The sequence below is a fragment of the Cygnus atratus genome, chromosome 3, assembly GCF_013377495.2.
Source record: "Cygnus atratus isolate AKBS03 ecotype Queensland, Australia chromosome 3, CAtr_DNAZoo_HiC_assembly, whole genome shotgun sequence".
Taxonomy (NCBI): domain Eukaryota; kingdom Metazoa; phylum Chordata; class Aves; order Anseriformes; family Anatidae; genus Cygnus; species Cygnus atratus.
Window position 1 is genome coordinate 95,841,852 of NC_066364.1, and position 72,089 is coordinate 95,913,940.

Below are 72,089 nucleotides of genomic sequence, written 5' to 3' on the forward strand. Positions count from 1 at the left end.
AGTGAGCATCTCCAGCTCTCTCCAGTTGCTTCCTTGACATCCATCCAGAAAGAAAAGAGGCCTGCTCCAAAAGTACATCAGAGTCTTCAAAAGCCAGGTCTCAAGGGTCTACGAGAAGTGTCTCTTAAGCCATGGCTACATCCGGTAGGAGGGTAACAAATAAAGCGAAATTCAATAGCAAAACAACTATTACGCAATGCAAAATTACTACCTGGTTTTGCATCTTGTAAGAAGCTGCTTAGAAGTACAGCAACACATTTAGGGTTATTACAGATTCAAAACAAAATTCAGGATATGAAACAAGATCTAGGTTTATTGGCTATGTGCTTTCCTATTCAGCCCAGCTGAATAAGAGAAAAAAGAAAAGGAAAAAAAAGAAAACTGTTTACTTTTAATGCCAAAAAATTACTAAAACATTTATAACAGCTGGTCATACTACTGCACAAACCACTCAATTAATCAGCTAACTACCATATGTTTGAAAGAGACAATGCAAGTTTCTATTCCTAATAAAGTGCAAAATATTGATTAGTTCAGGGACAACACAAGAATAAATTACATTCATAATTAGCTTTGCAGTGTCCAGAAATTTGAGGTACTTTTCACACATCACTTATAGATATTCTTTCTTTCATTTCTCTTCAGTTTTACCCCAGGTTTTTTAGAATTATGGCCAAAATAAACAGAATATTTCCTTATAGTTCTCCCTCTTGTTTCCTGCTTATGAAAGAATTTTCACTCACAGCCTCTTGCACTTCTTGGAATCAAATTTCTTCCAGAAATCTGCAGCACCGTTTTCCCTAGCAGCTAAAATGCAGCATTTTAATTATGAGTATTATTACAGTCTCCCTTTCGCTCCCCTGTCCCACATTCCTCCTCCTCAGTTCTGATGGCTGGTCCCTCTCAAGCCAGCTGTTAGAGGCAAAGCTACAAATTTACTGCTGGCTTCCTCACTATAATGTCCTCTCAACACTGCTTTATGAGTGCTGGTCTCTCAAAAATAGAAGAAAGAAATGGAAAGCCCCTGAAATTTGTGACATAGCTCTTCCATAGGGTCTATTTTTAGGCGTGCTTTATAGGTTGTGAAAGGCTTAATCTACCCCCATGTGCTGGAGTGCTTGTGGCAGTGGCTGCCCCCAGCACAGCTAACAAATACGAGGGCTCAGGGATGTCTGTGCTCACTGAGGCTTAGCCGGGCTGAAGCATCCCAAGCTGCAGTCATCAGTGAAGGCCATGTAGATGACACAGCGCATGTGCTCTGTACACGTGGATTATGTCCTCTAGTGCCTAGAGTAAATGGGTAATTCTTTAAATGAATTCCAGAATTGTTTATAGTAATTGAATGAGATTTCATGGTTGAGTGCGAGTTTCCCGAATGCTGGATTTGGGAACAGGGAATTCCTTAAAAGGACAAGTGAGCCCTGCTTCCAGAGGCGTCACAGAGTAAGCTGCTGACACCATCTGAGAACTGAACTGGCTTCAGATTGAACTTCTTGCCAAGGAAGGACTCAGATAACACTGTCTATATGAGAAAATATTCCAGGCAATATCCCATCACATTTTAAGTAAAAAACATAGATTTCATTTTTTTGATAGTGCTAACAGATATATTTTAGCTAACAGAACTATCCAGGGTGGAACAGAAGGAGACCACAGGCATAATGTTTAATTTCTGGAAATACACAGGAACAAATTTCTCTCTTGTGATTATTTAATTGCCTGGACTTTCTTTCATGCAATATAAGCATCTGTGTGAGCCCATAAGTACACATATGTATATGAAAAAAACAAATGTATACATGTTTTTAAAAATGTGTGCATATGAGTGTGTGTGTCTGCTTTTGGAACAGACCATTCCAAAAGAAGTCTAAGAATGAGAGTAAGACAGTACAGAGACTCAGCTGCACTCCATGAAAGGTTCATAAGAGTTGAATACAGATTTTTTGTGTTCTGATGCTTTGCAAGCAAGTGTAAATTCAATGTCTTAGGAAGACTCTACAGAGCTGGAGCTAACAAGGTGAATGCATTCAATCAAACAAAGGCTTTTCTTAACCTGTCACAGGCCTTTTGGAGTTATCTTCCTATTCATTGTATTCTTTAAAAGAATGTCATGGTGCCCATAATTTAAAAGCTTGAGGTTACACAGAGGAATAGTGAGAAAAATTCTGTGTGCCATGCACAAGAAAGTTACACATGAAGCTTGTACCAAATCTGAAAAAAAAGGAAATGATTTCTGGTAGCGCAGAGATTAACAGAGGCTTGGGCTTCTCAGAATAATGTCTTGGCCGAACCTGTTCAGTGTCATTTACTTCACGAGTTAGAATGTGCCATTTTGTGTGCATTTTAACAGACTAATAATCTTATCACTGAGTTTTATTTTTAGGACATTCTAGTACGGCATTAGCGTGACAGAAGAAAGAAAAGTACATATATTTCATACTTCTTGAATTCAGGTGTTTGAATTTTCCAGGGTCTAAACTCTGTGCAAATTAATAATAATAATAATAATAATAGTTAAAATCAAATGCATAGGAAGCTGAGAAGCAGAAATACTTTATAAACACATAAATCATCCTCCCAAACAAGCAAAATGGAGCTATGATCAATCACAAATCTTGGATAAGTGAATTCAGAATAGCAAGCACAAATTGTGTACGTGCTGTTCCTAGATCAAATATGTTTGGAAACCTCACAAACTTGAGAATTACAAATGTCAAAAGTAGCATTATAAAAAAAACAACTGTTCAAGGGCCAAAAGAAGGTTCACTGAATAAACAGATCACAGTGATTATTATGACAAACTTTAGTCCAAGACATGCTTTAGGCTGGTGATTGTTCTTCCAAGAGAGAGTGAGGTTACTAAAACATTTTGTCAAATTGACTGATATTTTCGAACAAATGGGCACACTTTTGAGCAAGGAATCCCGTCTTGGAGTTTGAAAAAGAACAAATGTCAAGTTAAATACAACTTGGGAGTAATTTCTCCAAGCTTCACTTGCTTATGTTGCTTGCTTAAAGAAGGGCTTGTATACCTGACAGCTTATCCCTTTTCCCATCTATACACAAGGTATTTCTCCCTGTAAGGCTTGCCAGGCCTGTATTTGCAGTTCATCATAAAGCTACAACAACAGACTACCACTGCTTTGAGGGCAGTGATGGCAGGAGAAGTTCAGCAGTTTAAAAATCCAGAAGGGTTTTCCAAGAGCAACTGTCCTTCAAAGTTTGTTTGAGTCACTCTGTTTAGTGATGAAATAACTCCAGCCCTGAGAGCCAAAGCACTATCCAGCCCAGCCAAGTAAATCCAGTTCAACTAAAAAAATCTTGACACAGTCTTGAATAAAGACCATACATCCCTAAGAAAAATTGAAGAAAAAATAAGAACTGTGAAGATAAGATTTGTATAGCTGCTGATGAAAAGTCATCAAATTGGCAGTACATGACCACTACATGATTGAACCCAGCCTTTCTGTCCTACCTGTGCAACTGGCTGATGTCTGAGTCTTAAAAAGAGGGCAACCCTCTCTTCCTTGCACTACCTGCATAGCTCTCTAAGGCTAGCACCCTCTGACTCTAACAGCGATATACTTCTCTTACCTTTTAATTTACCAATTCAGAGAAATCCATTTTTTTCAGATTCAAATCTTAATTTTCATGTGAAACAAAGAAAAACCTGTACTGGAGATATCATAGTGATGAGATACAGAAGATCACAAAACCTTGACTTGATCAAATTAGATTTTTTTTTTCTCCTGTAGTAGTTTCTCCAAAACTATTTTAACAGGGCTGAAAAATCAATAGATACTTCATTACATATAGACACATTGCTGAATTAAAGAAAACAATTTTTTAAAAGTGATGGGTCTAGATAATCACACTATCTTCCATAATTTTACATGACCATATGTTCCCATCCCTCCTCTTTTCATTTTGTAGCTTTTCCCCAGTATTATAGTCATCTATTCTATGCTTCCTTCTGTTTCTAGTAGCTGATCTTGCAAATGCTTTCCCATACAAGGAATTCCACTGCCTTCAGTGGGAGTCCTCATATAAGTAAAGTTTTTTAGTATTGGACCCTAAGGTCCGCGTTTTTTTGAAGCAGGAAATCCTCTTTATCGGTTTTGTAAAAGATGATAAATAATAGCCCCAAGGGAGACAGCTCACAAGAAGTGGATGGCTTAACAAAACTTCCATCTGGCATACACATACAATTAGGTTTCCTTAGACTCCATATTTTTTCCCAGTTTTTCCAGGGGAGGAGGAAAAATGAAGTTTCAGAGGTGGGAAAGTTATCAATGATACTTCATGACAAATATTTCTTAAAGTGGATTTTTTTCTCCTTTAGGTTTCTCTTCCTCATCAGTAAGCGGCTGGTTTTAGGCATGCTTCTTTAACACTATGACCATAATAAACCATTCCCTTTATTTATGGCATAGCATAAATAGCACCAATGTACAGAGCCTAAGGACAGGGCTTTACAACAGATTGTTCGACCTCCTCCTGCAGCCCCAGGAGGCAGAAGAGAGGTTTTCCAAGGGCACCTCCCATGATACCAGCACTGTCACCCCACACAAGCCAAAATCCTCTGCTCTCTTTGGAACTGCCAACACTGAAAATGCACAAACACGTAGTTAATGATCTTAGCAGAGACTAAATTTTGGGGCCTTGTGTGTCAACTGTTTTCACATTTACCCTCTTCTTTGCAACAACAAGGACTATAAACTTTAAGGTTGTCAGGCAGGTTGTCAGCTTTTTCTTCCTTTTTTTTTTTTTTAATGAAAGGTTTGGGGAAGGAATGAGGGGCAGTCACATGAATCCTCTCCTGGTGCCCTTGGTGTGTGTGCAACATTGCCAAGCTAGGAACTGCTCCGATGATGGGGCAATTTGTCCTGTTTTATTCAATTAAGCTTATTTGCATATCTGAAATTAATCTTTTTTCCATTACTCTAGCAGCAAATGCACAGCAAGAGACACACTGATACACTGAGTGGAAAATCATATGTTTGTGTATGCCCATCACTGAAGTCAATCACAATAAAAGATATGACAAATTAAGTGATTCCTTCCCAAAATTGAATCCTGTGATGTTTATGCAGAGCATAAAGATACTTATGCCTTTAATACAACAAGCCTGCTTTCTATTTACATAGATGAGTGAAACATTGCCCTGGCATTACACAGACTGAAGTGTGCAAATTCTAAACCCTTCCATAGTCCCTGGATATAAGAGTGCATTCATATGTTTGTATTTAACATGAACAAATTTATGATCTGATGTGGATTCCTCTGAGTACAGATGTATTCCAACTATTTGCTGAGTCCTAATTTTAAAGGAACAAATGTGAGTGCTTTGGGGGAAAAAATGAGTTATTTTCTATTTATTTTGAGGGTTTTCAATGCAATGCAGGCTCTTTTTTTTATGGGAGGGGGTGCTGAGGGGTGTCTGTGACAGTTCAAAGGACACAGGTACAGAAAAACAGCATATTAGAAGAAATTCAAGACCTGGAAAATAAAATGAATGCCTGCTGATCTATTTGTTCATTTTTTGCAACTGCAGATAGTCCAAGTTTTATGAACACTGCAAATAGAAACATACACTGAAAGGTTGTCTTTTACTGTTGACGCTGCCAAAAGTTGCATACAGCAAAATCCACAGCATTACCCTCAAAATTATTTTAGACAAAATGGCAAGTTTTGGAATTAGGGCTTCTGTAGGAAGGCAGAGAGGGAAAAACAAAAAGTGTTCGTGTCTCTTGTACCTAACCATGCATCTGTCTGTCTGTGGAAGTTTCCCCATACCTTGAGGAATCCCTTTGGACTCAGCTCATGTTCTCTATTGCCTCTAGACACCCACTGAGGATGTAAAACCTGCAGGGGTTCTGCCTCAGTATGCTCACAATCCCTTTTCCCCAGGTTGTTTCCCTTGATGTTACGTACAGGGAGACAAGGGGCATTCCGGCTTTCCCAGTGCCTAGTTAAGTCAATCTTAAAGCCTTTTTGTGCTGATAGTGTAGCTTAATGGCCTCTCTGCAGACCCCAGAGCATACATTTCAGTATGTGGTTCAGGTTAGAGATAACTACATTAAAATAGGGTATATTTTAGGCTTAGGATCAAGGTTTACATTTGAGGCCATATCAAGGGAAAAGTCTGATGTTTCAGTAATCATGAGAAAGGTCCTAATCATGCTGATATGCTCTCAGTTTCCACAGTGCTGGTAATCTCACAGATCAATCTGATTTTCCTGAAACTTTTGCCATCTTGAAAAGGGGGAAATGGAGAAGGGCAGCTATTCGTGTAGTTTTAAATCTGCTCTGGAACAGAATTGAAAAAAAATCTGAATCCAAACACTTCTTTAAATCAAGTGGGGATTGTATTCCTGGTTTTTATTTTCTCCTATTTCTCACGCATACAAATACATATTTTTCAATAATCAGTCATCTGCATCAAACTTATATGTCCCAGTGTTGTTTCCTTTGATGTAGTTGGCCAAATTCCCACTGATTTCGGTTGGAGGAGGGTCAGAACTAATGTGTGTTACCGAAAACATGCAAACCCATGTTCTGGCTGGCAGGTATTTAAAGAGCTATGGAACTTTTAACAATTCAAAGCATATAACCTGTCTTTGATATGAGTTAATTTGCCTGCACATCAGAAAGAAAACGTACTTCATATCACGTGTCTTCCTGAAATACCCTTTTGATTTAAATGTTTTGTCTTCTGATTTCCATTGTGCCCTTTCCCCAGGAGACATTCTGCTGTGTGCAATTCAGCACCTTCTTCCTAAAGTCTCTGAGAAGCAGACACCACAAGTCAATGAACTGAACCGGAAAGAATTTTTTGCTGTCCCTCATTATGCTCTTTACTGAACCCAGAGGACATTCTAGTTTCAGGGAGCCAAATTATGAACAGTAATCATGGACCATATGATTTAGGAAAGAAATGTCAAATGCTAATTTAACAGTCAGGATGGTGGTTTTTGCAGGTGGAGCAATAGAGGACTAACCATTTAGTTAAAGATGGCCTGATGAAGCACAAGGGGTCCTTACCACCAGAATTTTGAAACATGGAAAAAGCCACTGTGTAAGAGGACTCCAGCGCTTTTATCAGGGACAGTAGTACATGAGTGGATGCAGAAGGTATGTGAATCAGACTCTGTTCAACCAAATGCACGGTACAGTAAACAGTACTAAAGACATGCATTTTCCTGTTTGCTAGAGGTAGAAACCTATGGAATCACAAAATGGTTTGGGTTGGAAGGAAACTTAATGACCATCTAGTTTCAACCCCCCGCCATGGGCAGAGACACCTCCCACTAGACCAGGCTGCCCAAAGCCCCATCCAGCCTGGCCTTGAGCACCTCCAGGGATGGGGCATCCACAGCTTCTCTGGGCAGCCTGTGCCAGTGCCTCACTGCCCTTGGAGTAAAGAATTTCCTCCTAATGACTAATTTAAACCTACCCTCTTTTAGTTTAAAGCCATTACACCTTGTCCTGTCATTACATCCCCTGACAAAATGTCCCTCCCCAGCTTTCCTGTAGCCCCCTTTAAGTACTGGAAGGCCACTGTAAGGCCTCCCCAGAGCCTTTTCTTCTCCAGGCTGAACAACCCCAACTCCCTCAGCCTGTCCTTATACGAGAGGTGCTCCAGCCCTCTGATCATCTTCGTGGCCCTTCTCGGGACTCATTCTAATACTTCCATGTCATTCTTGTGCCCCAAACAGCTGCAAATCCTAAGTTCAATTTAAAATGGAACTACTGGACTTTTCTTTAATGGTGATCAAGAAGAAGGTCCACTAGGACTCTAGTGTGGCAGTGAGAGATGGCTGAGACTCTAATAACTGCCCTGGAGAGAATTTAAAATTCACTTACGATTGAAAGTAAGGTGAATGCAGGCTAGGCAAGTCCAGAAAAGCAGCTGTCAGGAGGCAATAGTTTTGCTAAGGGCTTTTAGGCTCTGTGTCTAATTCCTATGGAAAGTAATTGAGAGATAGTAGTCAGAGTATAGGTGTCTGTTTATTTTTTCACAAAGCAAAGAGTTTGATCCTTGTTTAAAGGCCAAGCTCACATCATCTGGAAAACAGGGCTCTTATTTTTGGAGGTAACATACTTTATGTTTCTGGCAGCAGATCCAAAGTAAGAATTTTTCAAGCTCCTTTGTGTTTCAACTTTTTAACTTCAGTTCACTTTGCTACTCTCAGAACACAGCATTTATACATACCGCAAAATCTCAAATTACCTACAGCTTTGGTACATATGTTACCAGATAAATCACTGCAAATACATATATATTCTTGTGTATTACTCTTCCCTGAGGAAATGAGCCTGTGCAATCACACACTTTGTCTCCTCCTAACTTCTGAAATCTTTCCCAAATGTCAGCCACATTTGACACAGGATTACAGGTCACAGAGATAACTAACTTTGTAGAAATACAGTGATAATCAGTAGCTAGGTTAGTGCAATAGCCCAGACAGTGGGGCAGGCAGAGTTCTGCAATTAAACACTCTGCATAACAGTAGGCACCTGGCCAAAGAACATGCATGAACTGACTGGACAGTTGGGGTATGAACGGCTCCAAATAGATGTGACACGTATTATCTATTCCTCTTCAAGTGTCAGTGGTTTTTTCAGCCAAGAAATTTAATGGACAGAAGTAAATAAATCTGAAGTAAACTGTGCTTCACTTGACCTGCTGCTTGCAGAGCAACTTGCTCAGGAAATGGTAATTGATTCTCACTGGAGCTTGTTAGTGCATGGGAGAATTGATTTTAATTATGTAACTCCTTTTGTCAAAGCTCTGTTCTATTATCACATGTAGTAGAAAGGATTTTAATACGTGCAAGAATTAAGTATACTGTGCTACCAAATTTGCATTGAGTTTCATAAAAGACAGACTTTTTCTTTGAACAGTAAGCCATTTAATGCCTGGTATGAAGAAGAACAAAACCCTAAGGTATCATACTCTCTGTAAAATACCTTGTCTGTAGTTGCATTTTCTTTAAAACTGAATTCAGAAAATAATTAAAACAGATGATCATCTTTCCTGATCCTTCAGGTTTACGTCAAAGGTCAACAGTATGAACCTGTAATGGATTTGACCCTAATTAATTAGCCAAGGTAGAGCACTTGCACAGCAGTATAAATTATATGCTTAAAGAAGACCAATAGCTGCGAAGTCACTTTATACTTGATTTCCCATGGAAAGACACCTAAATGCCTCTATCAAGTTAACACAACAAAATGACAATTACAGGGCTTGTCCTGAAATTTACAGCAGTGACACTTATTAACCAGGTATTTCTCTCTGACTTTTACTGAAAGATAAAACAGAAGAAACATTTTCATTCATTACTTTTAGTATATAAGAAGGTGGATTTGAGGATCCTGTCTATGTTTTACTACACTGCAAACTCTATTGCCATGACATAGAGCACAGAGGGATTACAATGATTATCAAACATCCCTAAAGAAATGCAAAAAATAATTGCAACAAAATTGATGTATTTGTCCACAGAATAATATTTTATGAGTTTTCAGTGAGAATCTGGAAAAGAAAAGGAGCATTTCAGAGATCAAGCATAACATTAAGAACGTGATCCACATTCTGTCGAGAAATGTGTGGAAAAACTAAACTTCAGCTGGAGCTAGTTTTTGCTAAAGAAAAATTTATAGGGCAACATTAAAATTTCCCTTTTTAAGCTTCCAGCATATTCTCTACCTTGAAAAAGAGATTTTCCTAAGTACAACAGATACATCTAATAATGAATAAATCTAATTACACTAAACAATGCTTAATTTATCTTCTACAACACATATTTCTGTAGATAACAGAACTGTCCTCAAGAATTTGTGGACTTCTGAATCTTTCCTTCTTGAGAAGTTCTTTATAACAGAACTCATTAACCCAAATTCTGCCTGCAACTCTTGACCTTCAAGTTGTCATCCATCTTTCCAGTCTACATTGCAGTCACATAGTGCAAGCAGAAGACAGTTCCTGGATCTTTTCTGCTGGATTGTGGTGTTTTAATTATTAGTTAAAAGAAATTCAAATCATTTTGCACGGTAAAATTCAGAATGCAGTGAGAAAGTCTAAATAGCAATAGCCTTATGCTTTCCTAAATTGGGACTTCTGTCTTTAACACAAAGAATATAAAATCATTTTCAAACTCTCTAAAGAATAATCTGAAATTCATTGAGATCAATGTTACTCCTTCTAGTGACTTTGCTGGGCTGCCTTTTTTCTTTGTTGTGATTATACAAGAGAAAGTCTGCCTTACTTTCATTTTTTTGAGGATTGAAAGGAAGCTGATTTATGGCACATAAATTGCCTGTTATTATTGAAATACATATTTGGTTGCTCATGAGCATTCTGTAGCTGTGTAGATTACATAGTGTAATAATTGAAAGAAGAAGAGCCTATCCAACTTTAAAAGAGAAAATGTATAGGTTTTGTTGGACAAAAACCATTTTTACGTATGTCATAGAGGGAAAAGTGCTAAATCTACTTGTGCCAGAGCATTATGCAAATACAGTAAAACTTTGAAGATTTTAGGCAATTCACACAGTTTTTCCTAACCTTCGTTTATGAGGATACAGCATCCTTGGTCTCTGAAACCCCTTCTACAAAGCACAGTGTATTAAACTTTTTAAAGATTATTTGTGGAAAAATGGTTTCTTTGTCATTCAAGATGTGTTTTTAGGCCTATAATTTCCTTCAAGTGAGCACAATTCCTCTAGCAGCAGTATATTATTTTGACAGTAAGTCAGTTGGCATAAGACTTCATTGTGTATGCCTTTTGTTTATATAATCCTTCCTAACAGTAACAAGGTGTTTACTGTTCAGCAAACACATTTTATTTTAACTGCCAACAGTAAAACTGTCTGATAAAGTTTGATTTAGCTAAAGAAAGCAAGTTCTCATTTAGCCCAAATAAATCCATGGTGCTATAGACAGCTGTTTGGAGTACATAATCCCCCAAGCTCTTATAGCGAGGCAACTCTTGCTATTGAATGAGCGAGAGAGAGCAGGCTCAGCTGTTCAGGATGTGCTCCATTACAACTGTAATCTATAGCATCGTACTGCCATATTGTGAAAGCATTACTCACATTCAGCAGCAGTGAAGCAAATACTCCTCTGACAGATGCTCTGCAGACTGACAGCTGACACCCCAAGCTGAGCCCTATAGATTTTTCACTAAACACGTCCTGCAGCCCGGATCGATGTGGCCTGGCTGTCTGCTACACCCCATCCTCCTGCGAGGAGATCAACGTCTAATACCGCTCCTGCAAGATTCTCAGGGAGTTAACTGTCTCCAAGTGGAAAAAGTTCAGATTTCAGAGAAACAATGAACACAGACACTTCTCAAAATAACAGCATTTTGATGCTTGAGAGAAGGAAGAATTCGTAAGCCTAAAGGCATTTTTCTTCCAGTTTATGGCTGACTTTATCCTGGAGAAATTTGCCAAAGAAATGCGATTTTTAAGGCTGATATTATCAAAACTTTTGAGAGCAGCAGGGGAGAAATAGCTGATCTGTCACATGGACTCCAAAAGAGATGTTTGTAGTAAATGCAAAACAAAAAAGACTCCAGTATTTGCTTTCTGCCAAAGTCATAATATGCAGTTAGAATATGTACACAGGCAGAGGTCAGGATGTGCATAGAAAGCCAATGCTGCATTTTATTTTAAAAAAAAGCTGTAGAATGAATCATTTTACCGTAACCACTGACACAATCTTCCAACCTTAACCTCAATGCACTGGTAAAGTATTTTGCTTCTTTCCCCCCCCCACCTTTTTCTTTTATAGGTCTACTTCATTAACACAGCTCGTGCTCCTGTTGAAGTCACCAGCAGAACTCCTGTAATTCACTGAGAACAGAAGCTGGCCCATAAAGCCGTTGTGGCTTGGAAAATACTTTCAGGAATGATAATTAGTTCAAAGCTGAAAAACAGTCACTTACCTACAGTGAATATAGGCACAAGTACAGAAAAGAAGACAAGCTGGTTTTGAAGCATACTGGGGAGATTTAAGTATAATTTCTGTGCTGGAATTTAGTGACAATTGGGTTGTTTTTTATTCTCTTTTATTACTTGTGCCATCTTCAAACGGTCTAAATGCCAAGATAATAATCTTACAATAGATCTGGGAATTCCTGAAAGGGCAACTAGCTCTGCTTCTCATTTTCATCCTGCCACAGTGCACATTGTGTGGAAAGACAAACAGATGTGTATGCCTTCTTGCAGTAGGATTACCAGAGCAGGGTTAATTGCAAGAACTGAAATTCCTCGTTCTGACTGAGCAGCTTCATGTTTTCAAAGTATATCTTGTGGCTGCTTTTCAACATTTAGAGTATGGATTCACTCCTCGTTTGGTCTGTGCATTTAAATTCACATTGCACTAGTGTTTTGTAAATGTATATGTAAAAGGCAAGTGATTATGTGCAAAGTGAAGGAAGGCTACTCGCTAAATACACAGAGAAGGGGATATCTGGCAAGGGTGTTGCAAGAGAGGAAGGCAAATAGGCAAGAGTGTTCATAATTTGATTGAGAAACTAAGTAATGCCACTAAAAGATCACCTGTTAAAGTTATTTTCTCTCTGTTTTTCACAAACTGCTGTTGTGTTCTAATTCCTGAGGACATCGTGGTCTGTAGGAGAACAGACACACTGTGCGTTTGCACAGTCACACCAGAAATTCCAGTTATCTCTGCAATACTGGTCCTGGTAACAATGAAAATGCCATCGAAAAACACTTGTACTGAGCATTATTTTCTCAAAAATGTAAGAAGGTTTTCTTACAGCAGCTTTACTGATGTAATTGAATTTGTATTGAACACCTCAATGTACAATGTTATGCACTCATCTGGACACATGCACCAGAAATTGGCCAGAAAGGACCTTGGTGCATGTCAACTTAACTGATGCCATGCTCGAATATGTGGTGCATAACTTATAAATGAGGAAGATCTTGTGTAGGAGCGCATTGCTGCAAGTGTATGCCATTATTTAATCCATGAAACCATATATTATACACTGCACATTCAGAAGAGAAAGGATTTGTAGATAATTACCTAATCATTGCACTCATCAGAAAATCAATAAACATTAACATAACATGTTCAATAGATTAGAGAGATCTTTGTCAGAAATGCATGCCCTTGCTTCACATAAATTAATATAGGTCCATTTAGGCAAAATCACTCTATTACACTGCATTGTACAAGAAAATATCAAAATCTCATCAGCGCACATAGCTGAAAGCAAAAGAAATCCCAAATTAAAAACAGGCAAAGAGTAAATCTAGCCACCGGGGAGGTGTAAAATGCAGGTGGCTCACAATCACATTACCTAAACCATGTATCTCATCACAAAATCATCCTAACTGTTCAGAGCAGGCTCCCCATCTCATCTGATCCTTTTAGAACCAAAAGAAGCTGTTTTTATAATGTCCTATCTCCCCTTTAGGTACTATTACTGGGGAGCAATTACATGTTTGATAGTTAGCACCACCTCTGGTGATCATTCTGCTGCTGACACTGAGGCTAATGCACAAACAAAAAACTGTGTCTGCAGATGGTTTAACAAATGCAGTTAGGCTGATAACACAGCCTCTTCGAAATAGAGAAGATGAAAATGTCTGAACTGAACGTAGTGAGCTTTTGAAATTATTTATGCCTTGAGACACACTGTGCCCATGAGTCTGTCTGGATGCAGGTCCATGTAGGCTGTCTGCAAGGCATAAACACATACGAGAAAAAGTCCGGGATAATTTTTTTGTTCTAGTTCCATACTAAGCTAATAATAACAATAATGTTCCCATTTTTATAGCAGCTTATAGCTAAGAATTTCAAGATATTTTGCAGTGATGATGCCATTTTACAAAGGGAGAAACAAGGATGTTAGGTAGCTAACTCCTTAGGGTCAGTTTCTTCCTGCTCTAGATATTAACATAACTGCAGAGAGGGTTCATGTTGGCTTTGGGAGGAAGGCCCTATGCTCACATCTGCCAGGGCTCCACCAGCATGCGGGCAGCTCAGCCTGCAGCCCCCAGGGCTCCCTGTGGAAGGCAAGCAGCAGACAATGCACACCACACTGACCATCAGGGGTTGCTGCATGGTGCTGGTGTGCTCAGCAGAACAAGAAACTCAAACTGTGTGCTGAGTCACAGCATCTTCCTTCCAGGAGGCAACAGAGAAGCAGAGCCATGAATTATCAACAGATTGTTTGTCCAGTTTCATTCCTTACCTCCTCAGTCCCTCCAGTAGAGCAGAGAGGTTGGTGGAGGATATCCCCACCATGCTGCCTCCCCAGAGGAGGCCAGCAAGAGAACTGGGAACCGGAGAAATACAGCTGCCAGCAGCAGCAGCAGCACCAGCACCAGTAGCAACAACTAGTTATGAAACATAACACTTTAGGATGCAAGCAGGGAGCAGATATGCAGCAACAAACCCAGCCACAAATGAACTTCTCAATAATGCTGCCCCTGGGTCTTTAACTTGCAGCCATTAAGATAAGCCAATAATAAGCCAGTAAAAGTCACCAGCTTCCTACTAGACACAAGGACTTAGATATGGACTATTGCTCTAAGTATCCCAAAGGCTGGGGTCAGGCATTGTACGTTCCTGTCTCGCAGATCTTACAGAAAATATTCACACATTCATGCAGCATATCTGCAGCAAAACCAAGAAAACCCTCAGCTCCCTGAGGTTTTCCAGTATACAAAAGAAGTAGGACTGAAATTGAACCACACCTCCGAAGGGCCAGCATCGTCCTTCAGGAAAACTTAGATACTATTTTAATTCTACTTTGGGAGCTGAAATACTTTAAGGACATTGACTGATATTTGTAAGAGGTTGATTTTTATTCTGCTGTAGTGAAATATGCAGTCATTAGCAGCAGGACCAAATAGTCTGAACCAGAACAGAATAGTTTGTCTCCAAATACATCACTGGAGGCTTACTTTTCCTATAGACTTTGGTAATTACCAAGAAAGACAGGCTCTCTTCATGCTTAAAAATTTCTTAGAAGCATCTTTATGTCCTTTTTTATAACCATCTACCTCTACCATTATATTAAAGCAAATCCTGCCGAAAGCTGTTAAGAGGAACTTTATATAAACTAAATACAGCCTATAGAGATTGTGGAAAAAAATAACAGGAAAGACAGCACACATGACCATAAAATAATTTAACTCTTTTAGAGAAGAATCCAGGGGTATCTGCTTTATGTGTGCACTGCAAACACTATATTAACTGTGGCAGTAGAGGTACATCAAATAAGAACCAGATAAATCATCAAATTCTTTACTGTTAGGATTCTATATTAAATCATGCAATGGGCTTTATATTGTTGTTTTTTCAAAATCTCAGTGAATTTTCTGGCCCTTGCTTTTGAGATTGTGCACATGTGATTAAGAGCAGTGCATATAAAAAGAGCATGCAAATACAATTACGTTTTGTGATACTTTCAGATCTGGCCTCCAAATTCCAGCTTCAGATATGTTTAATACATATTCATTATCATTATTGGACACAGCATCTACTGATTCTTTGAAAACGATTAGAAGTGGAAGAGACCTGCCACGACAAACACTGAGACAAGGTCAAGATGGACAGTACTTTAAAGTCAAGTACCTTTAAACATTTGACAGCACGGGGGCAGCTTCCCCAGTTCCTTCAGGAAATTATTCAATCGCCTGAAAGAGCAAAGCACAGGGGAATTTTCACCTGATACTTCATCTAGGTTTTCACTATCCAAATTGAACTGTTTCATACGTGTGGAGTCATCAGGCAATAGCCCCTCTTCCGTGCACATTAGGACTGCTGCAGAGAAGATTGCTAAAATGACAGCCAAGCATATTCTGCTTCTTCTGTTGCCAGTGCTTCAGCTGTGTAGCTTCCAGAGTGAACTGTACGTGTACTCTCTCAGGGACCTGTAGTTGGTACAAGAAAATAAATATTATTTCACATCAGAAGCAATGGTACTTGTATTTTATATCTCTTGCATATACATGTGCATGTAGAGTGGTAAACCCAATTAGACCAAAGAGGGCATATGCACATCCTTGGAGAGAGAAAGCTCAGTCCTGACAGTGTTAAACATTTTGGCTACAACTGTGTATATGTTTATACAGGCATGTGCATGTGTGTTCTGTCTTCATATGGTGTCACTGCATTCAGGACAGCTGAAGCTATAAGCTTATCCCTTCTGCATATTTATGTGACAGAAATGTGGAAGCTCTCCTCTGATTAAACAGAAGTTTCACAATTCTCTTCATTTCTCTCCCACCCAGCGAGAAATGTGTTCTGCACTTCACGATCAGGACTTCAGCATTTACAACTGGATCATTTCTCCCTCTGTCTAGTCTGGGATTTCTGAGCCCTTACTTGGAGCACAGCACATGCGTCTATTTCTCCCTTATGCGGCCAGAAAGGACAAGCTACAATCCCTCCCTGAGTTCATATTCATTCTCCTCAGAAGTCCCGTATAGCAGAAAACAGAAAGTCTTCCAGTTTTCTAGGGATTTTTTTACACCCTCTTCCAGAAGCTGTTGGTCCAAATCTGTTTTTTTGCTTACAGTCTGCAGTGAAACAACGCAGGGAGAGCAGTGTCTGCTCTCATGTCTTGTTTTCTATTTTATTAACCTGTGCATTGACAAGGTAAATGCTCAGGCACATGAGCCCAGTTCTAGGAGAATAAAATCTCAGATGAAATCACCTCAGACACCAAGGGAAGTCCTGCCACGACGCTCCCTGGGACCGTTTCTCTGTCAGTTGTACACGGTGCAAAGTCCCCATCCTCATCTTCACATTGTCACAACATCAGAGAGCTCAGTATGATTTTTTTCTTTCTTTTTTTTTTTTTTTTAAAGTAAATGAAAACACCGCTAAAATGGAACTGGGCCAAATTCTCCGCAGTGGAAGAAAGAGGTCATCTGTGTAGGCTTCAGGGTATAGCTTTGCATCTGTAACAGTAAAAAATGTGGCTGAATGTTTTCCTGATCTCATTTTTTAAACGTGTTTATTTGATTTTATTTTGCCAGCAAATTTATGCAAGTATGATTTATATGTAATAATCCCCATATTTTTTTAATTACCTTGCCATAAAACCTGAATAACTCCCCCTACTTTGATCTCCAACACATTCTGGAGAATACTGCAGCAGGCATGCCTAAATCAGTTAAGCCATGCACAGAGCTGTTCCTGGAGGGAAGCTTTCCCACATCAGAAGATTGTGTAATAAAACTTAACACAGCTCATTAATTTTCTCTCTTAACCAATGCATCTGACAAGAAGTGACTTTGAAAACCTAAAGGAATGACACAACTCTTATGCTTTGCGTGAAACATCTGTTTCCAGCTCCTTTGCTATTAAATTGACATCTTTTTATTTGAAAAGTTCCTTTTATTTCCCAACTTCCTGCAATTGGTAATGTATATATCCCAAAGAGCTTAAATTCACAGCTTTTAAAACTTGATTAACTAAATGCTGGGTTATTCCTGTCCCAGAGGAAAAATACCTCTCTCTGCACAGACAGATTAAGTGGTACAACTCCGCTTTTTAATCAATTATTAAGAATTTGTTTATTCAAGCAATGTCAGACTTCATAAAGCATCAAAACAGACTTCAAATCCCCAAATAATGTAAACACCAGTGTGATTGCATATGAAAAATATTAGCATTCTTGGATCTGGAAAATCGATAGAACGTGAGCATGTCATATGCGCTCTCTCGTCCATGAAGGCCACAGACAATATCACATTTCTTTCTGACTGTGAAAACCTACAAAGCCAGTTGCAGAAGTCTTGTGTGAGGAGTTGAGGTGATTTTCAGCAGAAGCAAAACACCCTCATTACTGTGATTTTTCCTTGAAACTCATATCACTCAGCTCCACGTTCATATTATATTGCTCCATTTAGTTTGCAGTTCCTTGTACACTGAGGAAGAGAAAACAAAAAAGCCCTGGCAAGCCTTCTCCAGACCATCTTGTGTCATGTGCGGATATCAAGCACAGCTGAATTCTGGAAACTGATTCAATTCTACTCTGAAGACCAAGATGAATGTATTTAATCGCATGTTGTGTTTGTATAGAAGTTAAGTATTGTTTTGGTAACTGGTAAACCAGCTACACCCTACCAACTAATGCAATTTTAAGACCTTTGAACTTGTTTATACAGTTCAAAAAACTTTAATCTCCAGTGTAGTTTAGCATTAAAAGAGACATCTCCAGGTGGGACAGATTAGAATTCACAAGTAGTGCCACAAACCGAGTACGGTTGCCTTTGAAAGAAATCGTTGTTTATGCAATTTTCTTTGCCACATAGTTAGCAAGGAGCACGGAAAATTTAAGGATTAAAAATTCTCAGCAAGTGTTTATTAACCAGACATGATTTTAAAGATTAATTCAGCAGCACCCTGAAATTACACCTGCCTCAGTGGAACTACTGAAGTGCACCAAGTCCATGCAGGACCCTTTGCTGGATGGGGACCAAAATCAGAAGCAACTGAGGACTAGCTCGGTTATCAAGAGGAAGCTCTTCCTCCTCTTCCTTTTTCCTGGGCTGTCATCGTGTTTGCGTGCTGCACGAGTCTGAGTCCAAGGCTCGGCTTCTCGCTGTGAACACGGATGTTGCTCACACTCTCGGTCCCGTTTCTTGGGGAGGAATGCCAAGTTTTGCCAGATCTATTCTTAACCCCTGTCAGTCTCAAGTATGGGCCATTTTATTACACACTCCACAAAGATGGATTGTACTTGAAGGAGTGGGTTAGCATGTCCGTTAAACTACCTTTATGCTGTGGTGCTCACTATCAAAGAAAGCATGAAGGGTTGCAAATAGTGCTTGCATTTTACAGTCCCAATTAAATAATACAGTTAACAGGAAGACAAAAAGAAGGAAAGGGGGAGAGTATTTCTCTTCTAATATTGCCAAGATATGCAATAAGTGGGAAAATAAGGCAGTATGTGTCCAAGACGAACACAGTTTGCACAATTTATAGGAGCAGGGGAACTGAGCAAACAGAGTAAGCCAGAGATTTTTGACATGTGTGAGGAGGAATGCACTCCTTAACCCCTGCAGTTTGTTTATTTTGGGGAACCAGAAGATGGCTGAAAGGTACATTATAATATGAATCAACCCTAATATTTGCACTTTGGTGCCAGCTTGGTCCATCACTGGGACTTTTTAAAGCATGGCTTAGACAAACATGCAGGAATAAACTTGCATCTGGCAGGGATCGGACCACCTGCCCTCTCCCAGCCCTCTTTGCTGTGATTTTGATATTTCTCTCACAACAGCTCAGCATGTTTCCATTTCCATTTATTTTCACATTACAGCCGGCCTTGCTAATCTACATGTTTCGTACGAACATTTCAACAGGGTGGAACAAGGAGATGACTCACCCAAGGACCTGCTGAAGAGCTGGTCTAGGCTGCCTTGCCACCAAATCCCCAGGCTCCTGGGTACAGCATCAGCAGCGGTAACCCACTTGTTCTGTCCCACAGAGGGGCTTCAGGTTGCCCAGAAGTCTCCATACACATGACAGTGACCTGTTTTGGGAGCCCCATCTGAGCTGCTTAATCATTCTGACGATGTTACAGATTGGCCACCCTTGCCCCATGAAGCAAGTGATTAACATCACTGTATTAGCAGTGCAGAAATAAATAACTTGCCCACGTTTGCACAGGAAGATTATGAGCAAACTGGTAATAAGATCCAGATTTTCTGCCTCCCACTCTGCTGCACCACAGAAATGTGACACACTTCCACAAGCTGTGCCATAGCCTTGAAGAAAGGGGAAAGAGACAAGCAAAAGTCACACAGGGAAAAAAAAAAAACTGAGCAGTGGATGGCAGTACAAATCTCTCTTCTGAGGCAGTGGTTTAGTGTTTGCAAGTATTAAGGAAAATAGAGGAACTGTCCAAACTTTCCAGGAACAATTTCCCATTAGGGGGTCTGAGGAAAGAGATTCATAAGGCAAAGAATGAAAGCTTTCATCTGGGTTATTTTTCCAACCATATAAAAAAGAAGATAGAAATTGCAATTCAGAGAACTAGTGGAGGAGAGATGGAAGTAAAGACAAGCTGAATCATGTTTAATAAAAAAGTTTATAGTCATTGCTAGCAGGACTCTATCCAGCTGGCACAGCACGGTCCTATCACAAGCTGCACTCAGTGAATTAGGGGCTGTGTTATTACTCCAGCAATGTCACCTGCAGACCTATTTAACCTCACTGTAGGGACAACATTTTTTCCTAGGCTACCAGATACTATTTTGCCATTATTAAACTTAATTTCATATGTTCTGCTCCTACCTGATATTGTCCTTTATAGTGGAAGAAATACAGGCTGTCATCAATGATGCTGAGGACAATAAAGAAGAAGAGAGAAGAACAACAGTGAAACTAGCACCATGCAGAAAGCCAGCCTAAAATTTATGTCTGACTTTTTTCCACTAATATTCTGAAAGTGAATCATTGTACTGTGTACACCTGGTTGTAAGTCTTATGCAGAGCAGCTAAGAGAAAAGAAAATGCTGCCCGTCTCTTTCATACCTCATCTTAACATTTCTCTCACCACCATTTTCCTTCTTTCCTATTTCAACATTTTTCTCTTCCATGAAAGCAGAAATTCAAAAAATAAATTGCAGTTTTTTCCCTTAGTGTATTTTTAAACCCCTACAGTAGAAAAAATCCAGCATTATTCATCAAGCCTTACTTACTGAGCCTTTACATTTCATTTGTATCCAATATATTTAAGAATAGCACAATCAAAGATACCTAGCCAAGGAAATTAGACGATAAAAAGCACAATATGCAAGACTTATAAAAAGCCACATTGCTGTGCAATGTGACTACATAGAATCAGTTCAATTGACAGGTCGGGAACTATGATACAAGGCAAGCATATGCAAATTATGAGTCACTCCTCAGTGGATGTCAGGAAACATGATTAGTTCCAGCACAAAGTTGTCCAACAGGTCTAAACTTATTGGAGAAATAACGTTATTACAAGGCATCATGCATGACTTGGGCAAGTAACTGCATTCACAAATGAAGCGAGGCTGGCTTTGAGATCCACGTGAATGGAAAGGTTTGAACATTTGCCAACTATATGTACAGATGATGCCAAGTTACTCTTGAATCTATATATCTGCCAAATCAGTTGCATATACTGTGTATCAGTCTGGTGATACAGGAAGAGAGGCGGTAAAGCCCTGCCTAAGATGTGGGTGCCATTGGAATTTGGCAGCTGTGCTCGACCTGTAATTGGAACCAGCGCTGCCCTGAACCCTCCAGCCCTGCAAACGAGAAGGGAGATGATCTCTGAGGTCGTCTGTGTCATCCCCTTACAGCTCTGGGCTGTTTTCCTAAGGGGGCCTTTGAACTCTTTGGCATGATGGAGCGGTTCCCAACATGTGTCACTGCCTCTTCTGCAGGAGCAGAGGCACCTCGCCATAGCTCATGGGGGGGCTTCCACCCTGCCTTTGAAAGACACTGTGGAGGTGCAAGGTCCTGTAGGCTCACATCTGAAGAGGCACAGCACCAAAATGTCAAATTCCTGTTTATGACCAGGTAGATTAAACGTGCTGCATTCTACTGTGTCACCAATGCTTTATTGCCTGCATTTTTAAGCAAATGTAAAGTTAACTTCTCTTGGTACCATAGAACTGTTACAACTGTGCGTTCCTATCTAGGCTCACATTACAAGTACAGCAAGACCAACAACTGCTAATAAACATCTTAAGCTGCTCCAAACAAACAGTTCTTGATTCTTTTATAGGACTAACTTACATAAATTAACAAGAAGATGCAAGAAGCAACGCTTATTAAATGATTTTAATGTGTTTGCTTTGTGCTAAAGCACAACAGCTTGTAAAACTGTTTTTACAATTTTTGTGGTAACACAAGCCAGGAAGCATTTCAGTGCAGTTAATTCTCTGAGATTGGCTAGAAAAGCACCATCATTTGAAATATTTCAGTGACCCTTTCTGTTAAGGAAAGTAGTAGTTGATCTATGCCTTTCCTGACTAAGAATGGAATAAAGAGAAGTAATGCTTGATATTGATATAGCTATTAAAACAGCCAGGGTCAGCTAAATTTTGTTTTCCATCTGGTGTTTTCATTTACGCCTATGAAAAGTGAATACAAAAAAAAGGCTACCATTTTGATTAGGTGTTTTTTCACAGCCAGTAAGTGCAGAAGTGTAGGACTCTGCTAGGCAATGAGGAGCTAAGCCAACTCTGCATACATTAGAGGTATCATTTCTCTTTGGAAGGGTTGTCACACTTAAGTTCTCTTCCACACTGTCTCTGAAATCTTTGGCAAATCATATAATCATCTCCACACTTTGGTTCTCCATTTATAAACTAGGGATAATGTTTTCCAGCTTTGAATGTCACAAAACTATATTTCTGGAAGAAAGTCTATCATTTGTTTCAGCTTCCAAACCTCTACTCCACGAAACAAACTCTACAGCTTATTAGAGGCCTTTGTATAATTACCCCCTTCTGGCAGGAAGTCTGTGAATTTGCTTACAAGCACAAAACTTTCCCACCAGCACATTACTTAAACTGGCTTTAGCTTAGATGGGGCATCTCTGCATTTTTGGTATATTATAGATGATTCACCTGAGCAGCAATAACATCTTAGAAGGACCTTTTTGAATTCACTAATTCTCTTCTACTGGCATTTACGTCCAAATTTCCAGCTGAGTGGGAAAGCCAGAGGTGGGTGGAATTGGAGAAAGCAATGAAGCCAGCAAAGGGAAAAAAAGCTAGAGAAAGAAGTAAGCAGGACTAGCAACCACAGAGGACAAAATATTAAATTATAAAATTATCTTTGAGTTACTTTCAGTGTTTTTAAATCTGACAAGAACAAAAGACTTTGCTTTTACTTCCTTGTTCAGCAGTGTCACTAAACCCCTTGCCAGACATGGTCCGTTCATGAAGGGTTATCCGTTACCCACAGAGACCTGCCATTCAGGTTGTGTTAAAACCCCTAAGACATGCTGTACCAGCTCCTGTCTCCTAAGGTCCAAAGCTTGAAAGCTCCCTTCCTGCAAGCAGACAAAAAACCTTTCCCCATAAAGAATGAATGTGCAGAAGTTTCTACAGAATATAAATGTTAAGAAAGGTGTACAACAGTAGGAGCTACTATGAATGCCAAAATAATAATAATAAAGGAAATCTTTTAAACATGATCTAAGCTGACATTAATGGCTCAATGCCTTATATCTGCTAGGTTGTGGCAGAGCTACCAGGACCACAAACATGGCTGTTGTGGGACTTCTCATGCCATTTTTGGAAGCAGAAACTCTGCTCCAGCTGGGAAGGGGCTGAATGCATTCTTTCTTTCAACTCTATTTTGCCAAGCAAGTACTGCCGTTCTGGCCTTGCACCCAAACTTTCCATGCTGGGGCTCAGGAAAAGCCCTTCCCCACCCAAGTGCTTTCCATGGCTGTGTCCCGAGATGTCCCCCTAACAGACTCCCATTTGTCATCCTCGTGTCCTCTCTCATATTACTGTCACTCAGCAGCAACTTTCTGTTCTTGCTTTTCAGGGTTGCCAAAGCTTCTTTCCTCCTCAGTTTACTTGTCTCTAATTTAGGGTCTGCTAGGAAACATGAGACATTTTGTACCAAGGATGATGTTAACAATTGCAGACATTGCTTTGCTTCATCATTTTAACAGAAAACAGCAACAGCAGTAAATATGATGTGACAGTTGTAATGATGAGAATTACTGTCCTGAAGGAGAGCTCTGTATGGCTTATAAAGATCCCAATTTTTTAAAGGAAAATTACTTTGTACTCCGAGGCATCTTAGCATCACCGGGTAAATTACAATGAGTACTAAAAGAGCACAGGACAAGGCTTACCGTACCTCTGAGCTTGATCTCTCTAGCAGACTTGTACTTAAAAGGGGTGTTCAGAAACTGGGAACAGTTCAGAAAAGGGTTAGAGGGATGGTTCTGTAGTTGGAAACCCCGTCTTTTCCTGAAAGACTAAAGAGATTCAAATTTATCCAAGATAATTTAAATGCTTGACTTGATCATGGTTTATAAGACCATCCATGCCAAAAATATTTCTCATCTTATAAATCATCCAATCTACTTTAAGCTTGCAGACAGGGATATGAAAAAGTCCAAGCTAGAGCAGACAAAATCAGACTAAAAAAATGTGCATTTTTACTAGGGAGGTAAATTGGCACTGAAATAGTCTACTTGAGGACATAATATATTCCTTGTCACTTGAAGACTTAATAACAAAACCAAATGTCTTTCAAAAAAATAAGCTATGGTTGAATTCAAGCCTGTAAGTTTGATGTGAGAATGACTGGAGGAAATGGCTAAGAGGTCATCGTTAGGCTTTGTCGTCTCCTCAAATTCCAGGAATCAAACACAAAAGCTGCAGTCCTGGGGGGATATTTTCATGCCTTTAATTGTACTTGTCTGCTCATGCAAACACTGCCAAATTCTACAGATATAGAATAAAACAAACGTGATGGATCTCTGCAAGCATCCCAGCGCAATGGTAAATGACTTGACCTTGTTCACCACGGAACTATTACATGAGTAAAGTCAACACAGTTCTGATTAATTAGTGACCAGCAGTGGCACTCACCAGTGGTAAAGGTCACACCTGTCATAAGGCTTCTACCAAAATGGCCTGCTGAGCGCAGCGGCTCCATGCATGGCACTTGGGAGCTTGGCACTGCACAAGAGGAGGGTGACCTTGTATTTAGAATCATGGAACCATAGAATCATTCAGGCTGGAAAAGATCATCTAGTCCAACCTCTAACCTAGTACTAAAGTCCACCATGCTACTAGGTTCTAAATCTACACATTTCTTGAAGACCTCCAAGGATGGTGACTCAACCACTTCCCTGGGCAGCCTGTTCCAAGGCTGCACAACCCTTTCAGTGAAGACATTTCTCTTAATATCCAACCTAAACCTCCCCTGGCACAACTTGAGGCCATTTCCCCTTGTCTTATCACTTGGTGCTTGGGAGAAGCTAGATTACTGAGCTCAGGTCACCCGTCCTGCACTAGCATCTGCTCTCCCAGCCCAAGTAATGCAGACCTGCACCAGATAAGCCTAGCAGGGCTGCCTCGATGACAGCTACTTGCTTTGGTCTGTGGAGCAGAACTGTCTCCTCTTGAAGTAGCTGTGCCAGCCCAGAGAAGCTATGAAGGACAACAGCCCAACACAACCAGCCTTATGGCACAGCAGACGAACATACCAGTGGGGTTGTGACGGGTAACACCTCTCAAAATCACAGTCCTCTGTTCACTAATACAGGCCCTTGCTTCAAGAATATACTGTGGTACTCAAGTCTACAGACTATTTTAGTTTCTGCTTATTTTGAGGTAAAAATGAAGCACTGACTCTGGGTTGACCCTTTGCAACTAAACAGTGCAAAAGTTTACTACAAATTTATGTTACTTGCCAAAAATCAGTAAAGAAGTTTTGTACTACACAAGAGGGAGAAAAAAAATGGTACCTCCCAATAATTCCTAAGTCCACAAGCCTGTCAGAAACATTATATTTTGTTCAGTTTGATTAAAGAGTTAAGGAGTGGGCATGTGGGGGGTCTTGTCTGGTAAAGCAGCCTTTGCTTACCAACATTTTATGTTTCTAGCTTTAGAACTCTTAAGAGGAATCAGCAAAAGAAGGTAGGAAGCGAGTGAAAGAGCACAGGTTAGAGTCCAGTATAAATCAGTAAGAGCCAGAGCTGCTGGCTCAAAAAGAAAAAAAAAAAAAAAAAAAGAAAAAAAAAGACCAGAATATCTCCCACTTCCACCCACCCATTAATCACAACATCCTAAAATCACAGGCTGCTTCTGAAAAATTCTCCTTAGTAAGAAACCCAAAATCTAGGTTAGTGCTTCATAACTTATGTGTTGCTCATTTATTTTGACAAGTTCAATTTAATCCTTATGAATAATTCTTCCTAAGATACTAGGAAATGCACATGGTACATTTTGTAAAATATAAATAATTATCTGAGGAATCACTACTGCACTCTGCTCTAAAGCCTTTTAGAAATTGAAAACACTGGTGTATTTTGGGTCAAATAATACAGTACTGCACAGAATTCCCAAATACCTCACATGCAAGTATTTCAGTTAGATTCAGTCCAGTTAAAATTGGTGGACATTCTGCTATGTCAAGATTATGGCTACTTGACAGATGATTGTTTCTGTAGGTGACTTCACCCCCCAAAATTGTACTTTTCTTTCTCTCCATGTTAGCCAAATGAATTGACTGAATTTTTGGAGTATTTTGTAGTGACATTCTAAAGTCCTCTGTTATGACTTTTATAGCTAGTCATTTTAACACTGGAATTACACTTAAATGTGTGTCCACCTATACTGTATATAAATTGAATAAACAGTATGTAATTTGCTTCAAAAACACTGCTATCTTGAAGATAATAGAATGTGATTAGAATTTATCTCCTTCTGGCTATTTTCCCATTGAAGACTTACAGCTTCAGCTGGTAACTCTAACCTGCAAGAACTGTAAAATGTTGTGGTTTTGCCAAGTAGGACAGGGCTTAAATTACACTGCAGAGTAAATCAGCCAAAACACTACTAGCTTATATGCATAGCTCAATCTTTAGGGATTTTTAGGATCATCCACAACAGGAAGCAAGCAGGTTATTGTTGATCTTAGACCATAATTTGAATATAGGAAAATATATTAGATAATTCAGCTGTACGTATCTCCAGAGACATTAAAATAGAGAAGTTCTGAAACTGCAGTATTAGAAATTTAACTAGACAATAAATCTAAGGATGTGGGGACTGTCAAATGTCTTTTAATTGCCCTGTTCTTGTTTTAACATAAGAATGATCACAAAATATGCATATTTAATTAAAATTTCGGTTAGATCTGATACCAAAAGCAACACTGGAGATCTTGATTTGCAACTGAGTGTTCATTTTTCTCCAAGACATTGCTCAGGAAACCAGCCTCTTCTTTATTGAAGTTTCATATTTTACAAGCAAATCTGAGTGTTTTTAAACTATATTTACAATTTCCTAAACATATACGCTGTCCTAATGGGAAAATAAACACATGATATTATTGTGAGTCAAAGAGTCTGCTACTTGTTTAATATCTTGTTTTAGACTTCCCATAACTAGATATAAACGTCACAAGAAAAATGCAACTTTCATTAAACAAATTGCAAAATAGTCATCCCCAAGAACCCACTAGGGTACGTTTGTAATCAAATAACTTAACTCTCCACATTACTAATGCATATTTCTGGCTTTCTTACTTTTCCTAAAAGGAAACTGCTCACTACTAAAATATAGCTTTTAATTTGTGGAGGGTAAAAATTTAGTACTTAATAAGCATACTTACCAAAGACTTTTAAAAAATTAATAGAAACCAAATAAATCTTGGCTATTAAAAAAACATATCTGACACACAGGTTGAGTTATACCAGCCAGCACAAGTACACAGTAAGATTCCAGATGTGCTATTTTCCTGTACACTGACAGCTATCAAACCCACCCCTGCAATAAAAAAGTCATGAAATGGGTTTTTAATCAGGTCTAGATTTCCATTAGCCCGTGAGGACTGATGTCTGTGTGTTGTGGTTTTTATTCTTTACAGCACGTGCCATTGCTCTTAATATGTGGGGAACACATATTAAGTCTAAACCTTTTTTGAGTAACCTCCTGAAATGGATTTTTTCATATCTAAATTGAAGCCAAATAAACATTATTAACAGCTGTATTTTTACAAAGTATGTGAAGGAGGGGTTAAACTCAGGATTGTTCAATTAACATTTCCCAGGCAGCACATAAGATCAGCATGTCCGATGGATGGACAATGTGAAAAAAAAAGCACACTCTGAAGTATGAAAAAATGTCAAGGGAATTCAAATAACATGACGACTTTCCATACAAATAAAATAAAACCCAAACTTTCCCTTTGCAAGACATTCAGAGTCTGACATTGCATTAATTCATATCTTCCTGGAAACTGTTAGATAGATATCAGTTTCTTCTTATACATTTATTGTAAACATTGGTACAAGATGTTCTGATTGTTTCCAGGAAAATACTATTAGTTACAGTTGTACAGAATCAATTTCATATAAAATCATACAGCACAGCTACAGAGAAAAAGAAATCTGTAGGCATCTAGTGTAATGAACAAACCACTGTGGTTTATATCCATTGCAAAACTTTAGCAGAACAGTTGGCACCAGCAAAAATATTGCAAATTAAAGATATTAGAAGAAGCTGTTTAGGAAAAAACATTTAACCACAGTTAAAGGCTAACAGAAAAATTTAAATGATTGCTATTGTTTGTGTTCTAATAGGATGTAATTGACCTCAATCACATAAATAAAACAATCATGCAGACCAATATTTGGACTCATTAAAAAGCTGTCATATTTCATTAATTTGACTAGATGTCTAGAATTTGACATCTCATATCTTTGCAGTGCAAAGATCATTTACAATTACTGTCAAAATAATACCTTACTTCATGAAAAAAAAAAAAGGTGACAAGTAATGTGAAGTTTGTAAAGCTGCCTGCTTTCCTGGTACCCCAGTCTAAATGTAAATATCCGGTCCTCCAAAAAGCGAAAACAAAATGTAAAGGAAAAACCTTACTTAAAATTTCACTGTATGACTCAATAGCAAAGCTGAAACTGCCCCTCAGCAACTGCAATACGAGCTTTATTTTTGATGTGGCTACAAAGAAATGTGTTGGTTCAGTAACTTTAAAGAGCAGGGTTTCTATTTTGCCACATTAAATCACATTAAATCAATTGTTCTTTTTTTTTTCTTCTTTTTTTTTTTTTTTTTCCCCTCTTCTTCTTCCTTATGGCCTGGCCTGGCCTGTGCCCTGCCATCACCAGGCCACCTCAGCAGGCCGGGCAGGAAGGGCAGGGCCTACACCGCTGCCCAGGCACTATGCTCCTCACCCTGCGCAAGCAAATTTAAGCAGGTTTCCAGCTGAGATTAAGGAAGTGGCTTCCTTCAAAACCAAGGCAGGCAGATCCCCACCTCATGGAAATTACCCTTGGAGTGCCGCAGAGAGCAACAACTTAACCTGGTTGAAAAACCCTCCAAGGGGACCTGCTCACTCCTCATTATGCTTCTAGGCCCACTCATGGCAAAAGCCACTACTGAATAACACAAAGTTATACAGGTACATTTTCCCTGGGGGAAAAATATATATATATGGAAAGGGATTATGTTTTGCTCAGCAAGTTTCCATCAAAATTTAACTTTTTTTTTTCCAGTTTGTCCCCTCTGAAGCATAAAAGAAGTAAAGTGAGTGCAAAACCCCCCTGTGAATATCAAATATGAAGCATAATTCTCTATCCCCATAGGCAGGTGGGTCACCACTGCCCTACGCTTTGTGCCGAGACAAGCAAATGCAGAGAAACAGCAACACTAGCCTTGCTTTTGTAGGTGGGAGGGCTTCCAGCCCAGGGCACAATGCCTGGAGCCCTAGCATGCTCCCTGTGCGGAGCCCTCTCCAAGCTTGGAGGAGTCAGCCTTTCATCTCCCCCCTCATGGACCCCCTTGCCACACTCCAACCCAATTTCACATCAACATACATGACAGTACTTCTATTCACAACACGGGATGGGATTCCTTCAAGTTTTCATCCACAGCAATGTTGTTGGTTTAGTCTTAGTCAGATCTATATGACTGAGTGTTTCTATTAAGTGATGGAATACCCTAGAAATACTTATGACATCCACCCTAATACCAAATGAGTTCATGATGATTTACGTTTATTAGAGAAAAGAATATCAAAAGAATTATTAATAGTGCTACCACAGAGCTTTGGAAATGGTTGACAGCCCAAGCTCAGAAACTGAGGAAGTGGATTTGGAGTCTGCAGAGAAGAATATGAGGTTTCACTTTTGGTAAATAGCAGCCTGTACAAATACTAAATCAAACAACCACTTCATTAATCTTTCTGTGATTGGGGGTGGGGGGTGGGGATTTTTAAGGTTTTTCTAATAAAAGTCATATAAGCCTACTTTGAAATACATTAAAATCAATGTTAATATCTGTGCATAGTTCTTACAGAGTCTGAGATAAGTTCTTTCCATTTTCTAACCTTTCTATTTATTTCCTTTGCTTGCAAAGCTAACCTGATTATTGTCTTATTGTCTGGTTTAAATAAACCAGAACTAACAAAATAAGAGGAATCAAAACTAGACTAAAACTTAGAGCATGCTCTGAAGGAACATTTTGCTTTGGAAAATTAAAAAAATATATATTTAAAAACAGAGAAATGTGAAAATATCAAACCATTGAAACACAGCCAAGTTAAGGTTCTCCTGGGCATTTTATACCACTTGGCAAATGTATGTTAACAGTAAGGATGATGAACCGCAAGCCTGAACTGCATAAACTGCATACAGCTATTCCTTAAACCCAATATATCATATTGCAAAAAAATATGTATTTTTTATACTAAAGATAAATCTCCCCTTTCATGATCCCTGATAAGAAAAGTACACCAGAAGATGAGTGATGGGAACATCATGTAGTTGGCACAAGCTTTCTTGTGGAGATGAAAAGCAAAGATTCCCGACCCTCTCACAACCACACAGACTGGACAAGTTATCTATGGAGAGAAGCACTACAGAAATGGTGCACCTTAGCCCAAATAAGATCTGAATTACTGTGCCAAGGCCTTGATGTCTTCACAGATTATTATAGCCAACACAGGTTCATGAGGGGAGACCTCATGGTGGCCTGCAGCTTCCTCACAAGGGGGAGCAGAGGGGCAGGTACTGATCTATCCTCTCTGGTGACAGCAACAAGACCCAAGAGAATGAAGTTGCAACAGGGGAGATTCAGGCTGGATGTTAGGAAAAGGTTCTTCACTGAGGGTGATCACTGAGGTTCCCCAGGGAAGCGCTCACAACACCGAGCCTGCTGGAGTTCAAGAAGCACAATGCTCTCAGACATAGGTTTTGATTTTTAGATAGTTCTGTGTAAAGCCAGGAGTTGGACTCAATGAGCCTCTTGGGTGCCTTCCAAATAGGGATATTCTGTGATTCTGTGATCAGTCAGATGGATATCAGCAAGCATTTTTGGAAGAACAAGAGTCTGAGGATATACAGTAAAACAGATCAAAAAAAAATACATGCATAGCATTACTAGACCTTGGGTCCCACAGAGTCAATTACACTGACATTATCTTTAGAACAGGACAGACTAAATCTGTTTAGACTACACTCTCTTCCATATGCATCTCAAGAACTACCAGCCATGAAAACCCCTCTCTGGCTGCTCTTCTTGCCTTCATCAAGTTGTCTTTTGGCCAATGTAGTAATGGTACGATGAGGTCCTGCCCCCTTGGACTACAGAGCACCTCCCATCAAGTATGTGGCTCGTCAGTAAGATTGGCCTCTTTTCTCCCACACTTACATTGTGAATCTGAACAAACTAATACGTTGCCAGGGGAAACAAAAAACAACAACAGAACACCAAAAAAACCTCCAAGCCCACACCCAAAGTACCAAATTATACAAATACCGATGCTTTTCCATACTGACATCGAGCAGTACAGACCAAGACCATCAGCTTTTCTATCCAGCAAAGACTCTGAGGCTGCCAGAGGAGAGCTGCCGCTTGGAAAGCATTTGTAGAAAACAACACCTGAAGCAAATCAAGGAGCGCTGTCTCAGCCATCCATTGTGATGGATCTATCTTTCTGAAAATCTTCCCTTGTACTTTGGTATTGAATTTTTCTGACACTCACCTGATTTTTATGCTTTGTTTACAGAAAAGTAGCATTACCAATAGTGTGCTGTGCTTGAGAGAAGAAGGGATGCAAGCGTGCACCTGCTTTTATGTTTTGCAAAGAGGTTTAAGATGAAGCTGATTGTGGAGGCACTGTAAAAATTAACACACTATGGCTAAGTCAGAGCAAAAGGAAAACAGGCTGCCTAGATACTGAACTTTCAATTTAAACCACAAAGGTAGACGGCAAGCACTAATTCAGGAACAGGTGGCTTTTTGCTCATAATATTTTATGGCTTTCATTGCTTTACAGTGGAATGAGCTAACCCACAGCTCCCCTCTTGACCTACCCAACATCCTCAAGTTTAGTGAAAAACAGGTGTTTGGTATCTTGGCTTTCCCTGAGCTCTCCCACAATCCAGCAACTCTTTAGTTGTCTACAACTCTTACTTTCACTTGTTGGAAGGCAAATAATGGAACGTGTATAAAGCAACAGGTACACACTCAGCAACTAAAAACTTAACCCACAAAAGTAGTATTCATCTTTTATATCCTGTGTAGGTAAAAATGCAATAAAAGAACATCAATTCAGAAATTCAGAAAATTCTCATGGAAACTTCTTATAATTGGACAGTATGATAAGCCTGCAGCTGTCAGGAATCTCTTAGTAATAAGTGCTGGGTTTCCCCTTTCCCGGTACCAGGCCAGAGCTAAAACCTTAAATACAAACTTGCAGACAGTAATTTGGACATGAATATTGCAGCTGGCAAGTCCTTGCATTTCATGTCCCTGAAGTTTTATGTATATATTAGACAGTGCCTTCTATTGACACAATTAATATTTATATTGGCTCTTCTAGGAGCTTGATGAGTCTTTTGCTGCAAGACAATGCCGTGCAATGAGAAAAACGCAGTTAAAATGAATGGAGTAGTCTCGTGAAAGCTAAAGCAGTTAAGGGAAAAAAGAAAAAGAAAAAAAAAAAAGGAAACAGGAATTTGATAGAAAATCCTAGCAGGTAGGTCATAATACAGAGCAAGAGTCATATAGAGTGACACTCTTCTCTCAGCTGCCAGAGTTTCCATTTTCTTACACGGTGAAAGAATGCACAGGGAGCACTCACTTTATAGCTTTACCTGCTAAATCAATACGGAAGAATAATCTTTTCTGAACAGTATTTTTTATTTGGTATCTTTGGAAAAGTCAGTTGTTCATTATTTAAAATAAATAAATACATAAATAAATCCAAAGATAGATTAATAGACCGCTAGGTAGAGAAGTTGTGAAATCCATATACTGCTCACCAAGGCAATTCGAATACTTAAGATGCATATTCCATATGGATAAAGTTACACAAATTCAAGTTGATACTTATTAGGAACTAAATAGGAGTTATTCATCTGAAGTACCTATGGCTTCTGCATTTGATAAACATGGCTGCAGAAAGAGATGCCTACTATTATATGAGACTGGTATTTTGTTTAAAGCATTTTTCCTGGACTTACTGTTTTTAAACTGAATGCACTACGTGATCCAAGAAAAAGGAAAAATATCTGCCTTCTTGTGTTAGATCAGTCCATGGGGATCTTTAATTTACTTTTTTTCCAACCTTAAACATTCAAGAATAATGGAAGGGCAAGCTAAGTAATATTAAAAAACCTCAAACAAAATAAAAGCTGAAAAATGTATATACATAAAACAGATCTGTGAAGCTGAAGTGAAATATTTCAGATTAACTGGCTAGTTGATTAATGAAGCCAGAAGGAAAAAGTCCAGATCAACCTTAACATTGTGCGTGTGTGCGTGCAGGCGCGTGTATGTGTGTATGTTTCATGGAGTTCAAGTAACTGATATTTATACACTCTGATTTCTTTTGCCCTCATCAGTAGCCTACATCTTGCCTAGAATTAGTTTAGAATTAATTTGTTTTTCTCACAGTAAGTTTCAGAGTTGATGCTTCAATATTTAATTTTCTGTTTGATTTTTTTTCCTGTTTTTCAAATTGTTTTGCCAAAGCATTTAAATGACAGTTACAAGTCATACAATCAAATGCTTAGGGAAAAACGTGTTAATTGAAATTCAGTCTGAAAACATTAGAGGTCATCAGAATAACTATGACATGAGTCTCACTAAATACCATGTATGAGAAATGTAAACATAATGTTTGTTTCAGATGTAGCAGAGCTATAATGTGTACCAGAGTAAAGGAACCCACTTTGTAAAAGCAAGTCATAGAATAAAAATGGACACTTCCATCACTATGCCAAAGATAAGTGTGTGCATACTTACGTCTGCATTTACACATTGGCACATGTGGGACTGGAAGTTGGGGAACAATGTGAATAACAACACTGCGAGGTTTGGTTTTGAAAGCCTGTTTTTGGCAGTGCACATTTGTGTGCTCAGTTGTGGTTAAACGTGTGGCCAGAAATAAGTGAATGGGTTGATCTGTGCATCCTTGAGAAGGAAAATTGTGCGTGGAAACTGATGCCTCAGACTGAGACTCAGAAGAGCTTGTGGAAGGAGGGGTGCGGGTGTCTCAAAGCATCCCATGGGCACCAAAAGGTTTCCCAGGGAACCTGCAATGGTAAGCAAAAATGCAAAGCATTACCTAATTTGTTCATATTTTTGGTGTAGAAATGCTGAAAGACTTTTGGGTCAGACAATGCACAAATGCTTGTGACAAGAAGCAGGGGACAGGAAAAAAAGCCTGGAAGAAAAATAAAGGGAGAGTGCAGGACAAGTGGTAATTTTAAAAATTTGCTAGTAAAATGTTTTAGAAAGTCTTGTCTTCTACTTCACCTTTTGATTAAATATTTATTTACTAGTTGCACCAATGGGGGTTTAAACTAGGTATTAAGAATTTCTTCACAGACAGGGTGACCAAGAGTTGGGACAGGTTGCCCGGGGAAGCGATGGTGTCCCCACACCTGGAGATATTTAAGAGATGTGTGGACATGGCACTAATGGACATGGTTTGGTGATAGGACTTGCTGAATCAGGTCAATGGTTGGATTTGGTGATCCTGAAGGTTTTTCCAAACCTAAATGATTGATTCTGTTATTCTATTATTTTAGAGTCTCTGAAAACAAATATGAGAGAGGGAGTGGACATACTGTACAGATGCACTCCTGGGGAATCTTCTGGATGTAAACCACAGGGCAAAATGGAAACATTTGCATGAGATGTCAGCAACTGTATAAACAATGATCTATGGAAGCTATGTACTGCTCAACAAGGTGTATCTGACTTTTATAATACATAACCCATTATGGGTAAGGATTGATATCTTGATTCTTTAGATTCATATTTGAAGTCTTTCTAGATATTTCTACCACACAGAACAAACCCACTCTGCAACTTAGAAGAGCTTTATGAGGCAGAGGAGTTGAAAGTTAACAGCTTCATTTTCTGGTACCAATCTAATAAAAATGCCTGGTTTTAAAATATGTCCATCTTAAAGCCACAAATCAAACATTATAGTATATTTCCTACAAATATTTGTAATTATCATGAGGTAGTACAGAAGCCTTAAGAATGCAAAACAAAAAGAGCTCCTGAAATAAAGCCTATTGACATTACCTCATACTTCATCACTACATACACAATAGTACAATACGCAGATAACTTCTTGTACATGTACAAACTCAAAAGGCCTGATGTGTATAGGAGAATAAATAAATCCAGAAAACTGATGTCTGAGAAATCAAACCACTTAAACGAGTCTTTCAAATCAATCTACCCAAAGACATTTTTCTGTCATTAAGGGTATATGCAAAAAAAGCTTTTCTGGAACTACTGTAGCTGAACCAACCACTGCCTAAGCACTATTCTTTTTTTTTTTCTTTTTCTTTTTTTTTTTCTTTTAATGACCTCCTGATCGTTATACAATCTTGACTAATTTCTGCAATTAGAGAGGCTCATTTTCAGAGACTGAGATGCTAATGTTCTTGAATTAGTTTTTATGGTTCGGAGCTTTTAATTTGAGATTTAAAAACCATCATAGCTCACAAAACCAAATAAAGTGCACCTAATGAAATTCACAGAAGTGAAGTGCTCACAGAACATTTCTCACTAGCTTTCCTGGATGATTTATTGACAGCTGGTTGTAAAAACAATTTTATTAAAGGTCATAATGTTTGGCTAAAAAAAAAAAAATAAAGTTTAATTTATGGTGTAATTAGCCGTCCTGCAATAGGCATGATGCCAGACCCATCACTTACGAACTTTGGCTTTGAAATAAGCATTTGGTGGTTTTAATTATATCTTTGAGAACATGTTCAAAGGCAAGACCCCAGTGATGTGGTGTTACTTTCTCTCTATAGCCACTTTATTGCCGTTATAATGGCCACGGTAATAGATTTACTTGTACTGATGGATATGTAGTGATTGTAGAGCAGGACCCAAGAGGAGCATGGTTGGGACATGCAAGAGGCGGCAGGAGCAGGAGGCAGCCAAGCCCAGTGCTCCCTAGAGGAAGTCATTTGGGATCTGCTTTGTGTCTGAGCCTGCTCCTAGGAGCCGGGATAGTCTGAGATGTGCAAGAATGGCTGGGCTGTCTGAGTAGTTATAGTTTTTTAAGATATCCTTGAAATGTTGTCTTTGCCCTGTCTGCTCAATGGCAGAAAGCCAAACAGGAGCCCTGGTCCCCCTTCTCTAGGGGAGCACTGTTGCTCCTCTGGAAAGCAAGCTCTAGCACCAAGATATGGCTTGTGCATTTTCTTATAATTCCCCATTTTATTCTTCAGTTCTCAGCTTTATATTGCTGTGAGTTTTGTTGTTGTTCTATTGTTGTTGTTTTCCTGATTCATGAAATTTAATTTGTGGCAAAAAAAATTATTTCAGATTAAGGGAAATAGTTTGTCATCTGCCTCCAGAAAACTCTGCAGCCTTTCCCAGATTAGATCAGAGTTAGACCGTTGGACAAGAATAGAGCCATGAATACTGACCAAAGTACTCACAGACAAGGTGTTAATCAGCAATTATCAGCTTGAGCCCTGAATTTTTATTTCCAATCCTTTTCACCTTGTTTTGCAGTTATTGTCATGAAGGCTTCTAAGATCATAAATTGCAGTGATAGACGGCTCCAATACCAACGAAAAGCTCCCAAATCCCTCCCAATTTAATGAGAGTTCCTAATCTGAACTTCAAAAAGTCAGAAGAGTCATCACTGGCTTTTCTTTTACCAAAATCTGTAGTAGGCATTGCAAAGCTAGAAAACAGAGGAAACATCTTGGAGAAGAGTCCCTGTAAGGACAGTTCCTGTGACAAGTGTAAGAGGCCCAGATCCTGCAGTGCCAGGTTAACCTTTCCATCCTCCGAACCGTTCCACCCACTGCATACCCTCCACGGCATGTGCTGTCAGGAAATGTTTTAATCAAATGAAAGACACAAAAACCTTCTGTACTTAAAAAAAATAATAAAGTTTACAAATCTAACACTTAAAAATCTAAAAGAGGCATACTTGCTTTTGACCAAAATCATTGTACTAGGTATCAGTCCAAATCAGCCATTTGGTCTTGCTTTGTCACCCAAAACCCTTTCAAAAACTGAACAACATGTCCAGCCACATCTCCGTCAATTTTAAGTGAGGCCCAACAGAAAGGAAGCTCGAAAAGCAAACAGTTTTGCTGCAGAAACTCTCCCAAGAGGGATTTCAATTATTTCCCAGTGGGAGTCTCAAACTGGGCATGCAAAGCCAGAAGAATCAAAAATGTTAAGATAAATCCAGCATTAATTCCACTTCTTGACTAAAACACTGTTGAAAAGAAAAAAGGCTCACAGCTGTGGGGCACCTGAAATCTAACACAGAGCTGTCCAATCCAATTAACATTTTTCCCACTTGTGACTACATTTGAATTCACCATGCAAAACATCTCAGAAAGCTTTAGTAATCAAATCAATATAAACACTGAAGTATGGCCTAAAATTTGTTAATGGTGAATACACACCCATGGAGTTTCAAGGGCGAGTTGCATTGTGTGTGAACATCCTGTCCCAGGACTAGAAGCATTTGGCAGAACAAAGCAACAGCGTGTAAAATTTTGTTTTCAAGAAGCCAAAATCACCCCTGCCAGGCCCTGCCAAACTCAATTCTGGAAGTTTTGGTGGCACTGCTTAATATCTCCTTGGAGAAAATGCCTCAAGGAGGCATTAGTGTTGGGCATTAATGAGCGAGATGACTGTCCCCAGGGATTTGAGGTTACCATTAAGCATGTAAAGCTGTGTCTAGACATAGCTGAAGCCAAAGCAAAAGGTAAACACATCCCTTTCTCTTTTGAAAAGGTTTCTTTGTGTTTTTCCCAACTCACTCAACCATCATTCTCTTTCTGTTGCTCTATTTTCTAAGACACGTCATCACTTACAAGACATGAGCAGGGCCAGGAAATATGAAATTGTTCAAGAAAAGTAGTTTTTCTCTGTGCCATAGAAAGCGTGAGGCTCAGGCTGGGGAAAAGCAGCAGAGCATTTGAGTAACTTCTCATTAAAGCTCTTCTCTGCCCTTTCATAGAAAGTCTGTGATCACCAATTAATTCTTTTTATTTTGCTTTTACTAAAATAATGTGATATGGGTTTGCAGAATCTCAGGAGAACATGGGACAGCCCTTGTAATTTAATCTGAGAAAGACACATACTTCATCAAAAGAGCAGTTGGTTTCAATGATCTACTGAGAGTCCCAAAGGTTTCTTTTTCTAATTTTTGAATACAATTATTAAATATTATTTGGCAGCATTGTGCTTTTTCTGGCTCAGCTTCTTCAAAACGAAAGTTTTATAATTAATTTTGTTTCAGTCTAGTTGAATGATCTAGAGCTAATTCCAATACAGTTAAATCCTTTCATTGCCCAAAGTCTTCTCCTCTTCCTCCCCAGTTTTCAACTTTCCCCCTCCCCACCCTCCACACGTGGGTCAGGTATAGTTCTGCAAGGGCTCAGAATGTTCTTCTTCTATTGACAAAAAAGAGATTCCTCAACCTGTCATGGATTGAAGACCATAGTGAGCGTAACTCTTTTATCTTTTATATATATATATATATATATATATATATATATATATATTGCATCACTTTCCAATTTTAAAGGCTAACTGACATGTGATACATAGCCTAAAAATTATTACAAAATTAAATCAAATGAAATGAACACACATAGTACACTAAATTTAATTAGGAATCAGCTAATCAAGAAAATGGTATTAATTAAGATATTTCCTATGGAGCCAAGGGATATTCAGAGGTAATCAAATATTACAAAAACTGTTCCCTAAATTAAATAATTCCCCATGTCCAAGACTTCCAAATAAATAACCACCAGTTCTGCTGCTTGCAGGCATTTAATTTTCCTAGTGTTTAGCAGTCTCAGCAATGTCACCACAGTTTGTTGCAGAGACATTTGCAAGCCTGGCACCTCAGGGCCCAAGATTAGACCACAGTATTAGAAGTCAAGAAAGTTAAGTCCTTTGCTGTGTGTTGTTTAATTACTGAGTGCTAACGCTGCATGCTGAGCACTACTTGGTATTTGGTTTTGCATAATGTATTAACATTATATATTCATATGACATTTCTCCTGGAAAGAGTCCAGCAGAGGGCAACAAAGATGATACGGGGCCTGGAGCATCTTCCCTATGAGGAAAGGCTGAGAGACCTGGGTCTGTTCAGCCTTGAGAAGAGAAGACTGAGAGGCGATCTTATCAATGTTTTCCTTAAGTGTGGGAGACATGGATTTGGCCAGCCTCTTTTCAGTGGCTTGTGGGGACAGGACAAGGGGCAATGGCCACAAGATACAGCACAGGAAGTTCCGCACCAACATGCAAAAGAACTTCTTCACAGTGAGGGTGACGGAGCACTGGAACCGGCTGCACAGGGAGGTTGTGGAGTCTCCTACTCCGGAGATATTCAAGGCCCGTCTGGATGCCTACGTGGGCAACCTGCTCTAGGGAACCTGCTTTGTCAGGGGGGTTGGACCCAATGATCTCTTGAGGTCCCTTCCAACCCCTACAATTCTGTGATTCCATGACATACTAACATTAATATCACCCTACTGCACATTTCAGATAAGGCTCACTGCAATTAGAACAGGTAGCATTAAACACTCATTAAGCCCTAAAATACAATGCTGAAGGAGGTAGCAATAAGGACAAAGTTTGGAGATCTTGCTTTACCAAAATACGTTGCAAATAATCTTCATTTCTACACCAAGAAAACAGTTTTCTTTCACACACTTATGCTGATTCTGTCACCTTCCCTGTATCTAGAGAGCTGCAGAAAACAAACCTAAAAGCACACTAACTCTATGAAAACAAGATAGCTATTTTTAACTGCACACTCTGCCACACTAAGAAATGTTATATTTGTTCCCAGCATTAAAGGCTGAATTACAGTGACAAATGTATTGCTAACTGCACAGTTTATTTTGCAGGACCATAAGAAATCGAGGGGTCTAAAAAAGTGTGCAGTAAGAAATCAGTTAACCTGACAAATACTGATGGTTCAGACCCTTATTTTTTAGAATTCGTTTAACTCAGAGCTCTTCCAGAAATTTTGTTGGAGACAACAAAAAAAACGAATGGGCTTTAGGGCAAAATATTAAAATCTGGCTAGTTAAAATTAGGCAAATTCATGTATATTCAGATTTCTAAATAGGCTGACACAGTTTCAGATCCAGGAAGCACCAGCTCCCAGCACAGAGACCAAGCATTTCTGACTTAGTGCTGCACCCTATACCCAACATGTTCATCCACCACATTGACATGTTAGCTGAATTTTCTGACCTACCCACCCCACCCGACCTTTCCGACTCAGCCAGCCCTACCTTGTTTGAAGCAGAGGAAACAAGCCTTGACTGTTCCTCCTCTTCATTTAGAAGCCTATTGCTCAGCTAGAGATAAGTTTTCTAGCTCAGCTACTCCTACCTAACTTTTTGTGTGTGTGTGTGCAAACATCTGAACTGCATCCAAGCTATTCCGCAAATGTCCTCCTCCCTCCTTGCCTGACTCCCTACAAACAGCTTTTTTCTATCATCGTCCTTCAGCCAAAGGCCATCTGCACGCAAGCCACTGTGTGCCCTCCCCAAATGCTCTCCAGCACTTCTTCAAGCTGCCCCTGCCTACGCAAAACTGAGTGCCTGAATGTGGTGGACAAAGGGATGCCCCAAGTCTAGGAGACCTAAATAAGGTCATCCCCAGTGCCAAAAGTACTATGAGAACAGGTGCCAAGCCCAATTTTAGATTTGACCTTTAAGCGTCCATTAATTCCCATAGCACAGGTAAGTTTTATGATGAAGAGCTGTCATTTAGGGCATAGACTTCATTCCACATCAACAGGGAAGAAGCTATCAGAGAGCAGCTATTTTCAGAGGCAGAGCTGGAGTGGGCTCAAGCACACGATCCAGCAGCACAAGATCCTGTTTCCCCAGAGCATTGAGCTGTTCCCCTGCCACAGGCTGACACATCTATTTCAGTTTTGCACCAGCTTTAAACAGTCAGCATTTCTAAATTCAGTGTAATCCCATTTCCTGAAGAACTGTTGCAGCTGAAAGGGGGAATTCTTTAGAATTCAGATCCCAATTTGCTACTGATTGAGCAAATAACTAACAGGTGCCTCATCTCCAAGCTCCATACTGCAAGTCTGTTTCTCTTAAAAGAAGTAGGTGCTTCTACCCAAAATGCCCTAATTGTAATACTCTATCACTGACTCGAGAAAAGAAGAGAAACAATTGTTAAAACAGTAGTTCCAACTATAAACTGCCGACAGCTGTCACCCACACTTAACCAGGTAGAGTTACAGCATTGTTCTCTTTTAAAACAAGTTTTCATTTCAGTGAACCACAGTGAGACGATTAGCATATAAATCAGCTTTCTCCAAAATGGAGAACAAATCTACAGTAGCCATTGGAGCGGCAATACTGAATGGAAATAAGAAAATATCCACAAGGCACACTCTTCCCCTGATATATTCGTGTAACTCCTATTAGCAGTGAAAGCTACAAAACCTATTTTCTTAAAATGTTTGATCTCAAGAAATCTCATTAGAAACCTGAAACATTCTTAATGCAGACAGCCTTCAAAGACAAGGTCGATTGGTGTCTATGAACTGGTAGTTGTGTGCTTCCTTATGGATAAGCATGTGTCAGTCAAGTCTATTCTTTAATCCATAAAGCTGAAGTGTCATAAAATCAGTGACATAAACAGTATGAGGAAACATTTCTTCCTTTTCTAAAGGGGGATAGATAAGATCAAAATATTTTACATTAACTTACTGATTTCATCAAAATGGAAAAAAATAATACAACTGAACATATTTTAATATTTTTTTCCTAAAGAAAATTCTGATACTGGTTCTTCATTTCAGCCTAGTATGAACTAAATACAGTTATCACTCCAGTCTGAAATAATATCTTTTAATCAGCCCTATCCATTACTTCTACTATATTTAATATTTTTGTCTTTTACTAGTAGCAGTTACTCTTAGCTTCAATCCCATCGGCAAAAACAAGATTACAGCACATTTGCTAAAAATACCATATGTCTTTTGTCTGATTACATTTTTTTTCCTTCTAAAATATGCTGTGCATCTTTTGTAAACAGTCCTTGAATACTTCGTGACAAATGGTAGTGCAGTAACAGAGAGTATCGTTATTCATGTTTATCAATGCCATGTACACTAGGCAAGTAGCGAAACTCAGTTTTACACACTACTTTACAGTGAGCACCTATGTGCTATTCCATTATCTTACCTTGTATGATGCTAGGTTACTATTGTTGTGGAAGAATAGAAGAGAGTCAGGTTCTCTTCTGCACCCTGCCACAGCCCAGAGGGAACCTTCTCCAAAGACCCCTAAAGTCAGCAGTGGTGTCATTTTGATAGGCTCTCTTCCTGCCTTCTGGTTTGTTTTTTACTATTTATTTTACTATTTGTTTTTACTATTTATCTTCCCTAATTGGGGTTAAATTAACTAATGTTTGTTGAGCACACTGAAGTTTTCAGTGAAGTATTAATATTTACAGAGCATTCTCTTCTTGGTTTGTAGAAGTTGTTTTTGGAATTCCTTTTGTTTTTCTGTTTGGCTCTTGTTCTCTGGGAAAACTGTCTGACTAGTTCAAACCTCCAGTGGAACAAGAGGGGAAACTCAGCTTTTTCCATATCAGTTGTTTGTGTTCAATTTCTTTATGAAACATCTAAAACATATTTACATTTACCAACTGTGAGAAGTAGAAATGAATCTTCAAGCCGTGTTCTATCCCTTACAAACTTGGTCTGTGTGAAAACCACATTAACAACAGTTCCTTCCTGTATGTCTGCTTGCCAGATGGAAATTTATCTTTAAAATCTGTACAGTAGTGTGATATTACTGACATGTTATTTCTGTGCAACGTTGTCTGTGCTGTGGAGTTCTCTTGGAGAAGAATAATCAATCCATTTTAAACTCAAGATATAATTGCCCATTAATATCCCCTGATACTGAGAGCCTTTAATCATGGCTAAATATAAAATAACTCATACTGAAGTTTGTTTTTTCTTTGTTAATAGAGCAAATAAAAAACATTGCAAGCCACTAGGCTGATGCAGTTCCCTTAGAAAGACTATTGTATTCATACACTTGTTTGAAGACACTATTTTAAATTACTCGTTTAGGAGAATTAGTTCAACTATTTCATTTTAATTACATCATATTATATTAAGACTTAGGTAGATTACTTAGTCATTGAAAAAATACTTCATAATATGCAGTATTTCAAAATAAGTAGTTTCTCGGAAGAGCATTTTTTAATTTTTCACAGTCACTTTCACCAGAACACCCGGTAAGACTAATCATGGATTCCCTATCAGAATAATCACTTTCTGCCTTGCCTTTCCCACTACCCAGTGCTTAATGAGGTCACAAGAACTTTACCCTTTTTTGTATCAGTGAAGGCACTCCTGATTTGCTCTAACATGAGAGCATCTATCAGAGTTATTTCTCCTGTGGAATACTCACATCACAAAAAACAGCTCAGCTAACACTCTGGCAGTCTTCTTATACTGATGACCAAGCCCAAGGGAGAATATTTTTTCTTCTGTTTTGGCTTTGCTACAAGAAATCCATCCCATCAAGTAGCGCACCAACAACAGAGCGAAAAAGATTGAAGATTGCCATCAACTTCACTGAACAAGCATTGGGCAGAACCACAAATTTCACCTCCTAACAAAATGTTTTGTATGGCTGCTTAAATATCTGAGGAGAAAGCCACTAGCTCTGGGATTAAGCCCAGATATTTTTTCATTTCTCCCTGCTGGCGATGTAGTGCTCATTTGACATGATGACACCTGGTACTAAAGGAGTGGCTTCAAAGGACGCACTTATTCATCCAAAGTAGCAGAGACTCAAACATCATCAGTGTATTTGAACTCTCGCAAAGGCCTGAAATATTTTAACTAATGAGTTAATAAACAATATTCAGTAGCAAGAGGGGTTTTGAGAGAAAAAAGGTTGTGATTTCCTCTTAATTGGGTCTCACTGCTGACATAAATCTTCTCTAATATGCAGCCTGGCTTCTACGTGCAACAGGACCTCAGCCTCTCCATTCCTCCATGTTTGAATGGGACCAGAGTTTACCCTGGCCTAAATCTTTTCTAATAATCTTCTCTGGTGGCTCAAATTTCTAGCTCAACTAACAAAGAGAGTTTTATTTTATTGCTTTGTCTTTGAACCTTGAAGCCTTTACATATTTCTTCGGATGAGGTGAGAAGGGGTAAAAGGAGCAGTGTTCTTACCTACAAAGATTTCCTCTGGAAAGACGGGAAAGAATGAAGGGAAAACAGCATTGATTAGAGTAGCTAATGTGCTGATTCCTGAAATTTATCGTGCCAGCTGTGTCAAGAGTACGTTTCACTGCATTTAAGCACAGGAACCATCCCAAACCAAGTACGGGGAGAAACCCTGCACTGCCTTTGTGCGCCTCTTGCTTTTATACTTCTGCTACTTATCTGCTGCAAGGAGAAGCAGTGAACAGGACCTCAGGACTAAAGAAAAAACAAAAAGATTAAAAAAAAAATGAGAATATGCAAATGCTTCCAAAACCAAGCTGAAAGAATGACAAACTATGAACCCTAGTGCCTTTGAGGGATGAATTATGTCCATGCCTTGACTTCAACACACAAACTATCTACACAGCTCAAGGGCTCGCTATCTCACCTATCTCAGGAGATCTACTGTCTCTCTTCCCAGCATAGCTTTTCCCTAATTCAATAAAGCCGTGCTGTCTGGCTGCCCTCTCTCAGGATGTGTTGCTGAACATTTTTCCATCCCTCCCCTCTTCCCTCCAAACCCGGCTGTTCCACAGGGCAAAGGGCAGGAAAGCACATGGGCTGGGCCATGTTTGAGATACAGCATTGCAGCTAAAGGAGATGTAAAAGGGGAAAAAGCATTCTGCAAAGTTGCAGATTAATCCCAAACTTTCCCCAAACAACTTTCCTCTGGCATCATTCTGTGCTACGAAAGAACACAATAATCAGGCAGAAAGAAGGCTTTCTCGTGCAAGTTAAAGGCAGAGACTTGTAATAGAAAGCAGGTTAGAAATTTAACTACAGAATCATTATTGTACTTCCATAGTGCACAAACCACAGCGTTCAAGTTTCATATAAACTGCATGAGTTTCCCATCACATATGCCAGTAGGCAAGCTTTATGAAAAGCATTTTCCCGTGCACTTATCAATGCTGCTCTTCTTATTATGCCAGTCACGGACTCTTTGTTTAAAGGGCACAGTAGGCATCTTCCTCTGGTTTTATTTTTACTCTTCTGGTGCCCTCCAGATTAATGAGGACTGAGCCCCTGCTCCTGCTGCTGTCAGACCTCTCCTTCATTTTTTTGCTGACAGCCAAACCTTCCCTTCCTCCTTTCCATTTGATGTAGAATTTATATCGGCCACATGGGAAAAGGAGGAGCAGCTTCAACCACTGGCTTTAATCTCCACGTGAAAGGCAAGGCAACGATGGGGCAACAAGGAGCATTGAAGTCTTCAGTGTAAACGTTGTTGCTCATTACAAGCTCCCTCTCTAGGGATAAGAAAAAAATCTTCAAAGGGGAACTGCACCAGTCTCACACACGCCGGCGTTCCCTCTCACACACACACGCCTTTCACATCTCATACATGTGGTTTCCACGCAGGAAACAATTACTGTAATTAATAGACCCAAATAACCCCACTGTTCATTTAAAAATGCACTTTAAATTGACAGAAGCATGAAAAAACTGGCTGGGTGCTTGGGTCTCATTACCCATGTGGACTAAAAACCTGGTTGTGTACATAGACTGTCAGCTCTGTATTTTTCCAGACCTATCACATCAAATTCAACTCCAGCACAAAATGAAATATGCCCAGTTTGAGTGTTCTCTAGGAGGTACTCAGACGCCATTGCTTCTTCCCGCAACACCTAGGAGCTATTTTGTCTGCCCTGAAATAAATGTGATGGACACTGGTGGGAGGGGGTCTTTTGTGCCTTGGGAGGTGGTGGCTGACATTTCCTACAGAAGATTAAATTAAGGATTCTCATTTACCCAGCTGGGAGCATTTACATTTGCTTAAATTACTGTTTCTCAAAAAAGCATCAACATACGCTATAATTTTTACTGTGTTTACGTAGCTCTGATTTGGCCACATCAGACACGAGAACACGATTTTGTCTTAATTACCTTCAGTAAGAAACATGGCATGATCATGTCAGGGAATTGATAACTAATATTTCTACTGGTTACAATCGCTTCCCTCCCACACACTACCTGGCCACAGAGGCTGCCATATCCCTCATGCTTACACCATTCACCGCCAAGCCCAGCAGGTCTCTTTGTGTGTGACCACAAGTCTGCAAAGCCACGAACTGCCTTTGGGCAGGAAGGTGGCCTCCTGCCACGCTCCACATCCAGGCAAGCTGCAGTGGGAGGGAAGAGGCTTATGAAGGAGCAGCATCTGACTGCGCAGCTGTGGAAGCAGGAGGGAGCAAAGGCTTCCCAGGGCCCCCAGTGCTGAGCATCCTCCTCCTCCCATGGGCCCTGTCCAGCCCCCAGCCCCTCCACGCTCTGGGGGGACAAAGGAGGCCAAACTTGTCGCTGAGGTTAAAGGCCCTCGCCCTTGCACAGAAGGCTCTCTGGAGCAGGTCTGGTTTGTTGCGAGCCTGAGATACGGTGACGCTTGCCTGGCTGGAATAAAACAGCAATGTATTCTTTTCACCTCGTTTCTTTTCTGTACCCGTGCTGAGGAAACCCAGGCCATTTCAGCTGGTACAACAGTTTGATGTGTTGTTCAGTTCACATATCTCACATGAATCATCCATTTAATTTTGCGCTCTTACTTTAGCTTTTCAAAATAAAGAATTTGGGGTGGGTTTTTTTTTGTTTTTTTTGTTTTTTTTTTAAAGGCCCCTGGGAAGAATATGTTAAATTTGACTTCTGGTATTTGTCTTTCATATGTTTCAGTGAAATTAGTTAGATCTGGAAAATGTTGCCCTTTACCTGGTAATTCAGGAAACCAAAGAAACTAATACATTTATCAAATGAGCAGAAATGGCCCTCTGGGTTTCAACAAAGTTTCCTTTTGTTGTATATACTAAATTCCAGTTAATCAATTTTCTACACATCATAATGTTTAGAACAAAGGTTGAAATGACAATGAAACTTGATTATTATAGCTCATTGCCTGCAGAAGAGAGAAACATTTTATAGCGTCAATGTACACAGAAATAAATCCAGGAGCTCTTTTTGACAAGAAAGACCACAGTAGTTCAATTCAGACGGTTAAAGGCTTTTGTATTGTTCTAGGGGCCAGGAGCAAGCAACACTTTAAAAATATGTATAACGAAACAAGAGCATAGGAAGGTGAAAAATTATGTTTTAATTGGCATCAAAGTGAAACTACCTCATAACAGAGGTTGACAAAAGAATTAAAGATGTGCCTAATAATCCACACACACTCCAGATGGCATTCCTAAATCTGCCAGTAATTTATGAGTAGAGAAATGCTTTTTCTCTCTCATTCTCACTTGTAATTTGGACACACATAGGGATACCTGATGGCAAAATAGCTCACGTGTTTGTCAGAACAACAGGTGGGGAACAAAAGGCCCTGGATATATTCACTCATTAGGGGATTCTTTCAATCTGCGTCTTTGCTGTGGTTGCTGGGTTTATAAGGGAAGCTTGGGTGCACTCTCTGGAAGCTGAACACTGTTGCTTGCTATGGGAGCATGCACTGTATATCCTGATTTATAACTGGAAAACAGCAGCAGCTTTGCCAACTCAGTATTTTACAACAAGGCTTATGTGGTTGGTGTTTTTTGGTTGGTGCTTTGTTTTGTTTTACCAGCTTCAGCTTCTGGAAGCAAGAGCTGTATTGGGGTTTTGTCTTTATAGCTTTACAGGAATCTACATTTTATCTCATGTAGTAATGAGAAAAACTTGAATATAAGACCCAAACATACCTGAAGGCGTCAGAAGCAAAACAAATAAAAGGGATCAATTACACAACTTCTAGCTTCCTAAGAAAAGTGTTACATGTGTACATTCATATAATCCTACTGAACCCCTTCCTAAAAGCATTATAGCCCTCTGACTAATTTCACCCATATTTAAAGGGTGGGAGCAGGTCTGTGCTCAGCCCCACGAGCTGTATGTCCCATCTACCATTCTTGCCACCAATGACACAAGGCATTCAACCACCTATATATAGGTGGTCGGTGAGGTTAGGGATCATACTGATTGCATCTGATTGCTGAGATCAGTCATAGCTCGTAGGTAAACACCCAGCTTCCTTGTAGATACACCAGATTAAATGGGATGTGTGCACACCCAGCTCTGCACATCTGGAACTGAGTCCCACTCATAGGCCCACATCTCTTAACTATTATATTTCTTTTTGTTGTTGTTGTTGTTGTTTGTTCGTTTTTGCTATTTTTGTGAAAACAGACACTGTGGTAGAGGATATTCTAAAGAGAGAAAAGCTCCTCATAAGGTCTAACCACAGCTTCATGCATTTATATTAGAGAAAGCCACAGCGCTGTCAAGTCTTGTTGCTTGTGAAAGTACAGGTTTTGAAATCTCTTAACTCTGTGTGTGTGAAATCTCACTGTGCTACATGATTTTGACACTCTGTTTCTGGAATATCAGGTCTCCAGAGATGACATAGCCACTTCCACAGGGGATGAGAAAGGTGTGTAAACACCACTAGCAGGGAGTCACAGGCCTGTACCTGCAGAACCCCCTGTGTGACAGATACTACTGCTCTGAAGATGTCAGGGTTAGGAAGAGGAGATGAACTGGTGTGTGGGAACACAGATTGCTTGTGTTCCCCCTGAGAAACAAAGCATCTCCCCTACACCATGCAAACCAGAGAACGCGAGCCCCTAAAGTAAAGTACACTTACTGCCACAACATGTCTGTCCTACAAAGGACTGCATGCACAGCTGAGCTTCATGCTTACTTAGCAGCATAAAACACATATAAGGTACGTATCCATACAAGCCCGGGCTTTCTGCAGCTCCCTGAGCTCAGCAGGAGAAACTCAGGCCCCTCCACATATGTGCAAGCCATGGCCATGAGCCACTGGTGGAGGAATATGGAGGAACTGAACTTCAGTCTGTGAGGATTCCTCTCCTTTTGCAGAATATTCCCACATCACAGCTGAAGTAACAGCTGTGAACAGTTTACAGAACTCAAATGAAGGAAAATTTATTTACTTTGATTTTTTGTTTCTGAGCTGTTGATATTTCAGTGATAAACCTGCCATATATAAATACGTGTAGACATGAACAACCACAATGCTTCTGCAGGCTCATCTATAGGGAGGGGACTGTGTCATTTCACTCCTCACAGAAACTTGGATATAAGTTTCATTTTATTACTAATCCCTGGCATAGAGCTTTATCTTCTTATTTTAGTTTCCCTGACTTTCATATGCAATGCAGCACTACCCACTACCTCCGATGGGAGGCATGTCCGCAGGAATGTGCGGAGCCCACAGAACAAATCCAGGAGCTCTACAGAATAAAAACTTGCACGTATTTTTACCTTAGAGTTTTTCAAGAGACATCACTGAGCAAATTTATAGGATCGTTCAGGAGGAGATCTCCATATACTACAATATATTCATAAATACCTTCAAAAAGATTTTATCCCCTGCTGGGTGAAATACACCTTTTTACCTCTCCTTTCCGTTTGCACAAAACAGGGGAAGGATGACCCTAAACTCCCAAACTAGAATACACAAATAGTCATATTTCACTAGATCCTTGTAAAACCTTTTGAACTCTAAAGGCACTGGAAAAGCATTTCCTTTGGCCCTACCACTGGGAGGTCAATCAGCTTAGCATCTGAAGAAAAGGAGTGTGATTTGAAAATTCACTATAAACCTATGGAAAGTTCATGAAGAAATAGATAAACTTCGGCCCATCTTCAGAGATTACTCCTACCAGACTACAAGGTCTCTCCTTTCCAGCCTGGAATCCCACTTTGGCCTGAGAATATAGGACAGGCATAACCTGTCTGAGGCCACTGACCTCTAAAGCCAGCTGCAGTGCTTCTCCAAAAATAGAAAAAGAATTAGGGGAAAAAAAAAAAAAAAAAGAACCCAGAAAAACTCAGACTGGGACAGCAAAAGGCTTCAGGGAAGGCTGAGTCCATTAATTTAGTATCTGGATAAAAAGCTAAGCTGTTAAACAACAAGACTCAAGGAAATGAGTCAAGTTCAGGAAAAAAAAAAAAAGACGACACAAATGACTTAAGGCAGAAAGCTGAACAGCATAGATAATGCTCACTCTACCAAGATAAACAGTTTCAGTGTCTGTATATGGCTTGGCTTTTTCGAATGAGTGTTGGGTATGAAAGGAAACAGGAGGCAGAGAAAAAGAAAGGACACTGCCTACAGGCACTAAGGAAACACACACAGGAGAGAAGGGAGCTGAGCCTGAGGTATGAATCTTGCTCCGTTTACTCACGTAACACTCTTATTAAGATCCCACACACTTCTCTGAGGAGCGAACGTGACTTCTTGCATGTCCTCAAAAGTGGTGTCCCACTTCAGCTTGAAGAGCTCCTCTGCACAACAGGGTGAGAAGGGGGGAATTTAGCAGGCAGAATTCAGGTAAGACAACTGCCACATGCAGATGCTCAGAAACCTCATCATAAAATCCTCCAGGGTGGAGGAATGTATCAGACAGTGAGATGCATTCCCCTGATCCCCACCCTGCCTAATACTGAGGGCAGACCACTTATTTCCCAGAAAAACACTTACAGTAATATTTTTCACAGATCTATTCCTACAGAACTGGCATTATTTTATGCAGTAATAGATGAGCACCTCACCAGTGATTATATGTTCAATGTGCAATAAAAGTAATGAATAGAGGTCTACAAGTTATCAGTCTCACCAGCATTGCATCTCTGACGTAAATCAGCACAAGCAGTTTCAGCAGTGAATTTAATTCTGGACAATCAAGAGATATGCAATAGTACTCCTGATTCACAAATATAAGCAATGCTTTTGCCCTAAAATATGGGACTAGTAACACAAACTGCAGTAGCCAAGAATAGACTTCTTACAGTGTCTATGTATCTGCAGAGTAAAAGGGAGGAAGGATGAGGTCCATACCTGCACAGTACTCATGTATATATCAGATCTTCTGATCTTACATATCTTCTGATCTTCTTGGACTCGAGCTCCAAGCCTCTTCAAGCAGTATGGTGGTACCACATGAAGCGATCCTTTCAGGTGTTTCCCTCCATAGGGAAAAGGGGAAGGTTCTATGGTATGACAGGTGGAGCAGCCATGCAAATAGCCACTGTATGGAAAGCAACTTAACCATATACTGGAAAATATCCGAGACTGCTTCTAGTGCTCTATATAATTGCATGGAGGAAGTCTGGTTGTTCTACAAAAATGTGAAAAGATTTCAAACCTAAATTCAGCTCGATTCAATCTTGTACCTGGAAGTGTTATTAGGATGGGCTCTTTCCAGAGCTTCTGTCATGGAAAACCTAATCAACATACACCCAGACAAAAATCTGTGCTGCATTTTACACCAAGCTGAAGCAAAGCTGCAAGTACTGAATGATAAAGCCTTTAAAAAAATGTGTTAAATATACACAAAGGAGTTTTTGTTCATAGATGATGGGAATGGTTATTCTTTGGGACCTCTAGAACTTCAAGGCTGCTGGATAAATACTTCAAAACATGAGTTTTGATGATCAGTAGTTTTCTTCTGGGAATTAAGGATATTCAGTTCTTAGCAGAATGGAGTTGCTGCCACAGCTTTTATTACTCAGGAATGGGATACTAACTCCTTTAGCATTCCCTAGTTCCACTAAATATGGTAGAATTAACCAATTTTGTCTGTTCCTACATCTAAAATGTTCTCTTAGGATCTTTTAATGCAAAACTGAAGGTCTGGCACGTTAGTCTGTGGGTAGCCCTTGTACAGTATGGCACAGTCCATATTTCCTGCACTCAAATTATGTGATCTCCAAGCACTCTGGAGCAGGGTTGAGAATTTATCTTGTAGTTAATATCAATCTTATCAACAGAGGCAGGATGTCAGAGAAGCTAGTGATCGACCTGGCCAGGAAGTCCATAAATCTTTCCATGACATTCCTGTGAAATTTCCACCAACACAAACTGCACAGACAGAAAGAGTCCACGGGGTAACTGCAGTAGATATGAAATCATGCTCATTCTTCCATCCAGCACTGCAGAGACGTATCATGCTAATTCTTACACATTACTGCTTAGTTATGATCATTCTGTTTGGCTTGGCAAAATAGCTATAAAAACAACAGAGAACTATCACTGGGGAAGAGGGGGGACTTAGATCATGTTCCCATGTCATTTTTCCATGATTTCTGTTAAACTATAATTCCTGCTAATAAATTGTTAGGACCCATAAAAACTATGGTAAGAAAAATCTGCAAGATGGAGAAAAAGAACATAAAACCCTTCCAGCTAAGATGGAGCTCACATATATAAAACATGCCATTAATATTGCCATTGCTTTGCACTTCTGACCTTTCTCTGCTGAAGTAGTCATGATACCTCCCTATTGTGAAATGTATAAAAATACACATATAAAGATATATATGCATATATATAAAGAATACTCTTCAATAAAAGAGTATTTTGGTACTGTATGAGAGAGATGTGGGGAGCATGTTATAGGTCTGAAACTGGACAAATAGCAGTGAGATAACATATCAGAATGGTATTTTCATATAGGAGAGTTCCAAGGACTCATATTTCATTCTGAATGCAAAGAAAATGGAAGTTCTCTTACAGCAAAAATCTTGGGCAGCACCTATTGCCTCAAGGGGGCTGTGAATCATAGGTGATGTGAAAGCCTATGCTACACAAGAGAAAATTTCAGTAATATTTATTTTTATCCTACTTATCTCAATCCAAATGTGATATTCTTTATACTATGCAAAAGAATGTGTATGGAAGGAGACTGTCCAAGAAAGAAAAAATAGTTGAAATTTTCACTAACGAGGCACGCAGAGAGTAAAAGGCCCCAGAAAGGTAAAGAAACTGCCTAGGCAAGTGAGCAGCAGAACAAGTTTCTTCACAAGCAGTCCAGCATTCCCTGCATTGGATCATTCAGCCATCTACGGAAACCAGCCCCTCTATGGGTAAACTTTGTTAGCATTTCCATCCATCACTACAGCGTTCTTTGATCAAGAAAATGAAAAAGCTTTGGGGGATGGGAGAAAAGAGTAGATTTTTTGTAACAATCCTACTAGCCCTAACTGATGTATTCCAATATGAACAAGGTCTGTTTGGCTTGGTCTGAAACTCTCAATTCATGCATACAACTCTTTGAGGTTCCTAAAACTCTTGCATAAAATGTAATCCATACTCTAGCCAACTATTTTACAAACACTATTCTTAGTATGAAATGGTTAAAAATCACTAAAAATTAATATAACATCAAGAATCAAATTGTTTAGAGAATCAACTATATCTACATTTTGCTAACAGTAAACACTAATTAACAATATCTTCTAGCATTAACATACATCAAAACTGTCCCTTTTCCTCTCCTGGGCACTGCACTGGAAAATATCAGAACAGCAAAAATACTTGGAATGTTTCTTACTTTTTTTTTTTTTTTTATTAATGATAAAATATTGGATGTCAACGTGCAATGCTTTGTGCATTGCATCAGACAGCTCTAACAGTAATTGTGATGAATGGGAGTGGAAGGGCCAAGGTTACAGGCATTTAAGAAGGCTCTGTGGATTGAAAATATTAGGATTGATTAAAGGTCAAATACTTTATGGATTTATCAGTGTTGTATACATTTTCTCATGACACAGAATCACTTACACTACCTACAAAATGAAATAGAAAAGAGCTGCAAATCAGATCATTTTTAAGTCTTTAACTTACATACCGGCTTAGCCACTGAGTGTAATTAACGGCACTGAAATGTTTTGATTAGTCAAGCAATAAACCAGCCAAGCCCCCACACCCCACCCTCCAATAATTCCTTTAGCTCCATGCATGCTCACAGGTAACACTCATTCTCAATTAATATTCAGTGTTTACAAACATACCAGCTGGAAAAAGATGGGTTATTACAATGTTATTTAAAAGCTATATTCATTTAAACAGATAAATTTTAGTCAATAGGCAATCTCTAACATAATTCATCCGTGCAATATCTTCCTTGCTTACTGGGAAAATAGTTTGAGATGGATATCTACACATTCATTATCTTTGATGCCAAGATTTTTCTAGGATCCAGACAAGTAAGGGGCTGTCTCCATTTATTTCACAGTGGAGCTGAACTGGCCTTCCTGAAGTCTGTATGTTGATTAGGACAGCACAGAAGCAGCTCAAAACACAGCAACCTGTGAAAAAGGGCTTTAGACCTGGAGCTTTCAAACATTATGCAAGATAACTGCCAGTTTTGGTAACACCAGGACTGAACTGATAACTCAAACTCCAGAACATATGCAAATAGGGAACTTTTCAAAACCTTTTTAAACAAGCAATATTAGATCAACTTCAGTGGCCCTATTTCTTGTGCTTCAGAGCCTGGTGGAGATCCCCAACAGGAGGGATCGCTGCTTTTGGTAAGCTCTATGCAATGTTGCTCTATATCAGTGGCCCATCAAGGAGCTTTTTGGTGTCTTCTCAGCACAGCATGACCTCCACGTTCAAGTCCTCGATTGGGGCAGTGCAAAGCAGTACACTGCACCTTTTGAACTGTAAAAAACTGAAAACGCTGGAAGTAGAAACTTGATAGGAATCTCACTGTTGTGCTTTTTAGGATAGTCTTCGCAATGTCATGCATTTGCACAGCTGACAAATACCTAGGGCCACTGAGGAAAGAAAGAGGAAGGAGAGGGTTTTTAAGCCAAGCTTTTCTTTACATAGGTCATGATTTCCTTCTGTTCTGAAAGGCACTCACAATGCTGAGCTCCTCCCATACTACTGACAGTCGTGTTCACCAAAGAAATCCTTCCCAGTTACCTGAGTTTCCCAAAAGATGGCATAAATTGCTGTGTAACTTACCACCTAAGGCTCAGCATGGAGAAATATTCATCACCTTAATCAAAAGATCCAAGAAGAAAGGCCCCTGTGGGACAGACTACTTGTAGCTAGATTAAGCTCATCAGAGCTGAAAGCACCTTCGTTTGCACAGGATAGTTCTAGTATTAGCCTTGTGTTCTTTAATAACTGGGCAAACCTTGTTCTCAGGTACCCTGAGGGGTATGAGATCCAACCCCAAAGGCTTTTCATTCATGAAAAGGATTGAAAGGGCTGTTTGAAGTGCGTGTCTGTCTCTTCTCTAGGTCAACAGCAGTGAAGAATAGGCAGTGTGTGCATTGGGGCCATTCACAGGGACCTCTACAAGGGATGGAAGACTTTTTTGCATTTGAACAACTTCATCATTTGCCGATTCCATCTCCTGCAAGAAGAAGCTGGTCTTCCTGGTTTTCTGAGAGTATGGATATGCGTCTTCCAATAAATACCTGCCCCTGTAACAAGAGCTTTGGGATGCTTGCAAGAGAAACAAGAGTTAACACAATAGAACAGAGGAAACCAAGTTTAAATTTTGGTCTCTAGCATGTGCCAAATTGTTGTAATTATGATTCTATTAAATTTGTAGCAAGCTCCCAGCAGGTGGACACATGAAAACTCAGATCTGTCTCCTAAGCAAGGAAGCTTTAAAGAATAACACCCACTTAATAGTATAACATTTGATTAAAGCAGGCTTGAATATCCTAGCTGTAAAGATTAAGCACAGACGTGTGTCACACATGATGCAGTGAGTAAATGATGTAATGTTGATAGACCCATAACAGCAAAAAAACATTCCAATACTGCAATTTGGCAGGAAGTTTGATACCATAGAAAATACAATCACATGGATATAACTTGCATGGTATGTGAATCAGTGTCCTGTTAAAAATAATATTTCTCAGAAACTATCCAAAATATTTAATTACATTTCAAAACAACTGCTTTCCTTTTAAAATAGCAATTCTTTAAGCAGGTCTTTACTGTGCAAGCTAGCTTTCATAGTTCATTGTGGTAGGGCAATGTTATAAGCTGCAAGCTGTTTCACATGCAGTCATTTATCATATCCTTGTCATTAAAAAAAAAAAAAAAGCTTTAGCAGAAAAAGAGGTCCAGCATGATTTTGCTTTTCTTTAAAAATTGAATTTAGTTTATATCACAGGATCCTTGCTGCACTGAGAGTTTTCAGGGGAACTGAGTCATTCAGTGGTCCCAACATTTGCTGGGTCAGGAGTACCAAGAAAGCTGCAAATTTTAAAGAAACTGTGGTAATAAGCAACATGGTTTTACCAAAGACAGATCATTCAGACAAAGCTTGTAGCTTTGTTTATAAAGTGAACCAGTCTCACAGACAAAGGAAGATGTCCGTGTCTAGGCTTCTGTAAACATTTGATACAGGGTCAGAGAGTAATTTACTAGGAAAAATGGAAAAATAATCAGGATTAACAGGGAACTAGCTAAGAGGAATTAACATCTGAGAAATTTTATTGGCTCCATAGGAGGCTACCCATGGAGCTGATCACAGATTAGTTTTGGGACTGAGTATGTTTGATGCTTGCAGCAGTGTCCTTAGAATAACGATGTGAAACTGTGCTGATAAAATTTGCTGATGACCATGATACTGGCAGTACAGGAGTGTCAGAATGACATCTCAAAAGACCTTGAAATCATCCAGTTAGTGGAAAGGAGATTAAATTGCATTGTACGAGATGCAAGATCATGTATGGAAAGAGAAATAACAAGAACTTATGATGTAAGCAGCTGCCAGAAACAGGTCCTCTTTGGTTGTTCCTATGGACCTGTGCATTCAAATCAAACACAGAATGCTATTGAGCTGTCACCGCAGTGTAGCCCTCAAAAAAAGCTAAACAGGATGAACCCAAGCCTTATCCAGCAAGGTATGTCCAGAGTGAAACAGAAATGCAGGGGTTGCACAAGCTATTGCAGAGATCAATCAGTGTTAAATCATAATGTAAATTGTTTTTGACAACAGTGCTTAAAGAGCTTGCAAACGAGCCATGGGGAAGGCCTTCTTGCTTCAACTACAAGAAGCGTCACATTTACATGCTCTCATCCTGATGGGGGACTTCAACTACCCAGCTGTCTGCTGGAAAAGCTACATAACACGCAGTAAGCATGGAGTGTGTTGAGGATAGCTTCCTGGTCCGGGTAGTAGACAAAGCAACCAGAGGAGAAGCGTTACTGGACCTGGTGCTCCCCAATGCAGATGAACTCATTAGAGGTGAAGACTGGAGACAATCTGGGCTGCAGTGACCATGTCCTGGTTGGGTTTGTGATTTCAGGGAATACGGGCCTGGCAAAGAGCAAAGACAGAACCCTGAACTTCTGAAGAGTGAACTTCCAGCTGTTTAAAGACCTAGTGGATGAGATCCCCTGGGACACTATTCTTAGGGACAAAGGAGATGAGCAGAGCTGGCAACTCTTTAAGGATGTTTTCCTTAGACCACAAGAACTTTCCATCCCCTTGTGTATGAAAATGAGCAGGGAGGGCAGACAACCAGGATGGCTGAGCAAGGACCTGCTGAGCAATCTGAGGCATGAGAAGGAAACGCCCCGGCAGTGGAAGCAGGGACACGTGGCCTGGGAAGAGCACAGGGATGCTGTCCGGATGTGCAGGGATGGGATCAGGAAAGCCAAGGCACAGATGGAACTGAGCTTGGCAAGGGATGCAAAGAATAACAAGGGATCCTCTATGTACCTTGGTGGTTTTGATGTAAAAAAGCTCAACACGAGCCAGCAGTGCAAGCTTGCAGCCAACTGAACCCTGGGCTGCATCACCAGAGGAGTGGCCAGCAGGGCGAGGAAGGTGATTGTCCCCCTCTGTTCTGCCCTTGTGAGGCCCCACCTGGAGTGCTGCTTCCAGCCCTGAGGTCCCAGCACAAGAAGGATGTGGGGCTGTTAAAGCAGGTTCAGAGGAGGCCATGGAGATGACAGGACAGAGATGAAACTGCTGCACTGATTGAGGTTACCTGGTCACTAAGCACAACCTGTCTATGGCTACACCAAGCTCCTCAGCTGAAAAACAAAGTGTGTCTGAGAGTTTCTCAGCTGCAGGGCTGCTTTTTTTTTTTTTTTTTTTTTTTTTTTACCACACCAAGCCCATTTAAAACTTAGCTTAGATAAAAAGCCACGTACTAATACCGACAGACTAATTAATATCTTGTTAGGCTTCAAATACGCAAAGAGCAGGTGGATTTGGGGTATCTACACTAGAGAGCCAACTTCCAAACTTTAAACAAATTGTAACCCAAAATGCCTAGGGACAGCTCCATAGCCGATATACCACTTGCCAGTTTGAGTCCACCCCTGGAAATTAAAATATTCTTTCTCAAGCTTTTTTTCTAAACAACAAGCAGGCCTAAGCTCAATTTGTTTTCACATGAAGCCAACTTGGAATATTGCTCCTAAATGCTTTCTGTGCATAGCACAGTTAAATGACAAGGACATCCGACTTCCCAGTTCATGTGCCATTTTTGAAAATGCTCATATACACACCAGCAAATATTTAAAGGTTTGTGATAATAAGAGAAATTCACACTGACAAAGCTATCCATGAAAAGAAACGTTTGTGGGTCTGCTGGCTCCTTGCTTTCAGATGAAACCTAGAAAACATTCTCATCCCCAGGGGTCTCTTAATGGCGATTATCAAAATCCATAAAATGGGCATAGTGAGAAATCCACAACATACGTCCAACACTTTCAGAAAGGAGATATTATCTAGCACGGAGAAACAAGGAGTTTTATTGTCTTGCACATATCATACTGTGCATGCTTAATTCATTTATTTACTTTTTCTTATAGTCTTATCCTTTTATATTATTACAGCGCTTCAGAAAATCTCAAGGTCTAGGGGGAAGTTTAATGTTTGCTGTACTGGGATCATTTGAAGCCATGCATTCAAAGAGGACAAAATCACTTTTAAGTCTGCCTGTAGGAAATCTACCTTGGCAACCAGACAACTATAATTAGTTATTAAAGGCATGTCAAATGAATAAAGACACCTCTGTAAGGAAAACCGCAAAAGCATTTACTTTTTCTAATATGAATAGTGGGCTAATACCAAATCAGCTTTCATTTTCCACTCTCCCTTCACCTCCTAGACCAGAGGTCAGATCCAATAAAGACTAACGCAACTGAAAATCATTTTGGTTTTTTGCATCTATTACATAGCAGATGTATATTAAATAGCACTGCCTGGAAATGAAGCAAACTCACATAATCTGATGTGGCAATCTCCTTGTGGAACTGGTTCACTGCAAGGCAAAGAAGTCTGTGGTATTACTAAAGGTCAGGAGGCACACCAGAAAGTGTGTTGTTTGTTTTTTTCCCTTCAGAAAAAAAAAAAGTAAGCTTTCTAGTTCTGTAATGAAAATTAAGATACTGAGACAACTATGTTCAGGATCTGTCTACCTTTTTTCCTTGCACTGAAAAAAATCCCTTAGTCATCCAGTAAAGACAAAATAAGTATTTTCATGGCTGACAGAGTCTGGAGGAGTGGGAAATATTCCTGGTTTTACCAAAGATTTGCTACATGATGCCTTCTAAATTCCTTAGATCAAAAGAAGGGACTTTGGGATCTTCCTCTTTATGGTGCCTACACCAGAAAGCAAGACCTCTGTGCCATGTAACTGTTACATCTGACCCTGCAACTTTACTTGAAAATGTGCAATTTATGTACATACCTGCTGTTTTAAATCTTCCTTATCAGAATACAGTCAGATTTGACCAAGATCCAAAAGCAAGTGTAATCTTTTTCTAGACTTCTTTGTTAAACACTGGATAATGTCTAATCAGAAAGGAGCCAAAAAACCCATGAGTGAGCAAATGACTATCCCAGTCTGGTATTTGTTGAAAGAAGCATCTACAGATTGTGGTTTTAGTTTGATCCACTTAGTCAGAAATATTTATTTGGAACAAAGTACCATAAAAAATGCTCTAGCTGTAGATACAAAAGTAAATAAATAAATAATAAAATAGGTGAACTGTTTTGACATCAGGTAGCAAACACAGTTACTAAATTTCTCAGAACTGAACACTATCGAAGGCCTTCTTTTTAGGAAAAATATACTACTTGTAAGACATGCAAAATAATTCACCTGCTTAATCAGATACAAGGGAAAAATAAAAAATATGGGAAAAGGAAATCTTGTGGATGGAAAAATACTTCTACTACTTATAGAAGCTGCAGGATAGGTATCAAACTCTCATTTAGAATGCCTTGGAAAGGGAAAAGTTCCACCTCTTAACCAAAAAAAAAAAATGGCAACTTTCAATTTACAATTGAGTAAAACATAGCCCAAAGGTGTTTCCAGCCTTTCAACAACACATCAGCTACATAAACCTTTCCATACTTGCTAGGTATTAGCCTCTTCATGACTTCCCAGAGGTTAATTTCTCAACCTTCCTCACTGAGTCTTAAAGCTCAGTGTCATATTGAACATTGTCCCAGGAAGGAAAATTCTCAGCCATACAACATACCAAGGTAAACATTGGAAAAAATCATCCCTGATTTCTCATAGCATGTGTTGACTTTTCTTCGCATTACACTCACAGTTTAGCTCCAAGGAATTTCTCTATCACTCAGTTCAGATACAGCTAACAGAGGGAATCCAGCTGAAATGCCTGTTGAAATTAACTCTTTGGAGCCAGACAAAACTGCCAGGTAGGATATTCTCTAAGTCTTTTCTCATTCCTACGCATAAACAGCAAGAAAATATCATAAAGTCATCTAGTTTGACTTTGACTCTTTCTAATGTATGCATACCACACAGCACAGAATTACCTTGGGTGCCTTGGTATTGAATCTACTGCATTCTGTTTTACTAATATGTATTCCACATATCCCCAGTGTCAACTTGAATATGTCAAGAAAGGAGAAGTCACCACTTATTTGGTATTTTGTTAACTTTGACGAACTTTCCTGCAGCAATGACCGTCAGTCCTGAAGAGATAGGATGATAACTGCCGGGCATGTACCTTCACACCTCTCTATTTCCTGACTGTTGACCACATTACCCTGATTCAAGACCTGAGCACTAGAGGCCTTTTTCAGTTGTTTTTCATCTCCTGGAATGGCACAAAGCTCCATTTCTGAATCTTATCTCTTTGCTGATATGGTGCTCACTATAACAAAGGATTTGTTACATACTGCAGCTCCCAGATTGCCAGCAAGGGTGCGATGCATTTATATGAAGACACCACTCTATGGCAATCACCACAGCATACCAAAATAGAGGCCCACTGCTCCTATGTAGGCCATCTTTGTCTTGAAGATGAGAAATAACAGCCCAATATTTCAGCAGTAAATCATATAATTATTTAGATTTGATAAGTTCCTTCCTAAACCTCCTGTAGGAGGCTGTTGTGTCCTGAAGCATGAAGATTTAAACCTTCTCTATCACAAATTTGAAAGTACTTTTATTCAGATGAGTCTTGAACATTTAAAAAAATCTAGTTGATAAAGCTTTTTGCCTGTTTTGTTATCTTTGTTGCACGAAAATATCAGGTGAAACATAGGTATGTAAATAAATATAATGTTTTTGGTGACTTTTTTATGGGTATCACTGCATATTTACTTGCAAAACACAGAGCTGGTTCTGGATATCTCTGAAACACCTTGTTGTTATAATGAAGATCTCTTTTGCTTTGAAAGCATACTCAGAGTGTGTGGCCTGCTGGCAGTCTACAGTGCTATTCTGCTATTTCAACTTCAAAGCAGTCACCTTTCAAAAAGAGTGGCTAGTTGTACTCACAGGGAGAAAACTACTGATGCTAAGGGAGTAGATATCCCATTTAAGCAAGCCTGAAGGAAGTATGTTTACTGAATGAAAAAAAAACCCTAAATTTTCTTGTGAAAATCAGTGAAAGTAGTGCTCTGCTCTGTAATGCTGCTCTTTATACAGGGATCTCTTCAAGAAATGGCCATAGTACAAGGCTTCAAAGGAGCAGTTGCAAAATTATTTTGATGTTAACATGCTGCTTATCACACACACATTTTTTCTGTCAAACTTGATTCACAGCCAATCAGATATACTGCAGGAAATCAGGGAAGGAAGAAGGGCTCCTAGCATCCCTCCTTCTACTTTCCATAGGGCACAGTACAAGGAACACTACTCTTTCATTTCAACAGATTACACCAAACTTCCACATTATTATAACTCCACCACTGAGCATATGCTTAATTTCCTGTGCATCCACAAAGTACCAGCGTCCAACAAGGCTAGGCAATACAGCTTGCAGTATTTTCTCACATACCAAGACAATAAGGAACCACGTAAGTTGTCCAACAGATGTCTACTGTTGTGTTTTTAATCACAGAAGAACAAACCTAATAAACTTTTATTATGCGTTTTAAGTTGTTGTCTCTAGTGCTTACAATGGCATTGCATATCTGCTGTAAATTGCATAGCAGTAAATTAGAAGAGAGACAAAAGGAGTAGATCCAGAAGGCCCTCCTATTCCTCTCATTAGTATTTTGTGGGCTTAGAAAAAAAAATAAAATTAATGTGCAGGAGGGCATACATGCCACAATGGGTTTATAAAATTAATTTCCCAGCCTTCTGAATCCCCTTTACATTCATTGATGCGTCTCCCTCACAATTCAAAACAAACAAAAAACATATTACAATCTGAACTGCTGAAAATGAATACATGCTCGAATTTTAGGCTACTCTGGTTCTAGTTTGTTTGTTAAAATAAAAGCAAACATTTCAGAAGGAGGAATATGTGCTTGAAACAATTTGCTCACAGCATTATTGATGGAACCTGACATCTCAGAGAAGGCAGTATGTGAAGAAGTGGGGTTTAGTCATAAGTACAGAGCTGTATTCTACATCATAACCTGCCAGACACGTGAGTAAATAGGTAGAAAAGTAAATCGTCAGGGAAAGATAGTGCAGCATCATGCATTATCAGAGCAGTAAAATAGAAGGTGTGCTTAATTTTTCTTCTATAATGAAAGGGGGATTTTTTTTTTAATTTTTTTACCCAGGTTTAATAGAGGTCTTTGTACTTTTAGAACTGCAGAATGATTTCTGTTATTCTGATCTCCATTTTCTTCTCATTTTCACTTAAAACATGAACAATTTCTACACGAAAATATATATAAAAAAAAAAAGTTTTTCTAAATGCATGCATGGTCATGCTCCATACCTACCACCTCTTGCCACTGCCACTGGAAAAGACAATGCCTAAGACAAGCTCACACTGCCAATTTGCACGCTGGCAAAAAAGCTGGCAATGGTAACATGAAGCTAGCATTAACACTAATGTGATATCAAGGGTTTTATACGCAGAGCAGTTTTTCTCACATTTTTTAATCACAAGTTATGGCTGCAAGAGATTGTGGCTATTACCAAATAGATTCTTTCTGTTAAACTTCCTTTTAATATATTTGAGGCTCTGCACAACCCCTAAGCATTAAAAATAAAATAAAATAAAATAAAATAAAATAAAATAAAATAAAATAAAATGGTAGAGATCAGTGCCACTGACCACAGCAGTCCCACAGAAGCAAACTTTCCACAGATCTGAAGAACTAGTGATAAACAGTTTTGTCTTTGGGTCATACATACTATAGTTCAGGAATTATGATTCCAGTTCAGCACACATTTAACAAAAACTGGGTTGTGTGAATAGCATAGAATAGCACAGAATAGCATAGAATAGCATAGCATAGAATAGCATAGAACTTTGTGACTATCACAAACTGCAAACTTTTCACAGGCAATCACAATATTGCAGAATCCCAGACAAAGGCTATGATTTCCAGTGCACACTATGGTCCCTTTTATATTTTTGCATTTGTGCGACTTATTCCTATTCCTAACTGAATATTTCACTTCAGCTCTGGATCGACTGAACATTTCTAATTTTTCATAATAAATGATACAGTATGATTACTCTGCGTTTCAGCTCAGTGCTTCCCTGGTGGTAGTGCACTAACACTGGCATTGCTTGATGCTGCAGGGAGAGCAGAGGGAAGACAACTGCTTCAATTCAAACCATGTGAAAGCCTATAGCTGCACGAGTGCCTTGTTCTGCTCGACAGTCCAATTTTGGAAGACTGTTTGAAGAAGTAATGCAATCCATTTGCTCAGTTTCTCAATAATTAGGGCTGACAGCCCTGCACTACAACTGCTGTACACAACATTAGTGCTGAAGCTTTACTCACAGTAACGTATGGTGGCGGAGGTGGCAGTGAACCTTGTTTTTAAGTAGCTTGATGCTCTCAAGTTCATTGTTCCTTCTCCCTAGTATGTGTTCCTTCCCCGGGAAAACGTTAGTAGCCTGCCAAAACATCAACAGAACAGGAACATTATGAGCAGAGACCAATGCTGCTGGCGAAGCAGCAACAGCCACATGTGATAGCTGAGAAACCCCAGAGCTGTTTTAGCAGGTGAATTGGAGGGATGACAGCCATGCTTCAGCATGTAGATTACAATGCATTGCCTGTTTACTTGCTTATATTTTTCTTTCCCATCCTCGGCTTCTCCCACCGTGAAAACAAGGAAACATTTAAACTTGTAGCAGGAGCGCTAAACAGAGTTACAAGAAGGTAAGGACCTGCACCTTATGATACATATAGGCACACTGCCCATCTCTTGGGCAGATCCTGAGTCTTTTGCAGGCATAGACAGGCAAAAGGCTAGAAGCGCATAGTGCCCAGGCCACCAGCTAAGACCAGACCCAGTACTGCTGTACAGCAGTGTAAGAGCAGGCCAAAGGGACCCAGCACAGCTTATGTGTACAGCTCCTCAAGCTGCCAGTAAAAAACATAAAAGAAAATGAAATGTCTCCCTCTCCAGTGGTAACAGAATTTGGTGCTGGAACTGTTAGCCTGGAGAAAAGGAGGCTCAGGGGAGATCTTAACAGTGCCTATAAATACCTGAAGGGCAGGTGCAAAGAGGACAGAGCCAGGCTCTTCTCAGTGGTGCCCAGCGCCAGGACCAGAGGCCACGGGCACAAAGCGGAGCACAGGAGGTGCCCTCAGCACCGGGCCGCCCTTCTGTGCTGTGTGGTGATGGGAGCACTGGCACAGGCTGCCCAGAGGCTGTGGAGCCTCCTCCTTGGAGATGTTCAACATCCAACTGGACACGGCCCTGGGCAGCCTGCTCTGGGTGTCCCTGCGTCAGCCTCCAGAGGTCCCTGCCAGCCTCAACTACTCTGTGGTTCTGTGAACAGAATTTGATAGAAACACCCCTCAAACCTGTGTGTAAAGCCCATTCCTAAAGCCACCCAAACCACACAGAGACTTTGCGTAAGAATGTACAAAATCTATCACCTAGACAGGTCTCAGTTTGATGCTAGTTTGCCCAGTGGTTGCCTAACTAAATCAAAAGTAAGACAAACTAACTTACTACATTCCAAAAGAAGTTCTGTTTCTAAGAGTGCACATAAGGAAAGGTGGAAACAATTCCCTATTCAGGTCCCTAATGCTTAATTCACGTGCACAATTCACTAATGATGTTGCAGACAGACATAAATTCTCTCTCTTTACTCTTGAGTGAATGGAGAGACACAGAGGTTATTCACACTGAGGCTTTGCCTTCGTCACAGAGCAAAGGTTTGTATTTTACTATGGGGTGTACTCATCATCTCAGTGAGGTTTTGCTGCTAGAAAAAAAATCACAAGGAGGCACCATACAGCTCTTACCTATCTGGCAATAAAAGTTAGCAGTATGTTGTCTCCACTGGGATTCAATGCAAACAATGAAATGCAATGGCTAGTAATTATTTGTGGGATATGTATTTTAAATGGTGAAGAGCAGATTTACTTCCTCATGTAGGCTGGCTGGATAATAAGATAGCAAAAGCTGCTGTGAAAGTAACCTGAGAATAAACACACCTTCTGCCAAGCCCTGGCCATGATATCCTTATATATTAGTATCATCAGTTTAGAGACTTCATTGCCCTCCTGACTTTCCCAGCAGGAGAGGAGGATAACCACTTCTCATGTGTTGCCTACTATTTGTAAAGCATGTCCAGAATTATACTCACTGGTTCCTGATCAGTCATTCTGGCGTAAGACCCAGGTATCTTCTGGTTACTACCATTTCTGTCATCATTCTCACCTTAGCTGGTTATACTGATGAAGGCATTGGTTTCAATCTCAATACCACTGTAACTTATACTAGAAGAGCCTCACTACTTTCAGAGTTACTCCTATCTGACACTAGTGTAAGAGGAGAGACTTGTTTGTATCTATAACTTAAAATGTCTCTGCTTGGGAAACATCAGAAATCTGATCTGAAAGATAAAACAAATTTTTTAAATGTAGACTAGTCCCTTGAAAAGATTTGCACACACTTGCCACACTACCACTTTGATGGAGCAGTTCAGACATTGAAACAGTAATGTTTTTTGACCTTTTAATCAATTCCATTTTGCAAGTACTCCATCTGAGAACCACAAAGGCTATTTATGGGACCCATTCTCTGGAGCTGATGGAAACTTTCTGTCAAATAAGCATCTGCAGAGACAGATAAAACACATAATGACAGGTTACGTTTGTGGAGAATCTGAATGCATTGAAAAAATAAACCTAGACCTGAAAGCAGATGAGTTAGAACAAAAGGACCCAGGAAATATGTAAGGCAGCAGTTAGAGCTGTATTAAATAGAGCTATTATATAGAACTATAAAAATATTGAGGAATTTAATCAAACCAGACAGTCTAATCAATGAAAAGCATGCCACATGCTTTCTGAATAATTGCATTTCCCTCCCCCCACTTAAGGTAATTGCATTCCTACAAAGCTCAGAAGTCTAGGGCTACCATCATTTTCATATTTGTCACATAGGACTTCATCCTCATTCTCCTGAAGTCAGCAGCAGCCATCAGTGATTTCAGTGGAATCAGGAAGGACAGTGATGATGGATGAGCAAGTGACAAGTGGATTTCCAGCACAAACAGCTCCATCATCTTTTATTTTGTTGCCTTTCCCTAGAAGAAAGAATGACCCCACTTGGTGACATAGACGACCTGAGTATGTCTTCATGGTAATGTGTGCTTGGACACCATGCAAGTAGGTGTCTTGTGCACCGCTCTCCTTCTCAATCTGGTGCAACTATGTCATTTACTCAAAAGTGGTGAGGAGACAAGAATTAGGTATATATACATCTTAAAGCCAAGTTGGACAGAAACATGGAAACAAATTCATTCATTAAACAACTGCACCAATGATAGTTATTTACCAGTTCTGTATCTATGGTGCTTTAATCCAGTGAGATGGGTGAAATGCTTTAGCGATGCTTCTGATCTCACATCTGAACCAGTATTTAAAGGTGTGATGTTAAATCAAGCTATTGGGCATAATCTAAACAAAACAAAGGAAAAATAAACAATTTTTATTTGTGTGTATACCTACACTTCCCAACACTACAACCCTTAGCAGAAGAGGTTAGGTAAACGCATCTTACACACCTATTTGTTTTCCCATGTGCCAGTACATTATGCTAGTCATACCACATGAGGAAGAGCTAGACCAGTACAAGAGCACTACTTTTGTGCATCCTTTAGGATTTTAGGTCCAGTGTTTAGAAAGAGTGTTAATTGTTATAAACCCCTGCATGGACACACGGCTGAGTACCTTGGGCTAGCCCTACTGTAGAACAGCATCAAGCTCTCCACACCTTTGATCACATACTCCAACAGACAATCCAGCACTAATAATGGGGACACTGTCTGGAATTACCATATTTTCCTGGCTGGCAGGCTAATGCCATTTTCCTGATTGGAGATTACAGAGATTTAATTAAAGCTACCATGTTTAAATAATGAACTCATTTAATACAAAAGCTGCTTTGGAAAAGGACAGTCAGTGTAAATGCCAGTCTGTGTCTGGGACCTTCATTAAGTTCTTTTGTAGCTAAAACAACAATTAAGCCTTTGTTAGTAATGTCCCTGCAACAGAACAGTGGCAGTGAAGCTGTAGGAGTTAACTCTTTCATTCTAAATTGTATTATTGATTCCCAATTTAATGTTTTTTTCAGCTATAGTAAAATAACCTCCAGTGGACTTTACACCTCTACCTGACAACTCTTAGCCAAGATTTGAGTAAACATGAGCTCCAAACTGTTTGAAGGAGTAATTAAAATAGAGACAAAATTGGAGTGGGCTACTTTCATTAAAAAGAAAAATGTCTCTCTTACAGACAGTATTATGTCCTATAATCAAGGTACTAATAGGTAATCAGAAATTAGTTTGTAAATAAAGACTATTTCCCCTTTTATTCTCAAATAACAAATGCAATGTCATTGGTATATACATATGCAGAAAGTAAGGATGCTTCAAGAATTAATATTTAGAACTACCTGTAGTCTGGCGTATGTACAAAATAGACTCCAAAGTTTAGAAACTCCTTAATGAATGCCATATCTCCTACAGGCTTTCTAAAGCCTGCTCCTGTTTTAGAACAAAGAACATTGTGCAGTGCCACTCAGTAACATCCAAACAGCTTCAATCTCAGCTTCCTCTCAACTATCAGCTGTTTTTCCTTCACTGTTTCTCCACCTATTAATTTCTCTTCTCCTTGTTCCCCATTTGTCCTTTCTTTTCCCACCAGAAATGGGGAAGATGAATTTTACTTTAAATCAGAAAGCTGCTTCTCTCTGCTCTTTCTTTTGTTCCATTGTGCCATTCACATCCTGATGGTCTGACGATATACTTATTCCCATATACTTCCCTCATCTGGGTTTGTTTCCAGTAAGCCTCCCAAAAGCACTGTAATATTTACTAGCTTACATTTTGGCATACATGAAATGTATAATTGTATTTATATTCATGCCTTTTGTATATATACATCTACAGACCTTGAAAATGTTACAAGTGTTTTTCCTAAGCTTTTTAACAATTTGACCTTATTGGTGTTACCTTCTTTCAATCCCTGCATGGCTCTTTTTTCATCCATATCATTATAAAAACAACACAGAAACTTAAAAACAAACAGATGCAAAAACCCACTAACCAAAAGAATCCTCTATTTAGATTAAATAAATGGCTTGAAATACATCTATTTTGAAATATGTCTCAACTGAATTTTATTATCATGCCCCTTATCAGCAGTGATATCATTTGCTTTGGAAAGCAGGTTGGTGATTTAGTCTCTGTGGTATTTATAGATATTAATACTATTATCAGCTCTTTTATATAAACAGCTGTTTGTTGTTGTTTTTATTTTGTTTTTTAACAAAGTAGTCTCAAGCACAGCCATATACATAGGATTTACATGAGGAATGTTCTAAGAGAGAAATGCGACATAAAAATAATGTCAACTGTTTCAAAAAAAGCCCACAATATTAAGTTAAAGCTGAGGTTCCATTTTAATTATTGTCTGTTCAGAGGCACTCTTCCATAGATTTCAGAATAGCTCCTGATCACAGGTAGTAAATGTACAGTGTTAAATAGCTAGAAACACCTAGAAGAACTGCATTTAAAATACATAAAAGTCAACGTGAGTGGATAGTAAAATGTACATTTTAAAAGGCACATATTTTACAGCAGCTTTTAAAGTTCCCTCAATCCAAAGAGAATTTAGAGACTTGATTCCCTCCAAGACACAATAGAAGACCAATTTAAAGCACAAACTTAAAACCAGGCCCTTAACTCATCACAGAGGTTACTGACCCCCCTCTGAGGACCCTTCTCGCTGGAAGAGCAAGCACCTGAACTGGGACAGTTGGTTAGGTAAGTCTTTTAAAAACGTGGCCAGAACATACAATAAAACTTCTGATGCATCCTTTTAAAAAACAGTACTGCCTATATAAAACCAGTGTTGCCAAACTGTGTAATAGATAAACGCAGAACAGAAGAATACACCCATTTGGAAAATACAGCAAAACGGTATTAAATTGTGTAAAGCAATTAGAACCGAACCTTTTCATTCTTTTCAGATTACTGAACCATGTACGGCTATTCAATTTTTTTCAATTACAACATTGTGCAGAGCTATATATTTCAAAGTGCTTCTCTAGGAACTAATATATAGTTCAACCAGGGTGGTATCCACAGTGTCACCACCAAGGGCAAATGGATAAAGTTACCAGAGGGAATTATTCTTTTGTGGCAGGTTGATTTAGTCTTTTTTAAATGACAGCAGCTGAACAATCAACTCTTATTTTTTTCTGTTACTAACAGGGAGATGTTAGGTGGGTCAGCCTAGTAATATAGTTTTTCTGTGAGAAGAAACTGCCAGTCTTGATAACAAAATTACAGCATTGATAATAGTAGATAGAAAGACCAGGAAGTCCTTGGAGTTGCTCAAATCAATCATTGGAAATAATCTATCTGCTGTGTTTAGGGACAGTGTTTTAGTCAGCAAAAACAGTTCTTTTACAGTTAATCAACTCTAGTATTACTCTTAAATGAAGGGTGAGATTTGAGAACAGAAAAAGGGGCTTTGAACACCAAGGGATGTGTAGCTAATGTGTGTAGCATTAAAAATTAGTCCTAATAGCTAGAGATTTGAGAGAAATAACTTGTCTCTGCTACATATTTGATAAGTAGCCATAACGTTGTATACTTCGTGTGCAATATGGTGCCCTGCCCCTGGGACAGCAAATATCAATGGGTAAAATAAAATTAAAAAAAAAATAAAAAAAAAACACCTCTCAGTAGGATACTCACAAACAGATCATCAAGATGATGGCTGCCAATTTGTCAGCAGCTTGGAGCACAACTGTCACCTTAACTCTAGTTGAACTCACTGTAACCTGAAAAGCAACAGTCCCAAAGCCTGAGGTAACTCCAAGGAGGATTTCGGTTCCTTCACGCACTGGGCCGACTCCCATCGAGCACAACAGGGAGGCGATGTGGGGGGACATTTCTGCAAGGCTGGCAGAAGTTCAGCAGTAAAACCAAGCTCTTCTCTGCAGCTGAACTCAGCAGGGCTTCTGCCTCAGCCCCTGCTCCAGCAGCTCTCCTGAGCTTTATCTGATGTCCTGTAAGTTTGGTCCAACTGGCCTCTGGAGTGGCTGCTCCTGCAGGCCTATACACACAGGCGAGACACTGCCAGTGCAAATACAAGGCATCCTCCTACTGGCTCCCAAAACCTTCTCCTTCCACCCACGGATCCAGCCAGCTGGCTCACAGGGAGGCCTAAGAGACCCAGCTCAGCTCTCAGAACCAGTCCTAAGCAGGGCTGAATCTCAGAAACTCCTCACCCCATGCTAAAGAGCTATGCCCAGACTATACTCCATTTCTATAGCCAGTGGAGCCCAAGTTCTTCTCCAAGCAATACAGTCCAGCTGCTTGGTCTACAAGCTCTGAGCCATGCACCTACCAGGCCTTTCATGAACCCTACCTCCACAGCAAAGGAAGTCATCCTAGAGACAAACCCATTCCCTGGATCACTTCATACCCTGCTGGGAGCTTTCCTCTTACCCGGAAGAGGTGTTCAAACACTTGAGTAGCTTGAGCTGCCTGTTCTTCCATTAAGTTCATGCTCTTGACATGGTTTTGGCCTAGTAAAAGATGCTTTTTCCCCAAGTACAATTACAAATTTTATACTCAACAACTTTTTTACCCATATATGCTGAGAAACCCTTAGCTGTAAAACTTCCATTTCACATGTTGCCTACAGCCGTTTCTGAAGCACCGCTGTGTTGACAACATTACCATAGTGACTACATCTAAACTACTGCCTCGTTGATAAACATAACTGAGTTAAACACAGAGCACTATTTCTACATCTGTATTCTGCTTTGTCTAGAAGTTTTGCATCTACTTCTGGCTTAGGGACTCCTGTGTCATGTTTTATGCAGCTACATAGCTTGGCTGAATTGAAGCTCTTGC

At 39.5% G+C, this 72,089-nt stretch overlaps 1 long non-coding RNA gene across 1 annotated transcript; it reads right to left on the reverse strand.

Annotated features, from left to right (window-relative positions):
* Positions 1 to 15,563: 15,563 nt before the first annotated feature.
* On the reverse strand, positions 15,564 to 50,790 carry LOC126913233 (uncharacterized). The gene is made up of 3 exons (XR_007707969.1): positions 50,698 to 50,790; positions 16,713 to 16,959; positions 15,564 to 15,927 (listed from the first exon to the last, which is right to left on the reverse strand). It is a non-coding gene; the product is annotated as an uncharacterized LOC126913233 (long non-coding RNA).
* Positions 50,791 to 72,089: the final 21,299 nt, after the last annotated feature.